Raw genomic sequence first — 61,231 nt, forward strand, 5'->3', positions numbered from 1 at the left:
ATCAGCAAATGCGATGGGAGGTTGCACGGGGGCTGACGGCTGCTTCCCACGTGCATACCAATAGCCGCCTTGAGTTCGCGACTTCCATCTCGCCAATCAAGTGCCCCGTCGCGTGCAGCCCAGCCCCTGTACCGTACATGATCTATTATCCCTCATCGGCAAGAGAGACGAGTTGTGAGCTGAGATTCTGTGATACCCCTCCTTTGCGCCCTCGTCCCAGCCACCTCGGTGAACGAAAGACGTCGTTGCTGGGGATCAGATACCTCCTGGTAGAGTTCATCGGCAAAGTGAAGAAAGGCGCCCTGATGCAGCCACCTTCCTGACACTCTGCCCCTCCTACTTCAAGTCCTCGGCCGTGACTCTGTCGGCTGCTTTTGTTCTTCTCAGCCGCGGAGATCGAATGCGCCGATGCGAAGGTGAGAAACCCCCCTCCCCTCCGTTCGGACCTCGGACGTGGGGAGGAATAGGAGAGAAGTAAGCGGTTGGCAGCCTTGTTGCGCCCACCTCGTGAAACCACCTGCCAAGATCATCCTTTCCCTCCTCCTACTCCTCCTCGTCCCAGCCGCACAGTGCTTCTCGAACAGGTGGTCTGAGGTCTAGCCTTAGCAAGGGAGAGAGGGTGTGCGTGTGTGACAGGGAGGGGATGAGGGGGGCGACGCAGTGTGATGAGGACCACGTGCGAGACTACTCCCAGCCAAGTCTCAAGCATCTTTGCGACGGATAAAAATAAAGCTTCGAGACAGGAAGTACAACTGCCTCGGAACCTGCGGCTCTTCGCCACGGAATCATTTTCGGTGCCGAGGGGCCTGTGACAGTGAGAGAGAGGCTTGCGAGTGGGCGTTGGCAACGTCATTGGATGCTGATGCGGAGAAGGACATTTTCGTTCTGCGGTGCAAGCAAGGGACCCAGCCGGCTCGCATCATGCACCGTCGCCTTTTCGCACGTTTTCGTTGCCTTGCTTGCGAGCCCTGCCATGTCATGCAGCCCGAGCACTGGCCAGTAATTAAGGCTGCGTCCACTTGTGACCCCGCGAGACGGGGAGGGTGAGGCCCGATGCAGGGGGATGGACGGCGAGAGCGACGAAGGCAGCCCTTCGACGCATTGGGCTGGTCATTGAGTGGATGATGATGATGATGCTGCCCACCCACCATCACTCACTCACACGTCCAGCCAGCCAACCACCAGACCCCGCCTGAATGCTGTCTCGTCCAGGCCTTTGCGCTCGTTGCTGCGGGACAGTATTGCATATGCATGCGTGTGGATGGGGATGCAATGGTAACCCTCCGGCGGCCGCGGCAAAAAAGGTACAAGACTGGCTTACCCTGGATATTGATTGCTCGTCCAACGAAAACGTTGGATGGAGGTGGGAGGGAAGGGAAGGGAAAATTGTTTTCCAAGCATCAACTCTGCGAAAGATTCTAACGAGGAAGAACGAGGGTGGCAAACTTGGGTAACATCGCTTCTTTCCGGCTTTGCTCCTGTTTTCGTCTGTACACAGCTTCTAGACGGATCCAAGGATGAAAGGAGGATGGACCTCGAAATGAACGACATGACGACAAGTGTGAACGACGAACGACGAGTATCCCTTTGGCTCACACATCGCAGTAGATTCAGCCGTGATTGGTCACCGGGACTCGGGGAGTCTGAAAACATAAGCCGGCACCTCCGGAATCTCCCCGAGCCCGGACCAACCTCCAGCATCCCCGGAAATGTGGCTTCGGATACGTCGGGCAGGCCTTCCCCGCGCAGGCCCGCGGTTCGCCGACAAGCACCGCTGCCCATGCAGGGCTTACCGAAGGCAGAAACTACGCCCCCGCGCCCTTCGTCTCGAGCTGGACCATCCGTTCGGGCCAGGAGGGGTTGGGCAGGGCCCGGCCTCGGCTGGTGCATGTGGTGTGGGGCCGGCGCGGGGGCCGGCGCGGGGGCCGGCGCGGGGGCCGATGGGGGCAGAGGCAGCGCATGCAGGTTTGGGCGCGACCAGGTAGGTGCAGACGCGGTGTTGGGGGAGAGGAGTTCGAAATACACGGCGAGAGGCGTGATTAGTGAGAAAGTCTGCTCGTATGAGTTCGCGAATTGAAATCAACACAATGCTGCCCTGACTTGCGCCAGAGACGCTCAAGTCCGTCCATCACCACGAGGAGCCGGGTATGTGCGGGCGTGAAATGGCAGAAACAGATACGCTAACTCCATGGTTGAAATGATTGGTATGGTGGATGAGGCTTTCGTTCTTTACTTCCGCCTCGAGGTGGGTGCTGCCGTGCGATATCTGCTCTCGAGTAGTTCTGGCCCGACGCGTCGGGGGCTCAATGCGAGGGAGCAGACGAGCCAACGTCAGGCACAAACCTTCGTCTAGCCCTTTTTCGTACGGAGTTTTCTGGCGGATTCAAGCTCGAAACGTTGTGTCGCAGCCACATTAGAGCCGCATCTTTAACCCGGCCTCGGCCTCGGCAACTCGACCGAGGGCTCATTTCCACACGCTCGAGGTTTCCATGCCCGCGCTCTTGACTTCCTGGTACGTCTGATTCAGGGAACTGTACATGTTCTTGACGTGCTGGATCTCGTTTAACCACCCCTGCCGCTCTGCCTGGTCGTCGATGCCGACAACGATGTCGGCGAGCGAGTGGCCCTCGAAGAACTTGTTAGAGCGATTATAGAGTGGGCGCCCCTCTAGCCGCCCGTCCGTCTCGCCGGCGCGGACGCAAAACACCTCGTGCAGGATATCAATGTCGTGGGGGATGGAGAAGAGACTGCGGCTATCGTCGTGGGTGAAGAGGTAGTAAAATTCGCCGAAGCCGGCCCAGGCGATGGCGCTGAGGCATAGGCTACAGGGCTCGTGGGTGGCGAAGAAGAGGCAGTCGCGGCGCGGGTCCGGGCGAGCGGCCGGGTCGGGAAAGTCGACGGTGAAGAAGCGCTGGATGCAGTTGACTTCGCCGTGCAGCAGGGGCGAGAGGCGCTCGTTATTGGTGGCCACGCTGAGGGGCCGCAGGTCGGAGCGGGCGAGGACGGCGGCGCCGAAGACCTTGGACCCGGAGGCGACACCCTCGCGTGTAAGGGGCACGATGGTGCCTTGGATGAGCTTGAGAATGGCCGAGAGCAGCGCTGAAGGAGATTCTGGCGGCGGGGCCATCTTGGCTCGGGGGAGGGTCGGATATGAGTCGTTATATTCCGTGCCGATGTTGTGGATACTATCGGATTCCTTGCCACTTGCTGGAGAGTCGAGGGACCAGTAATGATATGAAACTCAGAAACAGCAAATGGCGGCGAGCGATATGCAGAATGGTGTGATAAAGGGGGTTAAAGTCGGGCGGGGCCGGCATGTTTCCACCCGGCATCGGCCGCTCGTACCCGGCGGGCCCCGCACATCGCCGGGCCGCTGCCGGTTCCCCGCCAAATACGGTAGCTCGTCTTGACAATGCTGGCCAACGATTTCCCGCCCGGGACATAACAAGATGGCTCAAGGGTGACTTATGCCATAGGCGTTCACTTGATACCCAAGACAAATTACAGGTAGTGTATGAATGAAGTGCGAGGGAATGATGGATGACTAAGCAACAGATAGCTGGGTGGGCGAGATTCGAGATTTATTGGCAGAGAATTCATCGTCAAGCCTTCAGTTGCCAGCTTCCACTTGGCAAGCGACGCATTGACGAAACACTTCTCTATATGTGGACATGCCCAACGCTCTCTTCCAATCATTAAAGACAGCCCCTCGCTGGATCGGGCGCCGGCCGGTATCTTGACCCAGATCTTGCAGTAGCGAACTTCCTCTCGTTTTCCGTCTTCCTCTACCCGTCTCCGCGAGCATGCATTACGTGCGGCTCCTACGGGCCCCCAAGCTCGTTCACTTGAGACGAGCCACCCAGATCTCGCTCGTCCTGGCCGTCACCACCGACCTCGGCGACTCGTTGCTGCACCCGGAAGAAGCCATCGAGCTGATGGCCAGCGCCGTCGTAACTTCGTCGTCAGGCACCTCGACGCACAAGCTGGCAAGTAGCGGAAAGCTTCAATGGCGGCCGGGAGATCGCGTCGCCAAGCCCATCTTGGACCTCCCGCCGGCCGTGGTGGCGGCGCTGGCATCTGGGGACCGCGTTGAATTATGCGTCGGTCCGGCGCCGCCCTTTTCGGCGGATGCGCTGCGCGACATCTTGGCTTCCTCGACCGAGCACGCTTCTGGGGGCGGCGACAAGGGCTTGGTGATGCCGGTTTGGGTGGTGCTTAGAGAGCATGAGGCTGAGGACGACCTTTGCACGCGCAAACTTCGTCTAAACGGACCGTTGGAGCCACCCGACTATCTCGAGCTGGAGGAGGAGTTGGGCGAGAGCATCGCCCGTCACATCTGGGACGCCAGCCCCGTTGTGCTAGCCGCCATAGCAGCCATCTTCCGGTCTCCAAGCTACGAGCCGGGCCAGCAGCCGTGCATGGATGCCCTGGAGCGCATGTTTGGCGCGAGCAAGACCATCAACATCCTGGAACTAGGCTGCGGAGTCGGCATCCTCGGCGCAGGCCTGGCCGCCGTCTTCCCGCCCGCCGCCGGAGACTGCACCATTCTCATGACGGACCTCGCCGACGCCGAGAATCGGGCGCGGACCAACGTCGGCCTCGTCGAGCGCAACCAGTCCGGCCGCGCCAACCTGCTCTACGAGAACCTGGACTGGGAAGACGGCAGACACGGCCGCTTTGGGCCACTCCTGCAGCGCCGGCGCTGGGACCTGGTCATGCTCAGCGACTGCACCTACAACACCGACACGCTGCCGGCTTTGGTGGCGACACTGTCGGCCGTGCACGCGCACAGCGTCGGGCAAGCTGGCGGCGAGGCCTTTTCGACAAAGGTGTTCCTGGCGACCAAACAGCGCCACTCTTCCGAGCAAGTCGCCTGGGACCTGTTGGCGCGCGACGGCTGGAAGAGGCTGGCGGCGCAGACGTTGCCGCTGCCGGTCTTGGGAAGGGAGAGCCAGTCCATTGACATGTACCTTTTCGAGAAGAAATGAACGAAGGCCGCGCTGGACGGATCCGAGGCACTCAATTTGTCGCTCTCCGGGCTCCCCTCTCTCGTGTTGTCTCCTTCAACCGCGGCGTGTATATGGTACTGGCAGGCTGTAAGGGGCAGAGGCGCGTCCAAGGTATCACGGCCTGCGCATCCGTTCGCGCCACGGCAAGGCGTACAAATTCCGGCTTTCGCCCTGCATCAAGAAACCGTGCATCTTCATTTCGCGATCGTTGGTCATGGCGAGTCTGAGCGATGAAGAGCCGAGGTGGTGGTTCGCTGTTTTTGGCAAATGCGGTGATTCCTCCGAGCGATGCCGAGCAAAGAGTCAACGGCAAGGGGACAGGAGGCGTTCGCTTGCCTCGAGCCGTCGTAGCGGGAGACTAATAAGCTGTGCCGAACCGCGTGGCTGGCTCGCCGACTATCTGTCGGCAAGGCGCGTGTCTGTGCAACGGCCACGGGCGTCTGCTTACCCACGCGCAACACTTGCTCAATGCCGGCTTCAAGGCCGATCTGCCACCGAGTAGCTCAGAAGGAGCCGGCCGTTTTCGAGACATGAAGACGTTGATGACAGGCCATCGAGCGAGCGTGTCTTGGCCACGGCCGCGAGTAGCCGCTGAGGCTACTCCCGCTATGCGCGCCTTCTACATGACAGCGCTGAAGCATGGCGGCAGGATGGAGGGAAACGCTCGAGTATTGTGGGCACGATGATTCACAAAGCGGTCTTTGGAGAAGAGACGGGAAGTGGTGCCGCGGCGCAGAGTCTCATGCCGGGGATACGTGGTCAAAATTACCGGGACGAGGGGAAGCGGCCCATGTCCGACAACCACAAAAGGCACGGAAGTATGGCTTCTGTGGCATCGATACCACCTTGGCTTGACGCCGTCAATATCTGGTTTGCCCGGCAGTGGAGGAATAGAGTGAGTGCAGCGGGCCCGGGTGCATCGAACCGGCGCGCGTTGCAGCTTCTGCCGCCCGCCTTGCCGGATGACTCAAAGATGCATTCCCCACCGCCTCTTCTCCTAATTTGCTGGGTCTGTTCTAGCGGTCTTCTTTGCTTCCGGGACAGTGGGCCGATGAGCCCAAACCCTGCACCACTAGCTGGCGGATATCCGCCGTGACAAAGGCTCTACCCACGGCTGTCTTGCGGGATGCACCACTCTGACACACGCACAGACGAAGGCGCACAAGGGCCGAAGCGTATCTCCGGCGGACAGGTGGTGGCCGCCGGTTTGGGAGGGTCGGCGAACGTGCCGGTGCGTGCCGGAGGGGGACCGGCCTACACGAGTCCGGAAAAGGGCAAAACATTGCACTTTCTACATCCATCTCGAGTGAGTGGATGAATGGTTGTTTCTTTGCTCACGATGCTCTTGAAAGTCGGAAGACGCGGTGGAAAAGGCTTAATCATCCGTTCTTCTCTTGCTGCTTCATGCTTTTCTCCGCTATCCAATTCCTGGGCATCTTCCCCCCCCTTGAGACATCAAAGTTGACCCAGGTAAAAAATCTTTACACAATGAGTCGATGTGAGTCGATCGGTAAACCGTCTCCACTTGTCTCAGGCCCCTGGCAGAATACCGAGGTCTGCCAGCGAGAGTGGAACTCCTCTTGTGCGCAAGCGTCTTGGAGATTTCAGGCATAAGCCGGATTTTGCCTTGTCTGGGGGACTTTTGGCGATCAATTAGCCCGCATGTATGTGGATCGAGCAGAGGGAGAGGCAGCTGTCAACAACTCTACATCTCCGGGGGCCGCTCGAAAATACGAGAGAGGCGACCCGCCCCTCGGAGCTGCTTGGGCTCAGGCCTTGGGAAGCAAGCGCCAAAGCGAAGGGTGGGGGACGGCCAGAGCAGCCTCAATGGCCACGCCAGCTGTCAATGGGAACTGCTATGCCCATCGACCGACCGTCTTGGCGGCCAGCCACGTCAACTCGCTGGCCGTTTGGTTGGTTGGCACCCGCCCTCGGGGTGGATCGTCGACCAGGTGCTCATGCACCGTGCAGGCCCGCATCGGCCTCATGTGGGGAGGAGAGAGCTCTTTCGTCTCGGTCCTCGCCGCCGTTTCTGCTTGGTAATCCGCCGCTCGCTCTATGTATGACCTGGATCGGCTATAGCACCACCGAGACTCTTGTTGGCTGGTCCCGTGTCCAGTTGCCTCCCGAGACGTGGACGGACCCTGCCCGGAGCCCCATAATTCCCTTGCCTTTCCCAGCATGGAAGCTTGAGGATCTGTTTTCTCTCACACTCCCTCTTCTTCTCCTGTTAGGTCTTGTGTATTGCTGTGGTTATGTACCATGGTCTTAACCGAGCCCCTCCCACATGTCTGTCGCCTCAGCATGGCACCATATAACCTCTCTTTTCTCTTCTCATCTCGTCGTGACTTTTCTTCTCGCATTGGCTCTTGCCATTCTCCCTCTTGCTGGACCTTGCCCACAACGACACGGTTGTCAAAGCGGAGCTGACTCCTTAGCCTCCGTCCCATGTCTTGAGCCCTACGCCTCCATTGCCGGAAGCTGTTGGACGCTGACATTCAGTGGCCTGTTGATCCGTGCTTCAACATATCCCCATCACTCTTGCTCTCCTCAACGTGAGCCCCGTCACTCAACCTTTCGAGACTCGCCACGTCCTTGACCGACGCAAGGTCATCTGCTCCACATATCCTGCAGCGTACACCACCTTGTCTCCATCTGCGCCGATCACTGCTCTCGACGACCTTGGCCAACCTATCTGATTTAACATAGCCCACGAGCCCGGTGCCACTTGGAGGGAGAGGATCGGGGGAGGGAAAAGAAAGGAAAGGAGAAAGGGCGACGGGACGGCAAAGGAGTTTCTTGTCTCCACCTTTGGCAGAGCTTCCTCCTCGCTAACATGGCGGATCGGCTCACCGACCAACCGGAGGCGGCCGAGCCGTCGGCTTCCCGCCGCTCATCCCGCGACACAGCTACGACGGCGGGAGACGAGGGGCCGCGCGGCGACGGCCCGATGCGGCCGCGGACCGGCATCTCAGTGGAGCAGGCCGAGGCCGACTTTGCCGACCTGCAGCGCGAGTTCACGGGCGTTTCGCGCGCGAGCCGCCGGGACAGGGGCACCAAGGGCGGCGGCGTCGAAAGGGCCGGCGTCGAGAAGGCCATCGTCGACGAGGACGGGCCGTCGGACGATGGCTCCGTCTTCGACCTCGAGACGGCCCTGCGCGGCGACCTGGACGCCGGGCAAGCGGCCGGGATCCGGCCCAAGCACGTGGGCGTGTACTGGGACGGGCTGACGGTCCGGGGCGTGGGCGGGACGACCAACTACGTGCAGACGTTCCCCGACGCCTTTGTCGACTTCGTCGACGTGCTGACGCCGCTGCTGGGCCTGCTGGGGCTGGGCCGCAAGCCGGCCGAGGCGACACTGCTGAGCGAGTTCCGGGGCGTGTGCCGGCCGGGCGAGATGGTGCTGGTGCTGGGCAAGCCCGGCTCCGGCTGCACCACGTTCCTCAAGACCATAGCCAACCAGCGGCACGGCTACACGAGCGTGGCGGGCGAGGTGCTGTACGGGCCCCTGACGGCGCGCGAGTTCGAGCGGTACCGCGGCGAGGCCGTGTACAACGCCGAGGACGACGTGCACCACGCGACGCTGACGGTCGAGCAGACGCTCGGCTTCGCCCTCGACACCAAGATGGCGGCCAAGCGGCCGGGCCACATGGCCAAGGCCGACTTCAAGGCGCACGTCGTCGGCACGCTGCTCAAGATGTTCAACATCGAGCACACGCGCCGCACCGTCGTCGGCGACCACTTTGTGCGCGGCATCTCGGGCGGCGAGCGCAAGCGCGTGTCCATTGCCGAGATGATGATCACCAGCGCCTGCGTGCTGTCGTGGGACAACAGCACGCGCGGCCTCGACGCCAGCACCGCCCTCGACTTCATCAAGTCGCTGCGCATCCTGACCAACCTGTACAAGACGACGACGTTTGTCTCGCTCTACCAGGCCTCGGAGACCATGTACCGCCTCTTCGACAAGGTCCTGGTCGTCGACGCCGGCCGCCAGGCCTACTTCGGCCCGGCCGCCGACGCCCGCGCCTACTTCGAGGGCCTCGGCTTCGCCCATCTGCCGCGCCAGACGACGCCCGACTACCTGACGGCCTGCACCGACGAGTTCGAGCGCCGCTACGCCCCCGGCCGCTCCGAGGCCGACGCGCCGCACGGGCCCGACGCCCTGGCCGCCGCCTTCCGCCGCTCCGGCCACCACGCCCGCCTCGGCGCCGACATGGCCGCCTACCGCGCCGGGCTGGCCGCCCAGACGGCCCAGCTCGACGACTTCCGCGCCGCCGTGCGCGAGGGCAAGCGCGGCTCTTCGCGCCGCTCCGTCTACCAGGTCGGCTTCCACCTGCAGGTCTGGGCCCTGATGAAGCGCCAGTTCACGCTCAAGCTGCAGGACCGCTTCAACCTGACGCTGGCCTGGGTCCGCAGCATCGTCATCGCCGTCGTCCTCGGCACCCTCTACCTCGGCCTCGGCAAGACGTCGGCCAGCGCCTTCAGCAAGGGCGGCCTGCTCTTCGTCGCCCTGCTCTTCAACGCCTTCCAGGCCTTCTCCGAGCTCGCCGGTGCCATGCTGGGCCGCGCCATCGTCAACAAGCACAAGGCCTACGCCTTCCACCGGCCCTCGGCCCTCTGGATCGGCCAGATCATCGTCGACCAGGCCTTTGCCGCCTCCGAGATCATGGTCTTCTCCGTCATCGTCTACTTCATGACGGGCCTGGTCCGCGACGTCGGCGCCTTCTTCACCTTTTACCTCATGATCCTCTCCGGCAACATCGCCATGACGCTCGTCTTCCGCATCATCGGCTGCCTGAGCCCCGACTTCGACTACGCCACCAAGTTCGCCGTCGTTGTCATCACTCTCTTCGTCACCACCTCGGGCTACATCATCCAGTACCAGTCCGAGAAGCCCTGGCTGCGCTGGATCTTCTGGGTCAACGTCCTGGGCCTCATCTTCAGCTCTCTCATGCAGAACGAGTTCCAGCGCATCGACCTGACCTGCACCGCCGACTCGCTCGTGCCCGCCGGTCCCGGCTACGACGACATCAACCACCAGGTCTGCACGCTGCCCGGCTCGCGCTCCGGCACCACGTTTGTGGCCGGGTCCGACTACGTGGCCAACGGCTTCTCCTACCACCCGGGCGACCTGTGGCGCAACTGGGCCATCGTCGCCGCCATCATCGTCTTCTTCCTCATCCTCAACGTCGTCCTGGGCGAGCTCGTCAAGTTCGGCATGGGCGGCAACACCTTCAAGGTCTACCAGCCGCCCAACCGGGAGCGGCGCGAGCTCAACGAGAAACTGCTGGAGCGGCGCGAGGCCAGGCGCCAGGACCGGTCCGACGAGACGGGCTCCGATCTCCGCGTCCGCTCCGAGAGCATCCTGACGTGGGAGGAGCTCAGCTACGACGTGCCCGTGGCCGGCGGCTCGCGGCGCCTGCTGCGCGACGTGTACGGCTACGTGCGGCCGGGCGAGCTGACGGCGCTGATGGGCGCCTCGGGCGCGGGCAAGACGACGCTGCTCGACGTGCTGGCGGCGCGCAAGAACATCGGCGTCATCGGCGGCCGCGTCCTCGTCGACGGCGCCCTGCCGGGCAAGCAGTTCCAGCGTTCCACGTCGTACGCCGAGCAGCTCGACCTGCACGAGCCGACGCAGACGGTGCGCGAGGCCCTGCGCTTCTCGGCCGAGCTGCGCCAGCCCTACGAGACGCCCCTGGCGGAGCGGCACGCCTACGTCGAGGAGATCATCGCGCTGCTCGAGATGGAGCCGCTGGCCGACTGCATCATCGGCTCCGCCGAGGCCGGCCTGACTGTCGAGCAGCAGAAGCGCGTCACCATTGGCATCGAGCTGGCGGCCAAGCCCGAGCTGCTGCTCTTCCTCGACGAGCCGACGTCGGGCCTCGACAGCCAGAGCGCCTTCAACATTGTGCGCTTCCTCAAGAAGCTGGCCGCCGCCGGCCAGGCCATCCTCTGCACCATCCACCAGCCCAACGCCGCCCTCTTCGACATGTTCGACCGCCTGCTGCTGCTCGAGCGCGGCGGCCGCACCGTCTACTTTGGCGACATCGGGCCCGACGCCGCCATCCTGCGCGACTATCTGAGGCGCCACGGCGCCGAGGCCGCGCCCACGGACAACGTGGCCGAGTTCATGCTCGAGGCCATCGGCGCCGGCAGCAACCCCCGTGTCGGCAACCGCGACTGGGCCGACATCTGGGACGAGAGCCCTGAGCGCACCGCCGCCATCGATGCCATCGCCCGCATGAAGGGCGAGAGGAGGGCCGCCGGCTCGCCGTCTCCCGGCTCCGAGGTCAAGGCCGAGCGCGAGTACGCGTCGCCGCCCCTTCACCAGCTCCGCGTCGTCTGCCGGCGCATGTTCCGCGCCTACTGGCGTTCGCCCAACTACCTCTTTACCCGCCTCTTCAACCACTTTGCCGTCGCCTTCATCAGCGGCCTCACCTACCTCAACCTCGACGACTCGCGCGCCTCGCTCCAGTACACCGTCTTCGTCATGTTCCAGGTCACGGTCCTGCCCGCCCTCATCATCAGTCAGGTCGAGGTCATGTTCCACATCAAGCGCGCTCTCTTCTTCCGCGAGGCCTCGTCCAAGATGTACTCGCCCATGACCTTTGCCACGGCCATGGTCGCTGCAGAGATGCCCTACTCGATCCTCTGCGCCGTCGTCTTCTTCGTCTGCATCTACTTCATGCCGGGCCTGCCCGCCACCCCGTCCCGCGCCGGGTATCAATTCTTCATGGTGCTCACCACCGAGGTCTTCGCCGTCACCCTCGGCCAGTGTCTCGCCTCGCTGACGCCCTCGCCACACATCTCGGCCCAGTTAAACCCCTTCATCATCATCATCTTCGCCCTCTTCTGCGGCGTCACAATCCCGGCCCCTCGGATGCCCGACTTCTGGCGAGCCTGGCTCTACCAGCTCGACCCCTTCACCCGCCTCATCGGTGGCATGGTCACCACCGCCCTCCACGAGCTGCCCGTTCGCTGTCAGCCCCATGAGCTCAGCGTCTTCACCGCACCCAACGGCACGTCTTGCGGCCAGTACATGGAGCCCTTTTTTGCCCGAGGCGGCCCGGGCTACCTCGTCAGCAATGCCACCCAGAACTGCGAGTACTGCGCCTACCGGGTCGGTGATGAGTTCTACCAGCCTCTCAACATGTCCTTCTCGAACCGCTGGCGCGATCTCGGCATATACATTGCGTTTATCGGAAGCAATCTTGTCATTCTATTCTCGGCGGTTAGTACCATCTCCCCCTGAGCTCGTAAACCAGTTGCCCTCATGCCCTCGGTGTGTCCGTTATGCCATCTCCTACTCACTCCTCGTACCATGACGCTGACAACGACAAAACATAGTGCCGGTTTCTGAATTTCAATAAGAGATAAGTGGCAAAATATCCGAGACTGCGACTGCACCGTGACCTCCACAGGAGGATAGAGCCAGGGACGGTATGCTTAGGGACCACGCGAGACGCCCCTTGCTCTCCATTGTCGAAAAGCGATCTAAATTGAGGCTACACAAAATGTTTTTGTCTCTTTCCACACCACGTTGAAATCAGACATTCGACGTGGGATGTCAGAAACTGTTACAATCGTGGGGATTCAAGCTGGAGTGCATTTTGCGACGCACGTTGAACCTTTTGGGGGCTGACGAGATCCACGTCATTCATACCCGGCAAGCCAGCAAGTTGTTCAGAAACTAAAAATAATGAATAAATTAATTATCAAGACTAAACAACAGTCACTTCGAGTCGTTCAATGGCATATTGGGCTTCCCCATCTGCGCTTCAAGAGCTTTGCGGGCGTGTGATTTGCAATGTCGGGTCTGGTGCGTTGACTCAGTTGAGTCTCCCTCAACGAATCGTCATTTCGAGCGACTTGACTTGGCTGTTAAGTATGCACGGCTTTAGGGTCTAGCAGCGAGAGCCAATGATAGTTTCAACTTGTAGACCTGTCTTTGCTTGAAAACATGGCTTAAGCCCATCCGAAACATGTTTTGATTTCATTGCTCAAGCCCCTGCATCTTCGCCTCTGTTCAACTCAGAACGAGCTGCTCCCAAGACCGAGGTCAATCTAGCGTGAACAACGCCAGAACTAACCCAGAGAGCGCATTTGTTTCTAATTTCTCGACTCGTCAAATCTATTTCCTGGGCAAGGATCAGGTTGGTCATGTGGTCTTCGGATTTGCAAGCAGGGAATCTGGCGAGTCTCATGTTTCCTGGCGCCACTTCCGAGCGCTTCCTCGACATAACTTGGGTGATGGAAGCCTAATGCATAGTTGCCGGTACTTCGAACCCTCTTAAGAGCGTCTTCATTGGCGGCGAGCTCCTCTTCGATCGCGTGGCGGGCCGCCGCCGCTTCGTCGTCCCCCTACTCAGCAGGAGGAGGTCGCCTGCTGGCTCGGCCTTCTTTCACTGAGGCTTGGTCCAGCTCCAAGCCGTCCCCACCCGGCCGCCCACCCGGCTGCTCATGCTCGCTCGATGAGGAGGGGGGCAGTGGACAATTTCGCGACTGGTATGTCGGCCACAGCGATGGATGATTGTAGTGTTATGGCACATTTTGGACTAAAAAATATTTCAGGATAGGCAAGGAGAGTCGGGCAGAGAGTAAAATTTTGTATGCTGGTAGCATTGATCCTCAATAGTTTGATCTATCTTATATATGATGAATTTAAGAATAGAATATGGGACGTACTGTTGGCTCCTCACAATCTCGGTCGCATAAACGGTCGCGTTAGACGCCATCAATAATAGCTCTGCATATAGAGAATCTGCCTCTGTCATGGATACTCTGAGCTCCGGTACGTATCCGTCGATTCCGCCCCGGCCACAGCGCTAGCTGGTTCAACCACTTGCGTCATGTCCTCCGAGGTGGATATCAATTGGCTGCTAGGCAGCGGGCGAATGTGGGACTTCCTAGCCGCGCGCTTTAAGCCGGTTCACAGCTCTTCCGTGTTCCGAATTAGAAACCGCGGGCACCAAAGCACTTTCCCCTCCATTCACATGGCCGCTTCTTCCACAGCCTTAGCCAGTCTCCCTCATCAGCGCGAACTTTTAAGTCCTCTAACGCTTCCCTGTGATTTCAGAGAGAGAGACACTCACAATAGACGAATTAGGTGAGCTTTGCAGGGTCGCCGTTCTTTAGATCCATGGGGGCGATGGAGATGGTGCAGACATCATTTTCAACTTCAATGGCCAGCGAATCACCGTATCTATCTTTCCTAGCTCTTTAACCCGCGATCGAGATTAGTGCTCGACCCAAGACCGCCTTATCTATCTTCTAGGTCGCGCTGCCTCCGACGACGTGGACGACGACGAGTACGAGGAGCTTGAGGACCAGATACTGGGAGTTATTTTGGATGTAGGCCGGCCAATCTTCAGAGCTCAAGCGACGCTCCACATAAGCTTAATTCGGCGCGAGATCTACACTCTACCATATACCCCGCGACACTCTATTTCCAGCTTCTAGACCTTTGCGGCAAGGCTGTCATTGTCCCTATCGAACTAAGCGAAGCTTATACCCTTTCTGCGTATAAGACAGGCTATGATAGCGCCGAGGACGATAAGTTAGGCATCGACGCTACCCTTCCTTGCTGCTCGACGAAGGCAATCCTCACTATGGAGATATTCGCACAAGGCGGTGAGCACACTGCTAGTCGGGTCCTGGTCGATGGCAACGAGATGTTCTGCAAGGCTCGCCGAGGTATAGGTGGATTGATTGGCACTAGCGTGGGGCGAGAGCTGGAATGCCTATAGGAAGTACGCAAGTTTCCACCACCCGAGCGCGACACTTTGATACGTATCCCGCAGCTTATGGGCTATGTCCGGCACGCAGATACGGGCCGCGTTGTCGGGTTCCTTCGGGAATGGGTCCCGGGACGTCGGCTTCGGGATATAGACGTTCCTGCGATACCAGCCCAGCGGAGGCAAAAGTGGATTGGGCAGATCCGCGAGGCAGTCCACGCCTTGCACGCCAGAGGGACAATGTAGGGTGATGGGAAGGCCAGCAACGTTGTTATCGACGAACGAGACAATGCTTAGCTGATTGACTTTGGGGGTGGCTGGACCAATGGCTGGGTGGATGCAAAGTTGGCCGATATAGTGGAAGGAGATGAACAGGCGATCGGCAAGATTGGAGAGTTTTTGGAAGTTGAATAAGTTAGAGCCCTGACTGAACATTTTATCTGAGTACTCCGTAAGTGTTCTCGCATAATACCATCGCCCTGCTAAATAACTGTTGACTCCGTCTACTTACCCCTGATTCCGTCCTTTAGAGACAAGGATTTCATTTCGTCATACGTACAGTCCTTAGCATACTCTACTCTTGAAACCGATTAGAAGCCATATTAAACTATGCATCACAAAGGACCAATGGAAACTCCATGCGTAATTGCTATATGCATTTCTGATTTACAGCGTGAACGAAGTGGTTGGTGAGAAATCATGGCGCTGCACCTGCTCTTGCTACCGACAGGGCCATTTCTAGCTTCTTATAAGCATACTTACTACTTTCGGCAGTATACCTCTTACCTATTCGTCTACTTCTTAGCAAGGTACTAAATAGATAAATGATTATTATATAAATAGTCACGCCCACGAATCCCCTCTTTCAGGAAGGACAGCGCAATCTACACAGTCCTCTCAACGCAAGGACTGCATAACTAGTGATATAGACCCACGACTGGCCCTTGGCAGGCTAGTACCGTGATCTGCTGGGCTACGCTGCTTTGGACTAAATACGTGCGAAGCCGATAACTATGGCCGCTTCCTTGTGGTTCGAAGCCGCCATCGCTGCGACTCCGCACCCACTGGTACTGGGAACTGCCGGCGCGATTCTAGCGGCTCCGACGGGCGGACGGTTCCCGCGACTGCTTCGTTTGATCAGCACCATGGGAAGAGATGATATCGAACGGTTCATGGGTCGAGAATAACGCGCCGTCATGCGCTCATGCCTTCTAGAGTTAGCGCATGGGCCTCAGGCGGGATTATTAATAAGACGGGTCGAGACGGATGCCCTCCCCGGAGCTGTGAGTGGTCGGCTCATGGCGCATATTCATGCCAGAAATCAGACGACGAGCCTGAGGAGCATTGGGAGCCATGAGCTGAACCGCTTGGCTTCAACCCAACTGCGTCGTTATGATTGGCAGTCTTGTCGTCCACCCACTTTACAGTTTCCGCTGAGCCTCCAAAGAGTTATATATCCGACCGCCGCACGCTGCTTGTGGCCGCTGCCCACTCGTCGAGTCGTCAAACAAAATGTGCATTGTATTGTTCACCACGGCTCATCCGGGCTATTCGCTCATCCTCATCGACAACCGCGACGAGTACATTCTGCGCCCAACGTCGAGGCCGAGCTGGTGGAAACACCCGACGTCGGGCGATGAGGTGCTCTCGGCGCGCGACCTCCAGAGGGCGGAGAAGGGAACCTGGTTCGGCATCTCGAGAGGTGGCACGCTGGCCGTCCTGACCAACTATCGAGAGCTCGACCTGCACGATGTCGGCCATCCCGTGCACGGCATCAGGAGCAGAGGCCGTATGGTGACGGCTTGGCTCGGAGGCATGGCCGACGGCGGCATCAAGGAGGGCGTGCACCAGCTCGTCAAGGACGGAGGTGTCGCGGGCGTCGGCGGCTTTTCAATGGTCAGCGGCAAGCTGAGGAAGAAGGGCGGCGGCATCGCCATTGTGAGCAACCGGGCCCGGCAGGCCGACGACGTTCCCCTCGTCGGCCTGGAACGGGGGGAGACGTGGGGGCTCAGCAACACCGTCTTTGACGACCCCGACGAGTGGCCGAAGGTCAAGACGGGCAAGCATCTCTTGAGCCAGGTCGTGTCCGAGGCAGCCGATGCCAAGGCCGGCCAACAAGAACTCATCGCCAGACTGTTCTCCATCCTCGACACAGATACGCTGCCTTTGCGAGCTCCCGAGATGGGCTTCGAGGAATACGTCAGCCAGCTCAAGCACACCATCTTCGTGCCCGCCATTGGAGACGAGGCCCATCGTCAGGCCATGCGCGAGGCCACAACCAAGGGCCGCGGCGACTGGGCCGCGCTGACGGGCGATGGCAAGGCCGTCGAGGCGCTCTTAGCTGAGCAGCGGCCCGACGCGAATCCGAGCCCCGAGACCATCGCTGCGTTCGAGACGGGCATGTACGGGACGCAGCGGCAGACGGTGCTGCTGGTGGACTGGGACGGCCATGTCACCTTGGTCGAGCGAGCTCTGTGGGACAGCAACGGCAACGAGATTCCCAGAGGACAGGGCGATGTTGTGTTTCGCTTCGAGATTGACGGCTGGGACGAGTGAGAGAGGAGGTCGGGGTCGCGGAGTCCGGTGGTGGTGATGGGAGAGGAGGAAAGGCGTCGGCGAGGAAGAAGGAGGGGGCGTGACATGGCGATAGACACACTCTGGAGGTACTTGGCATGGAATATCTTGGGGCCAAGATGGCAGATGCACGGTAAAGTGAATAGCTGCTTTATACAGAGAACAGGGAGAAACCATGAGGCAGAGCGGATTCACTTGTCCCCGGTTGCCACATCAACTCTGCCAGCTGTTCACGAGCCCTGTGGCTCTCCTATGGCAACCCCCGAAGAGTGACAGCTGCATTTTGCAGCTGTTCGAATCGCCTGCCAATCTCTGGCCAAGCGAACCGTTCGCCTACCCACGCACGCGTCCTCTCCCCTTTCTCCTCCACAACTGCCACCCTCTGGCCGGCCACCTCTTGCAAGCTCTGTCGGGCCCGAAGGCAGTGAGTGCCCATCGCTGGTCTGCTCGTCGGCTTCGACAGCCCGCTGCCCGGCTTCCTGCTTTTCTTCTTGTCCTTCTTCCCACTCGTCTGCTCTCTCGAAGCCACTCACCTGCTCTTCAGCCATCAGAACCCGAACCCGTCGTACCTCTGCACGGCTTCACTACAGCCTCCCGTCTCTCGTCCTGCTTCCATCGACATCGCCTTCGTCCCGCCATCCACTCCTCGCCTACGCGGCTGCCGCTTCCGCCCCCCACAGCCTCGCGAGCCGTCAAAAGCGTTGCACCAGCGCGCGTCGTTCGGCTGCACGGGTAGCCCAGAGGCCCTCCCAGAACGAGAGCCTTCTCACGGCATGCTGGACGAGCTTGTATGTCAGCCCATTCTGATCCATGAGGCTTGTTGACAGCAAAGATGCCCAAGAAGGACCAGGTCCGCCCCGTCATCTCCTCCCCCGTTGGGCCCATTCAAAACTCTCGCGGGCCCGATCTCGTCCGCAGCGACAGGTTCCGCATCGTCGATGGCATCGAGGACTGTCAGGACCCGTCTGCCACTGAGGCGGCTTCGGGCGCCACGGCGTCAACCGCAGCCAGGACTACCAGGAGAGTTTCGGCCAGTTTCCCAGGCCAGGAGAGACCAGCAGCCAGCCCGACCGTCGCCAGCTCCTCAATCAACGCCACAACGCCCGCCCTGAATCCCTCGGCTCCGTCTTCCTCCCGCTTTCTGCGCAGGCCTTCGTTTCCTTCGTTTGGCAGATCAAAGACGGCCAAGTCTCTGCTGCCGACGAGCTCGACCGCCTCCATGCTGCCTACTCGAGCTCGCCTGGCGGAAAACGTCCCCCCTACCTCTTCGTTCAAAGCCCCCATCGACACTCCGCAGCTCCCACAGCAGGCGAGCAAGCTGCCCAAGTCAAGGACCATGAACGTCCTCCACGATCTGAAGAATTCGATCTCGCGGCAGAACCTGAGTTCGCGGTTCAACGACGCCAGACGAACTCCGGCGCCCTCGCAGATGCCGCAGCCGCCGCGCACTTCTGCGCAGATGCCGCCGCCTCCGTGGACTCCAGCACCCTCGCAGATGCCCCAGCCGTCGCGAACTTCTGCTCTCCCGCACATGCCTGTGTCTTCGCGTATTGCTGCTCCCTCCCACATCCCTGGGCCACCCCATACTTCTGCGCAGTTGGATGTGCCCAGGCCGTGGCAACAGCATGCAATACGCCGAAAGCCCGTGCCTTCACAGGCTCCCGGACCGTCGCGCCCATCTATGCCCTCACAGAACCCGGGACCGATGCGAATGTCTCGGCCACCGTCGCAAACTCCGTCCATGCCCCCTCCACAGGCTCCCCGGGCCGATCGGTTCGGCGCTGCCCCGAAACCGCAGTCAGCCTTTTCAGTGGACTCCTCCAGTCGCTCTACGACCCCGGAGCCCGACCGGTCGCAAGTTGTGGCAGCCCAGCCGATGGAGTACTGGACTGGACGGTTCAGCCGTCTCAACGACATATACCTGGCGGACGATCGCGCCCCCGAGACCCTGCTGGCTCTCCGAAGCGGCCTCGTGTCTCAACATCGGCAGCACATCAACCCGCAGTCTGTCGACGAGGACGACGCTCGCCACCTGCATATATTCGCGCAGCTCGACTTTCTCTGCGCAACGCAGGATGCCAAGCAGTCACTGTGGGAGTTCCAGCAGGTGTTTGCCCGTCGCTTCAACCGGCCCACTCTTCTGCCCGCGGGTGGCAGCATGGGGGCTCAAGACCAAGGCCTGACGTCGAGGATCTTCGGCAATCGTCGCCTCAGCGGCGAGCAGCGCCGAGGCGGGCCTGGCCGGCCGCCCAGCTCCCAGGCGATGGGCTCCAATGCAGGTAGCCCATATGGCACACGCTGACCCATTGCTGATGGTATTTGCAGTCTCGGAGAAGCTCCTCGTCCTTATTGCGGTGCCTCTACGGCTCCGGAGTTCCGACGACGACTCTGTGGCGAGAGGACCCGCGACGCTATCGAGGGTGGATTCAGACGATGATATGATTTACGACGCATCAGGACATTTCCTTGGCTTGTTCATGAGTGAGATTCCCCTCTTTGGAAGGAATTTAACCAACGGCTCAAGATACGCCGCTTGGTGACATCAATGGTAACTGGCTTTCAATCATGAGCTTTGGGATGGAAACAACACCCTGGAAAGGCACATTTTGCTCACATTGCATGATAGTTTAATGATATCCCCGATCCGTCGCCCCGTCATGGGATCGAATGCTGAAGCCCAAAAAAAAATGTCAACTCCACTGTTCGATTTTTATATACCTGGCCTGCCCTTGCGCCTTGGTGGCGCTTCCGAGTCTGGCCTCTGCGTTTGACCCCATGCCATGCCCAAAGCACCGCGACGCCGTAACTAATACCAGATGATAATGCAAGATGAGGATGGCCTGGTTCCATCGTTGGGGCGGATGAGTGAGCTATTCAGCCCTCTTGCGGCTCTTGAGGTAATCCCTGATTTGCTCGTGCTTGTTTGCGAAAAACATGCCCGACTTGTCGCTCCTCCATACCAGCACACCAATCTCTTCGGCAAATCTCGCCGTTTCGACGTACTCCCTGTGGTCGTCAAAGTCGCGGAAGAGGAAGCCACTCGTCGTCTTCATGCGCTCGTTCTCGAGTTGCCAGAGCCGGATCTGATCGACGACGGTGGGGGGCAGGACGGGCTTGTTGGTGAGCGCGGCAGTGCGGTGCATCTGTTCGTGGGCGTGGGCGGCCATGTACGAGATGATCTGGTCCGCCGTGATGCCGAAGTTGATGGCCTGCCGGATCGAGGCGCGCGAGACGCGGCCGGCGACCATGTCGGGGAAGCGCATGTTGAGCTTGGTGAAGAGGGCGAGTACGGCAATCTGGAGGGTCGACTGCGTGTACGCGTAGATGCGGTAGTTGGTCTCTACAATGACACTGCCCTTTTGCTCCCCGGATCCCCCCGATGGGCCCGTTTGCGAAGGGTTGGCCGCAGCGGCCGTCGCGGCCGCCACTCCATCGCTGATGGTCCGCAGGCTGCTGCCGCCCCCACTCGTGAGGGTGGTGGCGAGGCGCGTTGGAAAGAACATGGAGCGCTTGTGCTGGGGGATGTAGATGAGGCCAAAGTCGAGCAGCGAGGGCAGCATGTTCTTGCGCTGCTCGGTGAGAGCATTGGTGTCGTAGGCCCTTCCGAGCTCGAGGCTGGCGAGGACGAAAAGAAAGGATAGCATGTCGACCGTCTCCAAACCCGCCGCCCGGTTGATCTCGCTCGCCTCAAGCCAGAGCAGCAGCAGGGTCCAGACCTGGGCGTTGGCCTCTTGCAGCAGGAACGTGAAGCCGGCTTGCGTGATGCCGACACTTCCGTTGGGCCGCCTGTCTACCAAGCGGCCGGCTATCAGGAGCTCCTTGACGCTCTTGTTGGGTCCTAACATGTCGCTGGTGCTCTTGTACCCGACGCTGGACACGACAAAGTGCAGGATATCCTCCCATTTCTTGCGCGCGTATCGGTCGAGGAAGGCGAGGTCGATCTCGGGTGGGACGAGCAGCGTCGAGGGAACGCCAAAGGAGTTGTGAGTGCCGCCACCGGTGAGAGCGAGACGCAGCGAGGCCTTGAAGTTGGCCGTCAAGTACATCTCCTGCGGCTTCTCCTTGGACGGGACCGAGATCTGGATGATGTGGAGACCACGGAGGATCGAGAGCGCTTGGTCTTTTTGCCTGCGTCCGGTGATTAGACGAGAGCTGGTGGCGCATGAAGAGCCATAGAGGGGGAGGCATCTCAGTACCGCTTCGCTTCGGGCCTGACCCAAAGATCCAGATCGCTGAGGAGCATGGGCTTGGGCATGTAGAGGATGCGCATGACGAACGTTTTGGCTGCGGGGTCAGCGAGCGCTCTCGCGTCGCAACCCCGAGGGCACAGGCTCACCTAGATGCGGCAGCATGCGCCGGAAGATGGCAAAGGCCGTCGATGGCTGCTGGTAGAGCTTCCTGAAGGTCGTACCGGGCAGCTTCTCGAGGTAATCGGCCAGCTGGAGAGACTGGGTTGGACCGACAGACATTGTGACGGCGGGTTCCGGTCTGCCGGTACAAAGGAGAAAGGAAAGAAAGGGGAGGAAAGGCTATATCATGTTCGAGAGAGCGGAGTGTCCCGGCCCATGTCGAGGACGAAGGCCCGGAGTAGGTATCACGGGCTGCGAAGGTTATCGTTGGATAAAGGTCTCTGTAGCCTGGAGATATGGGTACGTACCTACAGTACAGTGCAGTAGGTACCTTGAATTACTGCAATGACGTTCCGTGGGGGTGAACGTCGGCTGCTTGAGTAGGTGGCCCGGGTGATACTCGGGTATCTGCGTAGCCACCAGGAAACCAGGCACGAAGCACCAGTCGCGGTCTCAACTCCCAGGCTACGCTGTGCAGGGAAATCTCACAAGTCACCGACAATATGATCACCAGGACCACGACACAAGGGATCAAGCAATGGGCCCCTGACCGATTTATACATGCCGTAAGTCCCCTTCTCCTGCGCCAAGACGGGCTGGCTCGTTGACTCGTCTAGGTGCTGCGATCCTTCCAGGCCGAGTCTGGTCTTGAACCAAGGTATGCTCTTGTCCGAGAACCTCACGCAAGAGAATAAAGCCGCTGACTGGAAGACTTGCTCATCGCGTGCCAGTTTATTCGGGCCTCGGGTACGGTGAAGCCAACTTGTGCATGAGCTGATGCGCTGTGGTACTGACGCTCGGCTTCCATCCACCAGTTCCGCGTGACAGCCGTCCAGATAGGAATGGTCAAGTTTGAACTGGACATTGAAAAAGACCATACCGTGAGTCTCCCTGGTGCACGCGTTCAGGTGGGAGCAACCGGCTGACTTTGACCTCAGAACAGGTTCCGGACGCTCCATGGCGGGACTCTGGCCAGCCTAGTGGACTTTGGCGGCTCGCTGGCGATTGCTTCGACTGGCCGCTTCCACACGGGTGTTTCGACGGACCTCAACAGTTCGCCCTCTCCCCCGAAGTCACTGGCGCCCGCGGCTTGCTGACGTGACCTCAGTATCCTATCTTGCCCCGGGAGGGATGCCTGGCGACGTCATCAAGGGCTCCGCCATCTGCGACCGCAGTACGTGACCCCCTTCGCTGTCCTACTGAGGCGTTCTCGGGATGCTGACAGAGTCGTAGTTGGAAGAAAGTTGGCATATACGACCGTGACATTCGTCGATAAGTATGGAGACATTGCGGCTAGAGGCAGCCACACCAAGTGCGTGTCAAGATTGGCCAACGACGACCAAAACTAACGCTAGACAGGTACCTTCCTACGACAATGACACGAGACGATGCATTTATGCCGCCTGAAGAGTTTGCCGAGGATGACTCGGACCCGGCAATGTCGCCTCACACTCTAAGCAACCCCTACCCGGCAGAGCATGAAAAAGGTCCTAAACAATGGTGAATCGGGCAACCGCCCTGTTTCCCCTTCCAAGGAGCAACTCAATAGACTGGTCATGAGGGTATTCATTACGTGGTATCTTCCCAGCTCATGTCGATCGGTATCCTAACGCCGAAGCCGTGACTCGCTTTCCCTATAGCCGTACAGAACCTTGCATCCGTTTTTTTTCACGTTCAACCGTCTGGCTACCACCTCACTTCTTCTCGTTATACGGCAACGGGGTCATTTGAGGAGGCGTCCCGTCTGCCTGATGGTACAGCCCCATGGCGTCCGAGTGCGCGGGGGGAGGCGACGACGGCGACGGGAAGTGGCCTGCCTGCGTCCCCATGTCATGCGGCTGCTGGGGGTGAGGAAAAGGAGCGGCTTGCCAGTGCGGCTGTGGAGAGGGATCGTGCTGAACAAAGTGCGGTGCAGGCGATGATTGTTGCTGGAGCGGACGCTCGTGGGGATGGGCGTGATGGTATTGGGGCCCCTGCGGCTGCTCCCAGCTTGGGTGCAGAGGCTGTTGGCTCTGCGGGCTGTATCCGTAGCCCCATGGCGTCTGCAACGGCATGCCGTGGCCGCCGGGACGGACCATCATGAAGGGTTGCTCGGTTGACCAGAGCCCGTGCTGTTTCTTGGTCGCTAGGACAAGCAGGAGAACTAGGAGGACGAACAAGGGCCAGCAGCTGAGCACAATGTCGATGATGGCAAAGTGCGGGCCAGGCCGCGAGGAGTCTGCGTCGGACATGATGGAGTTCGCATCGCCGAACGGGACGTACTTGGCGTAATAAGCAATGTCGTACGACACTTTCAGGAGCAGCAGCGTACAACAAACAAGGAGATATCTGGTAGCCTAGGTTGGAGACGATCATTAGTTTCTAGCTTCGAACACCCTCTCTCCTCTCTTCTCCCGTCTCGTACGACTGTCTGCGTGTGTGGTCGCGCAGGCGACGATGGCAATCCACTCACCGTCTTCACTTTTAGCTCTGATCTGGTCTGTACCGCGACGAGGACCGATCTGGCCAGCAGGACAAGCGTGGCAACGAGCTGGACGACGAGCATGATGAGAGTAACGACCCTTGTGGCGCGCAAGGCCTGCCTGGCGGTCCTGGGCACATGGACGCCGTCTTTGAGGAGATCGCGATTGCTGTATGTCATGATAAAGTGTCTCTCGCTCAGGGCAAAGCCAACAATGTTGAGGATGCTGAGAAGCAGGGCAGTGACGTAGAAGCCGGCGCGCATCAATCTTTCCAGCGTCGACTCGGCACCGCCGTGGACGATCCTGATGCCGGCGGCCAGGCCAATGAGAGCAAGCAAGACAAAGATGAAGGCGAACTCGTACAAAAGAGATCCGACGATGCCTGTCTGGAGGTGGGCGCGGAAGAGGTCGGAGACGGCGCTGGTGGCCCTGGCCCTGAAGGCGGCGTCGTACAATTCGGTGTAGACGACGGCCAGCAGGTGGCTGAAAAAGGAGAGGAGGACGGCGCTGAGCGACGCAAAGGGGGCTATGAGACGTGACGCGACAAGCGGACGGGGCGGATGCGCTCACAGGATGAAGAAGCCAAAGGCGAGCTTGTAGAGGGCGAGCCAGGACCTTGCGGCGTCTTTGCGGCGCCGGGCCATGCACAGGGTGCACAGGAAGCCGATGGCGGCGGCGGCGGCCGTCAGGAGCAGCAGGGCTCCCGCGGCAATGTCGTAGGCCATGTATCCGCTAATCATGATGACGGCGAAGATATCGTGGCCACTGGGGGGTCATCTGAGGTGAGGAGGGGAAGAGTTTGAAGGGACCGCGGGACGAGAAACCCTTTGGCATATCTGTACTTTGCAAGACGTGTCGGGCAGGGTGTCATGGCTGTCCGTGGCTGCAGCACGGCGCTTGGGGTGCCACGGCCGGAAGCCGACGACAGGAGAGGGCATCAGTTCCGGTTGGCTGGAAGCCGGTGGTGGGCTGCCTCTTTGGCATGTTCTTTTCCCCCCTACGGAGTACAGATGTTCTGTCTGGGTACGGATACCTCCAGCACTCTGCTGTGACCACAGCGTGTACGGTATGCTTTCCAGGGCCTGCCCAAAACCCCTCGGTCCAATCGACGGGGACACGAGGCCATGGGCGCCCACACAGCCTCAAATCCAAGCCCTGCCGGGCGCTAAAAAGCGGCAGCGAGCGCATGGAGGGGGGGGGGTTGCGATTGGGCTGACTTTACCCCCGGGTTGGCAGACCTAGGCGCTGGAAATACCCGGGCTACGGGCTTACATTAGCCATGGGCGGATGGAGCGGCACGCAGGTTGCATACGGTTCCAAATCAAGAGAAACGAAGTAGGAATACTTGGACACGGTGGGTGGTTGCGTCGAAGAGAGAAAATAGACGTTGATAAAAAGCCGGGCTGGCGGTTGCTGCTCCACGCATGTTCAGCCGAAGGGGGAAAGCTGCCGTGGAATACGGATACAGCGTGCAAATACGATGGACGGCTTCGTCGGCCAACATGCAGTGATAGTGAAGCACGGCATGGGGGCCAAGAGAGAGAAGCCTTGCTGCGAAGCCCAAGGCCAGTGCGGGCGCGAACAGTCGTCGTCAGCTGCCGGGGCCAACAGCGGGCGGCGCAGCGGTTGGGCATGCGCGGGCTCCGTCTGCTGAGTATTGGTACTCGTTTACGTGAGACACGGAGTTGTATGCACAGTACCGTATTCCGTGTCTGGGAATAGCAGCTGTATTTTATTTATTTATTACTCGGTACAGTACACACAGAGAGAGACACGCAGAGACACGCAGAGACACGCAGAGACACGCAGAGACAGATGCATGTCATGCTTCCCGCCCGTCGTCGTCACTCGGCCTTGACGGCCCTGCCCTCATCCGTGCCGTGGAGCCAGTCCAAGACGCCGACGCCGCCAAAGTAAACGTCGAAGCGCTCGTGGTGGCGGTCGTGCTTCCTCGCGGCGCCGGCAAAGAAGTCGTAGCCGCTGTGCACCGTGGCCGTCTCGAGCAGCTGCCAGGCGACAAAGGCCCACATGACGACGACGTGGGAGCGCAGGGCGAGGGGCGGCAGCGCAATGGGCAGCGCGTTGGCGACGACGTGCTCGACCGGGTGGGCGTACTGCGACGCAAAGGCCACGGGCGCCGTGAAGCGGTGGTGCGTCTTGTGGATGCGCCGGTACAGCGGGCGCGCGTGGAGCAGCCGGTGCGAGTAGTAGAAGAGCACCTCGCGCGCCGCCACGCACAGCGCCAGGTGGCCGACGACCTCGCCCGCCGCCGGGAGCGCCGCCTCGACCCGGATCCGCGCCCCGCCGCCGCCGGCCGCCGCCGCGGACCGGGCCAGGGCGGCGTGCATGGCGGTGACGAGCACCTGGTTCCGCAGCGAGACGGCGACGGCGCGCCACACGTCGGCCGCCGTCGGCTGCTTGGGCGCCGGCTGGATCTTGTGGCGCGCCGAAAAGGCCGGGGCCAGCCGGTCGAGCGAGACGAAGACGAGGCAGGGGAGCCACCAGAAGACGGCCTGGACGACGAGGCTGCCGACGACGTCGATGGTGGCGGCGTCGTAGGTGGCCACGAGCAGCTTCCAGCGGTGAGCCACGTCCATGGTAATGCTCCGGCGTGGGCTATCCCGCGAGATGAAGAGAGAGGCGACGAGGGGGTGCGCGAGCTGGATTGACGAGGTTGGGTCATGATGATGACCGATGCGGCGTATGGATGCTCCATGATTTATGGATGGCACGAGATGCCGATGCCATGGCCAGCAAGACGTCGGCCAGCCTCGGCCCCCCTCGTGCAATGGGCGCCGTCGGGCTCTCAAGTTCAGCCGGCCCCTCGCGGGTGCAGGCATCGTTGGTCTCCCCACTTGTCATCCAATCTCTCCGCAAAGAATGGGGCCCCGGTGCATCAAACTGCGACTTGGCGTCTGTCCTCAGTTCCATGACATCTTGGAACTGCTCTCTCCGTCTTTGTCTTGACCAGACTTCTCCCGGGCCACGGCATCGTACAGCCATGTACTCCGCAGCCGTGCTTTGCTTTGCAACTTGCATAGTACGTCTGCAAGGTCAAGGTAGCCTGAGTGATCAACGCACCAGCGCCGCTTGCACAGCCAATAATCGGTTTTGCTTCTGCTTCCCTGGTACCGACGAGTGAATGACGTAGGCCATCCACCGAGCCCGCCCTCAAGGTGAAGATGCGTATTAAATGGCTCTTGTCACAGCCGGCTGACTACCCACCCAGGTCTGTAGGTAAGCTCATGAGGAGTCGAGGTAAGCTGGCAAAGTAACGTGAACGAGCTCGGCCTCATGTTAGGCTATAGCCAACAGAGGTCAGCTCCCACATGATCATCCAAGTCACGCACGCGCACCAACCGCAGGGTGTTTAAACGTGATTCATTGTGTGTACAGCTGCGCCCGTGGTCATCAAAGACATGGAAACGTGCACATGGTTGTAATCGTGACATCGTGAACCGTCGTAGTAGAATCACCCGCCCCCTGGTCCATTCCACGTCGCATTTGTCGGCCTCTCGCGCAGCCCCTGTGGTTATTCGTAGATGTCCTCGCTTTGCCCTCTGTCAACCGCAACCCAACAGGCCAATGAGAGAAACAAGTGTCAGTGTCTATGCTGGATCGGATGTCGGCACAAAAAGACGAAATAAAAAATGTTCTTTGCAGTTCCATGACCCGTCACTGTCGTCATCGTCGGAAAGAGACCAATCATGTCAGGGTGCTCAGCATGGCTCGCAGAAGCATGGGAGGAGGTCCTGTGCAAATGGCGCCAACCAGTCAGCCGCCGCTCCGTCAAGTCGCGTAGAGAGCACAGAGGAAGCGCGCACCTTCATCGATACTTTGGTACGCTAATGGACATCCTACCTTTCTTGTCCTTTTCGATGCGCGGCGGCTTGGGCGCCGCCACCTGCCGCTCCACCTTTTCCTGGTAGATGATGAGCTCGCCGTCGGGCATCCGCTCGGTGCGGACAACCTCGCGCTCCCCGATGTCGCCCTTGGGCCGGTGCGCCAGCTCCCGCTCGAGCGCGCGGATCTCGGCGCGGATCTCCCGGCCTGAGCGCGACCGCGACCGCGACTGGCGCACCACGGGCGCGACGACGAGATCGTCGTGGTGGTGGCGGTGGTGGTGGTGATGGCTGTGCGAGTCCCAGCTCGACGTCGACGTCGTCGTGGTGCGCGCCGGCGACACTTCGCGATACACCGTCCTCGACCGGTCCACGATCTCGACGGGCGGAGGGGCAGCCTCGAAGATGGTCGGTGCCGCGGGAGGCGGCGGGTGGGCTGCAACGGGCGGCGCCGGGTGGTACGGCGCCGGAGGGGGCGGATAGGGCGCTGCAGCCGGCGCATAGGGAGCTGCGGCGGGCGGCGGCGGAGGGGCAGCCGTCGCCGCGGCCGTCGGCAGAGCCAGCGCTGGCGGCGGCGGCACAAAGTGAAATTCTTCCCTGCGCTCTTCCAGTAGGTTGCCGGCCGAAGAGCGCGCGGCGGAAACCTCCTGGTCGGCTGCAAGCCATGCCCGTTAGCCTCTGCTGCCCCATCGGTCTGGCCGGCGTCCAATACCTTTGTTGTACTCCTCGCTCAGCTTCAGCAGCTCATCAATGTTTTCCTGGCCCAGCGCCTTCTGCACAATTATCGTGTTTCCCTACGCAAGTGAATGCTAAGTGAGCATGGCGTCTTGGGCCCCTGCAGGCACGCGTACGCACCTCTTCAACGTAGGGATAGCCAATGTCAATCAGAGCCCGCTTCGACACCAGCCTCGCGGGAATCTTGGTCTTGCCCTTCTTGGGGTACTCGCTGCTGCGCACTGTCGTGCCGCCTGCGCTGCTCGACGACCGGCTCGTTGCGGCCGAGGAGCGCGAGCTGCTGCGATGCGTGTGCGTCTTGGTGGTGCGCGACTCGCGGCTCCGGTCTCGTCGCTGACGCTCTCGAATCAGCTCGCGCTCGCGGATGCGCTCCGGATACGGCCGCATCTCGTCCTCGCCGTAGTGGTCCGGGTCGGCGATGTCGTCGTAGAAGCCGCGGTCGGGATATCGCCGGGGCGGAGGGAGGGCGCGCGACTTGGGGAGGGGGATGGGCGTGTAGGCCGGGGCGCGGTAGTCGTCGCGATAAATGTCCTCGCGGCGGGCCGGAGGCGGGTATTCCTCGCGCTCGTAGAACTGGCGGAGCGGGCGGCGGTCGTAGGTATCGAGCGACGACTGGCGGCGCAGGAAGCCTGGCCGCCGCGGCGACGAGTCGCGATAGTACTCGCGGTCGCGCTCCTTGTCGATGACGGTCCGGCGCTCATATTCCTGGGCCGGCGGCGCCCTCTCCCGCCGCGGCTCGGGGCGAGGCTCATCGTCGTAGTGGCGGCGGTCGCGCACAAGGTCGTCGTCATGGAACCGGGGGCGGTCGTAGCGCTCATCCGAGCGATCCCGGCCACGGCCGCCACGCATGGGATAGCGGTCGTCCTCGAGGCGGTCACGCTCGTACATGAGGCGGTCGCGATCCCAGCGCTCGCCAGCCATGGTGGTGGTAGGGGTGATGGTGGTGGTGGTGAAAAGAGGTGGTCGGGTGTGAGCGAGGTGAGTGGCAAAGCAACGGCGCGGCCAAGCTATGTATGCTTTTCAAGAGCAGTTTTTCTTTCACGCTCGTTCTTGCGGCCCTTTCTTTCCAAAGAGACAAAAAGGCGACAAAGACGACGACGTGGAAAAACAATGTCGGTGGAGGACTTTGTCCAGTCTTAGCTGGGCTGGCCGCCTTGACCGCTCGCTGGGCTGTGTAGCAGCCTAGTAGCCAGAGTGAGAGGAGGAGAGGCGGGCACCTGTCAGGTCAAGTCAGGTGGCACCGAGCAAGTGATGATATGAATTGAAATGGCTGCCAGACCGGGCGGGAAGAGGGAGACGCCGCTCTAAGTACCGCAACTTGCAAGGGGGGGTGGGTGTGATGACGTTTGACTCTTGGGTCGGGGCCCCCCGCCGTGGTGGATGCGAGCTTCCAGGTTTTGGTCTGCCGTGCGACTCAGCGCTATAATATGTGCGCGGGTATGGATGGGTTTAGGGCAGGCCCCCGTTATCCCAGCGTAGAGCCACTCCCTCGCTCTGGATGAAGCTGCGGGTGACCTCGGCAACTGACCAGGCCCGGCCAAACGTCTTGTTGGCCGGATGTGCGAATGCCGAGCAGCGGAGAGGGAAAAGAAGCATTCGTACTTGGTGCAGTACGCCGTAACTTACAGACTTGACATGTAAAACATAAAGCGGCCGTTGGAGGACCGAGGCGACACGGGTCGTGCCGGCTGCGAGTCTCTACATATGCACGTACGTGTGTAAAAGGGTCGACAGACATTCATATGTCTCGGCGCCCAAGCCCAACCCAAATTTGATGCCTATCCGTATACTCACACATTGATGAATTCCTTGGCCCTCCCGCATCTGGAAGCCTGACGAACATGTAGCCGGCCAGGACCAGGGTGCCAATCCCCTTCCCCCCCTCTGATGGCTGAATAGCGCGGTCGGTGATGCCTGGTAGCGCACATCGATTGTTTCGCGGACAAAGTGGACAGTACGTGCGTCACATGTGACTGGATAGCGGCGTACATATGGAGGCGCATCCTCATGTGGCCAACGCCCATCGCACCCATCGCTTGTCGGTGCTGCGCCGCATCTTTTGAAAGCCCCCGGCTGGCTGGCGGTTATAGGGCGCGGCGAGAAACAAAAAGCGGGCAACGTGAGCCGACCCTTTCTTCTCCCGCCCCCACGCCCCTGTCCGCTCTCCCTTGGCTGAGTCGTCAACGACCCATCTCCCGGCCTCGCCGCTTCGGCTTCGGGCAAAGGGTTCATCGCTCTGTAGCCAAGCCATCGAGACCGGTCGCCGAAGCAAGCCTTGCCCCCGCCACTCTCCCGTCCCTGCAACCCTTGGCAGCCAAGGTTGGGCATCGAGCTTTGCCCCTCCTTACGGATATTATTATCTTGCCATTTCTCCTTCCCTTGGTCGGGCATGGCCGACCTTTGTCGCCAGGGGAAAGCCACCCGGCCATCTACAGCGGGAAGGGTGCCGGGTGATGGGACGAGGGCACCTCATCTTTCATCTCGACGGCGCCAGCGAAGCGGCTTCTCTCTTGTCCCGTCCTCGGCCGGCCCTTGAGTGCGTGCAGCTCGAGTCTGCAAGCCGGCCCGCGGATTCGAGATGATTCGGCCAATCCCACATGTCCGCGAGTCTATCAAGCCGAGCAACGCTGCAAAGAGACACCCAGCGCAGCCGTGTCGGGTATCCAAGCGGGTCCTGATTGGGACCTGAGAAGCCTGATATCTCCTTCCTGTGCACCCCCCTTGAAGCCCCGTCGTAAATCTACTCCGGCGCCCTTCCGCGACGGCCCAACTTGTTGGCCTGCCTGGACATGCCTCGGCTCCAGTGGCAAAGGCGCCACGCAGAATACGCTCACTGGGTGGTTTAATATGACGCTCGATACCCTCGCAGGTATTCCCCGGTATTCACAGTCGGATCAGTCTCTCCCTGCTTCCTCGCTCAAGACTCATTTGACACATCCACTCGACGCGTCTAAGACGTTCTGAGGCCAAGTATATCAACGTCACCCTCGCTTCTCCTTTGCTCCCTCACACTACAGCAGTGTTCAGACCTCGCCAGGCGACGTGCCCTCTCGTGCTTCAGAGCGTTAAAGAAGAAGGGAAAGATGGCCTTTGGGATCCACGGAAAATATTAACTGCACTTACCAGGCCGTATCATCCAAATGCACAAGCAGGGTCAAATGCCAGTCCAGCAATGGCCATCAAAATGGCGGGTTTATTTTAGTAAATGGAAAGCGCTCTCAAGCTCGCAACGCCCCTGACTTTTGGATACATATTTCGACGTGCCCTCATCGCAGAATGGCAATATTGGCTCCATGGCGTTCCTTTTTGCTCTTGACGCCAGCTGGCCGCCTGTTCCAGCGCTGTGCCTTGACGCGCCCCTCTGCTGGCCATTGAACGGCCGCTAAGTCAGCCAGCCCATAGCGGGTTTAGTGACTGGCTGACACCCGACACACCGGGCGACTCCACGCGCCCGCCAGTCAACGAACGCGCCTCCAACTAAACGTCAAACCTCACATTTCAGACTTGTCCCTTTTTCAACCTCACCTCTTTGCCTGCCGGGAGCTCCTGTTGATCTTTACATCTAGGTCAATGGCTTCGGGTTTTTGACACTGCAGCATGCCAGATGCTGCCGTGTTGCTGAGCGGGAGGAAGACGGGCGGACCTTTGGCATCAGCAAGAGCCAACCTTTGCAGCGAGCCAAATGATCCGATAATCTAACAGTGAGTGCCAGCCGCCGGAGTCGTCTTCCTCACCAGCTCCACGTCATTGAGACTATCTCAACTTTCGGGCTGCAATCGCCATGGCGCGGGAAGAAGTCATCTCCCCCGAGGCACCCAAGCCACGAGGATACGGCTTTCTAAAAAAAGGCAACCCCTTCATGACAGCCCTCTGCCGCCGCAAAACAAGCGCAGCAGGGAAAAAGCTCTACGTGGTTTCGAGCCGGGGCGTGTCTTCAGGTCTGCTGGCACCAGAAGGGATTTTGGCCGAGGTCATCGCCGAGGAACTCGAGACGAGAGGCAAGAGGAGCGCGGCTGTCGAGAAGCGCGACGGGGCCGTCAGAGACGATTTTGAACAGGCGATTTTGCGGCTGTATCCCAAGATACCGCTCGAGGAAGTAGCCAAGATTTCTTCGCGCACTCTTGAAAAGAGGAGCAGGCGAGTTGGGAGAACTGGCAGGCTGGACCTCGTAACCAAGGTCCGCCTGGCTGTCGCAGCGCATGTGCGGCATTGTCACACGGACTACGACAAGATCGTCAGAGGGTGCAACATCAAGTGGACAGCAAGACAGTCTATACACGATGAGGCATCGCGAGTCCTAGCCTCGTGGGGAGGCCCTCCGCCTCCGCCTCCATCGGCGCGTTCCAAGGAGAAACGCGGCATTCGACAGGCCTCTGTGGATGCAAGTGAGCCGGCTGCTGCGCAAAGGAAACGCCATCAATCCCCAACAGCGCGACCCAAAGCGGGACGCCGCCTACGACAAGCCTCGGTGGACTTGGACGAGTTGGCTGCTTCTCGAAGGGAACGCAAGCGACTGGCCAGAAGGGTTCGAAAAGCAAGAAAAAGAGAGGTTCAAAGGGCTCAGATGGCCCAAGCCGGCGGGACCTTGTCCGGCCCATTGACGCGTGGCCGTGCGGCTGCGCTTCAGAGAGACAGGCCCGGCAGCGTCCCACACGAAGTCATCGAGATTATCGACTCCAGCGAGAATTCGGGCGAAGAGACTGCGGAACCGGATGCGCAGGAGGCATCTGGGGACGCACGTCACGACTCTGACTTGGAGGTGATTGTCATCGAAGACAGCGACGAGGACTAGACGGCCACGATGCATGCGCACATGGAAACGACTGGCGATGGCAATCTTTGTTTTGCTTTATTGGCTTCGGCAGCGGATTGCTTTCCGGCGTCTGGAGGTGGCAGGAGATTGGCGTCGAGACGGCGTCATCGTGGAATAACAATGGGGCTCTCGTTGTTTACCAGATGACCAACTGGGAATAGAGGCACTAGCACCAAAAATAAGCCGGCGCACGGGTTGCGAGCTTGCGGGCGACGAGCCGACCCTTGGATCCACCGCACTTGGAACGGCGGCTCGTGGAGGCTTCTTGCTCCTGCGCGCATGACGCCCGCTGTTTGCCAATATACAGCACGGGCCTTGGTCCCGAGCGTGCGCGAAGCTGCGGCGCGGGAGTAGGTACTGTAGAGGCGGTGGCGAGTTGTAGCCAGCGTCTTTCACAGCTGCCGGCACGGAGTACCCTCAAGTATTTGAGCTCCAGGGGCCCACAGTCCCCCGCCCCTGACAAGGGTTCAGCACACCAGGCCATTGAGCTCATTAACAAGATGAAAAAAGGAAAAGTTAGAAAGAAAGGAGAGGGAAAAGGAATATGAGCGTCTGCAGATAAGTTGTGCATCTGGGCATGCATGCATAGGTGCTCTATGTCCATCTACCTAGCTAGCCATGCGGGCGTGGAATCAACCCTCATTATCCGTTCCCATTCCCATTCCCATCCCATTCCTCCAGTTCTGGCCACAGAAGCAGTGCTCCCTTCCTTGGCATTGCATTGAGCCCCGAACCAAGTACCGACCTGCCGTCTGGTGCTTACCTACCTACAAAACAACAGCTCTACTGTATCCGTACTGCTGCCCCTGACCCGACTCGTCACTTTGCTCTCCGACCGCGAAGCTCTGCGAAGCCTCGGCTGCTGAAGCCGTCACGACCCGTAAGCCAATTGCAGAAGCCTGCGACAAGAAACTCGGGCAGCTTATAAGCCCGGCTCCAGGCAGTGCCCCAGATGGACGGCTCTCAGGAACGCCCCAGCGCCATCCCGCGCCTCTCACGGCTGCCGGTCCCGCGATCTGCCTCTGCCATCCCCAAGCCTGCCTCGACCATCCCGGGACCATCTGCGGTCCGTCGAGCACCCTCTGGCGAGAATATTGGTCGCGGCCCAGGCCTCAGCTGGGACCTGCAGCCGCCAAAGCTCCGTCATGCCTCGTCGCGCGGCCAGCTACGCCCCGGCTCCAACAAGGCCACGCCATCGCCATCGAGCACCGCGCAACCGACGTCGGCCAACAGGCAGCCCCGGGCACAGAAGCCCAAGGCGCCTCGTGCTGTGCCTCAATCCCAGCGACGCGCCCATACAATGGTAGACCACGCCGCCGCTCGACGCGCCAGCTCGTTTGTCGATGCGCAATTCGACGCGCCACACCGAGGCTCACAAGAGCTGGGCAGCCACGATGTCCTGGGCAATCTACCAGCAGCGGCCTCGGCCTATGCCACGCCCACGCCCGTCAAGTCGCGGCTGTCCCTTTCCGAGCGCACCATCGGGACCCTTGCGCAGATCCCGTCGTCGCCCGCAATGACCAAACGACCGTCCTCGTTCTTCGAACAAGCTCGACCGGCTTCCGGAGCCGAGAGCGGTAACTCGAGACCCAGCTCCAGCTACAACTCTGACGGCTCCGCCAGGAGTTCCTCGAGGCAAGATAGCAGGCCTGGGTCCAGCGCTGACAATGACGAACCTGCAGCCTTGAATCTGCGCGCCCCCTCCGCTCACGTCAAGCCCTCCGCCTCGGCCGTGAGCCGGTCTCCCTCGAGACCAACTGATTTCGCGCTCGCAAAGACTCCGCAGTCGTGCGCTGCCTCTCGTCGGGCCTCAATGGCACCTTCGTCCAAGCTTCCGGGCTCGTCTCTGATGGCCCGCCCTCATGCCAAAAGTCCCACCGCGGGTATGAAGTCCTATGAGCGATCCCCAGTCAAGTCGGAGGCAAAAACGGTTGCGGAGAAGTCAGGGGCCCCGAGAGCTCCAGTCAAGGGGCTGTTCCGGAAGCCTTCTCTGTCCGTCGTGGGCTCCTCTGCCGAGAAATCGAGCTCCTCGGGTCGTCTTTCGTCGGATCCTGACCAGGAGCCTGCCGCATCTTGGGGTGGGGTCATCCCGCCGATGGCTTCCGCCAGCACCGGGCCTGGGCCAGCGGAACCAGCCCATTCCCTGTCGAGCCGCAAATCTTCGGCGGCACTGCGACAACAGATTGCCAAAGCCAAGGCTGCCAAGCGAGCTGTAATCCGGCAAGCGTCGAATGATTCTGCGACCCTCTCGAATCCCGCTGCTCCGACTGTTCCATCAGACCACGGCTTTGATTTTGATGGAGGAATCGAGGACCCGTTTAACTTGCGACGAGGAGAGAATGCGAGCTCAAAGGTGCTCAAGCAGCGCGTGGCAACGGCAAGGACCTCGGGCCGGCTCAACATCGCTGCTCTCGGCCTCAAGGAGATCCCAACCGAGGTTATGAAGATGTACGACCTGGAGAGTATCGGAGCTCACGACGGCAGCTGGGCTGAGAGTGTGGACCTGACCAGACTCGTGGCGGCCGACAACGAGCTCGAAACCTTGGACGACGCTGCCTTCCCGGACGCGAGCCCCGATGCTGTTGACGGTGACGAGGACAGTCAGAGCAACGTGTTCGGGGGTCTAGAAACGCTCGATTTGCACGGCAACGTCCTCGTGGGCGTGCCTCTTGGATTCCGCCGCTTGGCCCACTTGACATCCCTCAACTTGGTGAGTCTCGTGGCCTGGACGAGAGACTCAGGCCGAGCTAACAGCCTCAGTCGTCGAATCGACTCGGGAATGATTGCGTCGACGTGATTTCCCACATGACGGCTCTCAAGGATCTCAAGCTCTCCAAGAACCGCCTCTCGGGCCCGTTGAACTCGGCACTCTCCAACTTGGAATTGTTGGAAATGCTGGATGTGCATGGCAATAGCATCACGGCTCTGCCACAGGGCGTTGAGAACTTGTCACGTCTACGCATTCTGAACTTGAGCGAAAACAGACTCGACACGCTCCCGTTCGATGGCCTTGCAAAGCTGCCCTTGATCGAACTTTTTTTGAGGAAAAACAGGCTGTCTGGGACTCTGATCCGAGAGCCAATCCATTCGCTTCCCCTGCTCCAGACACTCGATGCATCCTCCAACCAGCTGACACGTCTGACTCCTCTCGAGACTGCCTTCAGCCTCCCAGCCGTGCACACAGTGTCGCTGTCTATGAACCGGCTCCAGGAGCTGCCCGACATGTCAACGTGGACAAGCCTGGTCACGTTGACCGTCGATGAAAACAGCATTTCGAGCATCCCCAACAGTTTCACCAGCCTCGAGAAGCTGCGCCATGCCGACCTTTCCAGCAACGACATTCGCGCCGTGCCCCCGGAGATTGCCAGGATGGCGGGCTTGTCGATGCTGCGGCTGACGGGCAATCCCCTGCGCGACAAAAAATTCGCCTCGGCCACGACAGATGAGCTCAAGGAGATTCTGGCCGGAAGGCTAGAGCCGCCGCCGCCCTACCAGGAGCCCGGCGACATGCACACAATGACTGATCTCATGGGCTGCCTGGTCGAGATGGACAGCAAGATCAAAATGGGGAGAGCCACCATGGTGGTTGAAAACATCGATGGGGACAGCCGGTCCGATGCAGACGATAACTTTGCCACGCCACCGACTTCGGCGCCGCACTCGCCAGTTCGCTCCCCCTTATCGACGGCAGGCGACGAACCATCACGCTCGGAGACGCCGACGACCCAAGTCTGGCCGGTCAAGCCGGGGGGGCTGCTCGACAGGTCGAGGACTGCCTCATCAGCATTGAGTGATGCCATGTGCTCAGAGGTGGCGGCTCGGCATCAGGTGCGACAGGTACAGCTCCACCACAACCTTTTTACATGCATGCCGAGCTCGCTGGGCATCTTCAGTGCACTGGCCTCTCTCTCTATATCCCACAATCAACTGACCGGCGACTGCTTCCTGGCGGAGGAACTGACCTTGCCGGCGTTACGGGAGATTAACCTAGCGTCCAACCTCATTACTAACCTTGAACCTCTGATCAGGCTCCTCCACGCCCCAGCGTTGGACAAGATGGACGTGTCTATGAACCGGATCAGATCGATCCCGCGGGGGCTGAAGCAGGCTTTCCCGCAGCTTACGGTGCTGCTGGCGTCGAACAATCAGTTGACGGAGCTGGAGCCGGAGTCGATCAAGGGACTGAAGACTGTAGATGTGTCGAGCAACGACATTGCACAGTTGAACCCTCGCATTGGCCTGCTGGGCGGACAGGGGGGGTTGCAGAGATTGGAGGTTACGGGAAACCGGTTCAAGGTGCCGAGGTGGAACATACTGGAGCGCGGAACCGAGGCGACTCTACGGTGGCTCAGAGGAAGAGTGCCCGCAGACGAGATGGCGGCATGGCGGGAGGGGAATGACGATGAGAGCGGGGATGAGGTCGACTGAAGAAGGCGACTCCGTGAGAGACTGGTTGTTGAAGAGCGCAGCATGACAGGATGCCGTTGGTACAGTATGCGTACGAGACAGCCGTAGTGTATACATCAACAAGTCGACAAGCAGCCGATTGCTCTCGTGTGCAGCCTCGTGGCTCGCGTTAGCGAGACTCTCATCTAGGAGAGTCCAACTACCGACCCACGTCGGTCATTATCCTGACGGCAAGTATTACAGGTTTGCAAAAATGCACCAAGGTCCGTCAATGTAAATGGAGGAGAGAAATGTCGAAGCGCTGAATCATGGCTTCAGGTCTGCAATGCCGGAAGCGGCAGCATGGGTACCCCTGAGTGGCCTATTAGGTAAGGTGCTTCATCAGGCTTAGCCAGCCCCCCGAGTTTCCCTTGCCGAGCAACGGAAGGCATCGATGCGCGCGATGCCGCCGCCTCAAAGCTGCCTTTTTGTTATTCTCATCTTCATCTTGTACTTGTGCAATTCCTCCACTCTGCCTCATACTTCCTTCACCCTCTCCTCATCAAGCGGTTTCCACCCCGACTCGCTGCGCATCCCAGCGACAGCCTGTACCTCCAATAAGCTCTCTTATCGCACGCCTGCTTGCTGGCTACATGCACGGGCACGCAAGGTAGGGCCGCAGTTGGGCCTTTTCTCGTCGACCGCATTCCTTCACTCTACAACCAACAACGTCCGACGCCGAAACCTCCTCTCCTCCCGCCAGCGTCGAGTGACCCTTCCTCCACGCCATGGCCTCGGACGCAGAGTCCGCCGAGGCTCAGCAACCCCACCCGTCCCCGAGCCCCGTCGATGAGCCCACGACGCCTGACGACTCGGCGCCTCCTCCGCCTCTCTCCTTATCCCAAGTCACCCTCCCGTCCACCGAGATTCCCGCTTCGCCCATCGATGCCAGCCAGTCTTTCCAGACCGAGCCTCTCGACGACAGACCGCCCCCGGCTGCCGCGACCATCATACCCTCGTCGCTCACCCCACCCCCGTCGACTCAGGTCGCTGCTCATGATGCCTCCCGACGCTCCCTCTTCTCGCCCCCCGCCACCGTCCTCGCCCTCACCCGCCATCGCGGCGCCGACTCGGACCCCGGCTTCGTCCCCCCCACGCCCCAGCAGGTCCTCGACGCGCCCCCAGACGAGCTGCGAGCCATGCTGCAGACGTGTATCGCCGAGCACCAGAAGCTCAAGATGGAGGCGGCCCACCACAAGCTGCAGTATAATCTGCTGAGCATGCAGGCCGACGAAGACTCGAAGCGCGCCGTCGTTGAGCACGACATGGTCCGCAGGGAGGTCGACGCTCTCCGCCTTGCCGAGCACACCCGACAGGCCCGCCGCGAGCTCAGCACCTCGTCCGACTCGACCCAGGCCAAGTATCTCCAGATGAAGACGTGGTACCAAGAGGCCGTGCAGGAGACGGATGCCCTCCGTCGCCGCCTCAAGGCCGCGAAGAGGGTCATCCACCAGAAGGAGGAGGAGACCATCAGCCTGTCCGAGGAGAGGGACCTGCTCCTCACCCGCATCCGCGAGAACCGCGAACATTTTCACATGCTCTGCAGCCCTGGCGGCATCTTCCACGGTGCCCTGACTCCCAAGCCGCAGACCGCCTCGACCCCCCAGCAGCAGCGCCTTGTGCCCCAGCACCCGCCCAAGGCGCCTCGCCGGGACGAGCGCCATGTCCCGGAGCATGGCTTGTCCGCCTTGATCCAAGCCATGAGCGCCCAGGACAACAATAGTGCCCCTTCCACCCCCAGGCCGTCGCATCGAGTCGTCCAACGCAAAGTCGGCAAGCACAGCCGCAACGCTCAGTCCATGTCCTCACTGCCCACCACGCCGTTGAACCGCACCCACGACCCGAGCCTGCTGCCCTCGGTCGACCTGATGGCCCCCCATACGGAACCACACCACCGACTCGCGCATCCACATGTTGCGCCGACGACGCCCAAGCGCGACCGCCGGCGCAAGAGCCGCGAGAGCACCATCTCGGCAGAAGACAACGAGGAGCTGGCCAGACAGGCCATGGAATCGGCGGCGGCGGCGCAGTCGATTGCTTCCGAAGCCCTGCGGAGCTCGCAGCAGGCGAGACCTCGAGCCCGGGATCGCGATAGCTACGAGGATGATGGCGGCGACGAGGATGGCGGCGATGTCTTGGACAGCCAGGCCAGTCAGGCGGCCGCGGAGCTGCTTCGTCGGAATCCAGGCCAGCGCTACGACACAACGCGCTCGGCAGCCCCGCGAGATCGCACGCCCCGGCCCGCAGAGAAGTCGGCTAGGATGCAGGCCCGGCTGCTGTCCGACTCGGGCGAATACTCTCTGGACAAGCGCAAGTACGGCGGAGGGGGGTCCGGAAGGGACACCGGGAAACACGAGCAGGGTAGCCCTCCGAAGAAGATGCGGGTGGGCGGGCCGCTGACGGAGGATCAGCGGGTGGGTCTGGGCATCCAGTACGGCCAGTAAAGGAGTTCCGACCGTCGCGTCCATGATCAATCGACCCAGGTACGAGGCATCGATCAAGGCGGGGGAAGACGGGATCGGCAAGAGATGGGCGAGGAAGCGAGGACAATGAAGGCAGCGCTGCTTGGCATGGATGGTAACGAAGCTAATGTAATGTAATGTAATGTATGTATGCATGAGCGGGCCTGCTTGTTCAAAGGGAAAGTCGGCATCGATGTGCGATGATGGCGTGACGGGGATGGCTATTCTTCTGGTTCAAATACTGCAGCGCGTGGCCGGCATTGCTGGGGACGGAGGGAGACGAGGTGTCTATGCATATAGCGGAACAGAGGGCCAGCGGCTCAGCGCGAGGCGGTGCTTTGCAGAGGCAGTTGGAGGTATCTCTATCAAGGGAGAAATCAGAGCTCGCCCGGGCTCTGGCGAGTTGGGGAAATGTACGAATATTACATTCACTTGGCACAGGGAGCGCTGTAAGCTGGGGCGAGCACAACAGATGAACGCAGTCGTTTGACATAGAGAGCGACCCCTTATTCCCTTGCTTCATTCCAAGGCCTGATACATTATCCCGTGGAGAGTTGCTCAAGCAGATCAATGAGCGGAAGTAGAAGCTTTCGATCGATAGGCCACGCACAACAAGGGGGAAGGGGTCGAGCAAGTGAGCCAGAAGTTTCGGATCCATACACGAAAGCATTTTTGAGCCATGGATGGACCCGGCAGCTGCGGCAGTGTCTCCGTGGAGAAGACGGAGTCTTTGGGGCGGTTTCTGGCGACACGGTCACAAAGTTGGTTCTGCATCGTCACGTCTCGTGAGGAGGCAGAGCGAGGAGAACCGGGCGTAGAAGATAGTTACCGATACAAGTCTTACGTGAAGAATGAATGCCATGGGCGCACACTGCTCGCCGCGTGTCCAGGTCCTTTCCAAGTTAAGCCCATCAAGTGTCGACGGGTTTAGCGAGCAGCCAAGGGCGTGTTCTTGGGCTTGACGTTTTCCTGGAAAGAAGCCTTCATATTGCCTGCTCCTAGTGTTAGCATCATGTCCGCCCGTCGACGTCGAGTCCCTGGACTTACCTGGCGGCGAGTACCTGCACGTAACGTAAGCTGACCCGTCGATGGAGGGCTCTGTGTTCCTCGCGCAGCCCATCTCGGTGCTTGAGGCCCAGACCAGCTGCGTTAAGTGTCCCCATGCAGCCCCCACCGACTTGGCCTGTTCAAAATCCGCGTCGGTGGGCTCTCCGTAATTGACGGCGGTGCGATAGAGAGGCTCTTCGTTGTACCAGCTCTCGACGGAGTTGGCCAGGGCGTCACCCGACCAGCCCACAGTGACCTTGCCGTCTGTATCAGTGTATTGTTGGTAGCCGGACCAAAGGTTCTCGCCGTGATCTCCGCTGTGGACCAAAGCTCCCTTCCTCGCGCAGGAGTTGGCAATTTCCAAAGCACGGCGCGCCAGGTGCTCATTCCACCGCAACGGTTGAGAGCCGTGCTGTGCTCGCAGCTCGTTGGTCATGGCCAGGGCGGCTTCGGCCTCCTTGGGGACGACGGCGCCTGGAGAGTCGGTCTTCTCAGGCCACTCATTGTACTCTGGGTCCGAGAGGGGCCCGGGGCCTGGGGAGAACATTTCGTTCCCCGGGACCGAAGGGGTCTGGGGCGACTCCGGGGCCGAAAGGGTTGGAGGCGTCTCCGTCGCCGAAGGGGTCTGGGGCTCCTCATCGTACTCCGGGTCCGCATGGGGCCCGGGGTCTGCGGAGAGCACTATGCCCCCCAGGGCCGAAGGCTCCTCATCGTGTTCTGGGTCCGAAGGGGGCCCGGAGTCTAGGGAGAGGGTCGGGGGCGTCTCCGGGGCCGAAGGGGGCTCGGGGCCTTGGGAGGGCTCGGGGCCTTGGGAGGGCTCGGGGCCTTGGGAGGGCAATTCGTCATTGCCGCTACCGTTTGGCTCTACCGGCTCGCCGGAAGGCTCGTCAGTGGTGTTGTCCGGCAGGGGGGAAACGGGATCGCTCCCTGCTTCGCCGTTGCCTCCGCCAGACCCTTTCTCAACCTCCATGTCCTGGGGCTCCGGCTCGGGACGCTGAGGTCGAGCGCTCTGTGGCTGGGGGTTCTGTGGCCGAGGATTCTTGGAGCCACCTTGGCCGGTTGCTTTCTCCCATTTGCCGCCGGTCCTGGCGTCCTCATCCTTGCCCCAGAATGTCCCGTTCCAGTTGCCCATCGCGGAGTCCGGCCGGCCTTTCGTTGCCCTCGTGGATCTGCCACCGTGACCTTTCGGAGAGGCCCACTGCTCGCCGGTCCCGGCGACCTCGTCCTCGATCCATGAGGTCAACCCCCCGTTGCCCTTCGCGGAGTCGAGCGAGCTTTTCGTTGCCCACGCGGATCTATCATCGTGACCTTTCGGAGAGGCCCATTTCTTGCCGGTCCTGTCGTCCTCGTCCTCGTCCCAGGTGGTCCAATCCCCGTTGCCCTTTGCGGACTTCGGCCAGCCTTTCATTGCCCACGCCGATCCGTCAGCCTGACTTTTCGGAGAGGCCCATTTCTTGCCGGTCCTGGCGTCCGAGGCCTCGTCCCACTGGGTCCACAGCCTGTTGCCCTTCGCGGAGCCCGGCGAGTCTTTCGTTGCCCACGCAGAACCGTCGTCGTTACAGTTCGTAGAGGCCCGCTTGTCCAGAGGGAAGGCCGCGGTAATTGGTAGAGCCAAGGCAAGTAGAGTAGCTGAACGCATCTTTGCGTGGTGAAAAGAAAGTGGCTGAGTCAAGAACGAGTGGTGTTTAGATGGGAGAAAGAAAGGAGAGTGTGGACGCGAAGAGGAGCCGGGAAGCAAGGAATGGAATGTAGCACTCTGGCCGTAGTTAGTGTAGCAAGATGCCCTCAGGAAAGTGAAGCAAGCTGCCTTATAACCCCTTAAGGTATTGCTGCTGTCCACATGGCGCCCAGCGTGTAGATGAGGGCATGAAGTCTTGGGCAATCTTCGGCTCCTCATGGGATGGCTTCAAACATTCGCCCTCTACCCCTTGAAGATTTGGCTATACAATGCAGCCTCTGAATGTGCTCCGCTTTCATCTCGAGTTGCCAGGCACTGGGAGTTACCTGGCAGCAGCAGCAGGCCCAGGAGGCGTGGGAGCCCGGATGGGCAGACGGGACGAGCACGTGTGAATTCTGGGCTCCTCCTCAAGCGAGAGAGCGTCGTGCTTCCCTGGAGGAACAAAATGTCGCAGTGGGCTGCGTCCGTATCATGGGTCCGAGTGGCTGGTAGGTTGCGGGCTCCGTGGAGCGGGACTTGGTGCCTGTTCTCCGGCGGGAGAGTTGAGATGGCAGACCTTGTGGCTACAGGATGCCCAGTGGTAGAGTAGAGCTGCCGCCCTCCTGTTCGACCGGGCTCCACGCTGCATGGACGAACGTCATCTTGATTCGTAGGGAGGGCGTTGGCTCGGCCAGGATCCGACTGGCAACTTTGGATTAAGGACGCAACGAAACCCCGATAGATAAGGCACGTGGTGGATGGCATCTTTGGGCGATTCACTGACGCGTGGGCACTTTCTCTGCTGAACTGTCAAGCTGGCTGACACGTGGTTAACGAAACGACTTGCAAGCAACTTGATCCGTGAGTCGGCGCTCGAGCAACTATGCGGCATCCTCGAGGGGACAGATGGGCTACGTGCTGGAGACGAGAGGTTTCCGAGCACGGCCGAGGTTTCAATTGATTATTCCACCTCGAAATTAGATGAGGCAATCTTTTCCAATGCCCAAGGATGCCTGGCTTGACACGCCGAAGCTGACAAGCGGCGGCCGTTGGGAGATTAGATGAATAGAGGCGGGTGGGTGAAGGCATCAGAGGCGAGGTCGAAATTACAACCAGTTCGTCTCGAGAAAAAAAAAGATTAAGAGAAGACTCTTTGGCGTTTGTTTGGAACCGTTGATGCGAGAATCCCATCTCCACTTGCGCTCGTGTTTGTTTCGAGAATCAATCACGATTCATGCAGGCGCCCCCAGTTGCGCGTGAACTTGTCTGCGGATGATGGTCGAGTCTCTTGCACCCAGGTCCCAGGTGCCGTTCTCGGTCTGACAAGTGGCTGCTTGGTGCCGGTTATGTGCATCGCCAGCGTGGTCTTATCGCAGGACTGGAGCCACTCGGCGGCGCCCCGAGGGGGACGTCAAATGATGGGAGCCGGGTGGTTCCTGGGTGGGCAGGGGGGGGTCCTATACAGCTCGAGGCATGGCATCATGGTCTTCGGCCTCTGCCCGGCCCCTCCGGTGGAGAGAACAAGGATCGGCTCGGTCAGGGGGTTCTTGGACGATTCGGGCCCATCTCTGTCTCACCTTGGCAAGACGAAAGGACAAAGGGGCGAGGAACCACTCGCTCCTGTTGCTCCAGCTGCTGATGTGAAGTCTTGCCGTGAATGTCCTCGTGTACCAAGGAAAGGGAAAAAGAGCCGTCTGTACCGCCGTGTCGGCCCGGTAAATGACTAGTAGACCGATGGCTTAAACCTGTTCCCGCAACCGTGGCCACAAAACCCCGGATTTCCAGGACCATCGTCGTCAGCACGGTAGGACACCGGCTCCAGCCCATTGGCCGAGGGGCGCAAACAGTGGATGTATGGCTCGCATCAACCCAGTCGGGCCATCCCGCGGCCTGCGCCGGCCCCTGGGTATATGTATAATTATAGCAGCCCCCGTCGTCCGCAACGAGGAAATTCAGCCGAGGTGGCATTCTGGGGGCGAGACGACCTGGTGACGGCCAATCTCGTGGCCTACTGGGAGGTTACCTCATGAGTTATTGCAACATGGAATGTCTCTGGGTAATTACCGCACCCAAGGTCTCCGAGTGGCCTTTGAGAAACGGTGGCTGCGACGGACCCACCGGCTCGGGTCGGCGGGCGCGGTCTCGGTGGGGACCGGCAAAGCGCGGGGAAGCGGCCCGGGGACATCCGACGCGCTCTCCCTCGCCTTCTCCGCACTCACACATTTCCCTCTGCTGGAGCCCTTGAAGGAAGCACAGAGACCCAAAGAAAGCCATTGCCGGCCGCCACCACCGACACCGAGCCAGAACCATGAGCGCCCTCGCCGTGCCCAAGGGCGTCGCCGCCGTCCTGGCCCGCGCGCCGTCCGACGTCGTCCTGCTCTCGTCGCTGCGCACCCCCATCTGCCGCGCCTACAAGGGCCGGCTCAAGGACGCGTACCCGGAGGAGCTGCTGGCCGCCGTGCTCGACGCCACGCGCCGCCGGCTGCCCGCCGAGGCCGTCGCCGCCGTCGACGACGTCGCTGTCGGCGTCGTCCTCTCCGAGCTGGGCGGCTCCAAGGCCGCCCGCATGGCCCTCGCCCACGTCGGCTTCGAGCCCGCCCACACCTGCCTGTACACGGTCAACCGCGCGTGCGCCTCGTCGCTGCAGGCCGTCGCCGACGTCGCCGCCCGCCTCCGCACCGGCGCCGTCCGCGTCGCCATCGCCGCCGGCATGGAGAGCATGACGCGCAACTACGGCTCGCGCGCCGTCCCCGTCCACCTGTGGCCCGCGCTGCGCGACTCCCCCGTCCAGGAGGCGAGGGACTGCGTCATGCCCATGGGCCTGACGTCGGAGCGCGTCGCTGCCCGCTACGGCGTCTCGCGCGCCGACCAGGATGCCTTTGCCGCCGCCTCGCATCGCCGCGCCGCCGCTGCCCGGGACGCCGGCCGCTTCGACGCCGAGACGGTGCCGGTGACGACGCGCTTCCGCGAGGGCGAGGGCGAGGAGCGCATCGTCACCGTCCGCCGCGACGACGGCATCCGCGACGCCGTCTCCGTCGACGCCCTGGCCCGCCTCAAGCCCGCCTTTGCCCCGGACGGCGCCTCGACCGCCGGCAACTCGAGCCAGGTCTCGGACGGCGCGGCCGCCACGCTGCTCACGCGCCGCAGCACCGCCGCCTCGCTCGGGCTCGAGGCCCGCATCCTCGGCCGCTTCGTCTCGGCCGTCGTCGCCGGCTGCGCCCCGGCCGAGATGGGCGTCGGCCCGGCCGTCGCCATCCCGCGCCTGCTCGCGCGCCACGGCCTCGCCGCCGACGACATCCACCGCTGGGAGATCAACGAGGCCTTTGCCAGCCAGACCCTCTACTGCCTGCGCGCCCTGGGGCTCGAGCGCGCATGGGAGCGCGGCCGCGTCAACCCGGACGGCGGCGCCATCGCCCTCGGCCATCCGCTGGGGGCCACGGGCGCACGCGTCACCAGCACCCTTGTCCACGGCTTACGGCACCATGACGGGGGCGAGCTCGGCGTCGTGAGCATGTGCGTGGGGACGGGCATGGGCATGGCCGCCCTGTTTGTGCGGGAGTGAGGCGGCCAGGAACCCGCTGCGTGGCTGCCGGGGTCATTACCCCATGAGCCGTCTCAGTCAGGCTGCGAGCACTCAGGAACAGCCGTCTTACGCCCTTCTACGCCGCCCTTGCCGAGGCCGGCTCGGCGACCTCGGCCCAGTCCTTGAAGCAAGCACGCCAGCTCGCGAGCTGGATATCCGTACACACACGGGCTCTCTGCCCCAAGGCACACGAGCTGTCGCTTTTGCAAGCTGCTCATTTTTGCCACCGAGCCTCCCTCCCTTCCATACGAACTGCAGGCGTTCCGATTCGCGGCGGAGGATTCAACCCAACCTCCCGAGGTGTGCCAGCAACTGCGCCTGATACGTCCAGGCAGCGAGTGCAAGACGGTCACGTCTTGTCGCACTGGCCTCTTTTCGAGAGCTCACATCTATTGCGGGGGGGCTGGAAATCAAGATGGCTTACATCACGAGACGGTTGCATACGTGTAACGAGCATCCCGGAGACTGCTTCCGCAAGGCTCCTCCGAGTGTAATGTCACCTTTTGCGGAGAAAGTCATCGTGTGTCACCAAAGTAGGCAAGGCAATTTTGGTATAGGTTGCATATAGCATATGTCCATTGGCAAGGCTCGCACGGTACCATATATAGTGAATAGGAATCGTGCCACCACAACCAGTGTGGCCCGTATATACTTGTTTCATGCCAGGATCTGGGGCCCTCTGGTAGGCAAGCCAGAAACAAAAGTCGAAATGAGAGGTCTCACCATGTCCTCCTCGGCCAAGTCATCAGGAAAATAAAGAAACAGGCCACCTTCAGCCGTCCCTCGCAAAAATAAAGTGACAGAAGAAGGAAACTGACAAGATCCTGCCGCGGCTTGCTCATTCATACTTGTAGCAAAAGGGTCCGTCAATCGGAGACATGGCATCCCCAACCGGGACATGGCCGCCTGCGTAGCCCATGTCCATCAACGTCTCAGTCGTGACATTGGGGCTCGGGGGCACTGCGGACGTCAATGTCAGTCGAGCCCTCCGCTTGGTGCGACATGTGCTGCGACTCTCCTGGTGGTGGCAGAAGGGGGGTGGAGGGGGGGGGCCACGGGAGGGGAAAAAGAAAAGAAAGACTCACGGTTCCGAAACGTAGCGGTTCCATCCAGCCCATCCCTCCTCCCCGCCCAGTCCTGGCCCTGCCAGATGGTCCAGAGCCGGTCGATCTGGGCGTGTAGCAGGAAAAAGGCCGGTTCGCCGGGCGACGAGAAGAAGTCGACGGCCTCTCCGCCAATGGCCCCGTGCGCCGAGATGTGGACGCCGTTGTCGTCCGACTCCATGAGCGGACGGAACTGATGGATGTTCTCCGTCTGCAGCAGTCTCGTCACGTTGGCCCAGTTGAGCCCCAGGATGCTGGCCGGCGGGTAGAAGCTGCGGGTGAGGCAGCGCGGGTTGTACTCGAGGCCCAGCGGGTCGCTGACCGGGTTCACCGGCGGTAAGGACACGACGGGGCCGAGGGAGATGTTGAAGTGGGCAAAGGGCCCCGTCTTGACGCAGCCGCCCCCCGTGCCGCCAAAGACGGTGAAGTTGACCTCGACGGGCAGCGCCGGCATGTCCAGAACCCTCGTCTGGTCTCCAATGGCCTCTCCGTCGCCCCCGAGGCTGCCCGGGGAGCCGTCAAAGACGGGAGAGGCAAGCTGGTTGTCGGACCAGCGTGAAAAGTCCCTGGAGCAGAGTGATTGGACGCGTTTCCCCGAGTGTCAGCGGCTGAGCAGTAGCAAACCCAACGGCGGCGGGCCTCGAGCAGACGACAGAAGCTGAACCAACGCCACATGCACACTTACCAGTACGGCTGATAACCCTGGTAGTGGCACTCCTCGCGGAGGCTCTTTTCGTATGCCCAGACAAAGTACCTGTGCCAGGGCAGAAAATATCCCTTTTTGGGTTGGGCAAGGTTAGGCCACGACGGCGGTGAAACCAACGACGAGCGGGTGTATAGGGAGAGCGCGTACCGATGAATGGATCAGCGTCGCAACCTTGATGTGCGAAGAGGTAAAGTCGTCCATGCGGTTGCGGTTGCCCGGCGCCACTCGCGGGTCCGCCGTCGACCGTTTGTTGTGAAGGCATTTCACAGCTCGAATATAGTCACGGCGCTCGTGCATTGCCAGATGATGCCTTGGACGAAGAAGCCCGCACAGTCAGTCGTGGTGCTCGAAAGGGGGGGGGGGGATATACAAGCAGGTGTCGGGATCAAGCAATACCAGGGGCGACGGATGCCCATGTTCCTCTGCGTACACGCGCCTTGCGCGTACGCCCCCGTGAGCTCGTCCGACGAGGCAGAGTAGCGGGCCTCGAGCTCTCGAAAGGCCGCCGGCGGCTCAATGCCTTGACCGCCGTAGCCGGGGGGGGCATGGGCGAGGCAGAGGGAGACAAGGGGGAGCACAAGCGAGAACCACGGGCTCAACATGGCAAAGGTGCGAGCGTGTCGACGCCGACGGGCAAGGCACGCTGGGAGAGTGATATCGACACGGGCTCCTCTCGAGCCAGCTAGTTCCCAAGGGTTGATCGAGGGTCGAGGGTCGAGAGTCGAGGGGAGCCGAGGAGGGAGCTCGAGACGAGCTTTTGAAGACAGGCTTCGCCGCGAGACTACATGGGCAATTTGACCAAGTGGCCAGTTTTGTCTTTCAGCCCGTGGCCTCATGACTTGCCTCGCCCGATGCGTCCGTCACGGCGGACGGCGCGCCGCGCCTGCGCGCCGCATGGATGTATGTAAGAGCCAGGGATCGCCATTCGAGACGGGCTCCGGCGCGAAGCGGTGACACGAGGAGAAGCCTTCGGGCCCAACGCAGCTCCCTCCATGTCTTTGTGCGAACCAAGAAAAGAACGCCCCGTTGCTTGCCGGGCCCTCTCCCAACGACGGCGGCCAGGGGGAGGGGGGGGCCGCTTGAGTGGTCCATCATCAGCCGGGCGCACGGCGCTCCGGCCCCCAAGTCTAAGACACGCGACGTCCACTAGAGGAGCATCATGAGGCCCAGGGCTGACGGTGCCTTTTGCCGCTGTCTCAAGCTGGCACGACCCTGTACGAGTACCTTGCAAGTTGCCATTGTAGGGGGAGAGAGAGAGAGAGAGAGAGAGACAGAAGCAGAGGGAGACTCTGGAGAGAGAGAGAGAGAGAGAGCGTCAGCAACCGAGCACTACCTTTGTAAGCGGAATTCAACAACAGTTCGGTACAATTGGCATCCAACTCAACTTACACCATGTACAAGGTTGGGCAATGCACCCTCTTTCTTTTTCCTCGGAGCCAATGCCCACCTCGTCGTGGCACCGACTTGGTGCGACCACGGCCCACGCGTGACGACTCTTTTGCACTCCCGTACGCCCCATCAACATTGGCAGATAACTCGGTGCTAAAAATGTCGGACGTACAAAGAGCCCCCAACGTATGGGCCAGGAACTCAGACATGCAATCCAATACTGCGGCTGCTTCGTATCGTGCCCTTACATTAACTGAGGCGGCTGCAACAGGCCCAAAGCTGGATTCTTTACATCAAACTCTCACCTTGCAGAGACGAGCTGTATACGAGAAAGTCGGACTCTTGTCATCGCCTGCCCCCTTTCCTTTTCCCGCGTACGCTCCGGACCGTCTGGGCAGAGCCAAAGGGACCAATTCGGCGCAAAGCTGACCGTCAGGGGGGAACAAACGAGCCAAACCGGCGCAAAGCTGAACAGCGTCGACATTAGTGGCACCTTGGTGCGGTCATGGAGATCGGACGTCGTCGGACAGCTCGCAGATGCCGAGTCCCGTCGACGACAACGCGGGACACACACACACACGCACACACACACACACACACACACATACAAAAAAAAGGTACTGTATTAATACAGTATGTGCCAACTCGGGCATGGCGGCGATCCTTGATTGGACCGTCTCCGGCCGCGGACGGGCTTTGCGCTTCCCGGCCGTGTGCCGGTGGGGCCCCGGCCTTCTCTTGACCTTGTTCTTGTCTCGGACAGCGTCGCCCCGCCGAGTGCCTGATCGCGGGGACCCAAAGCGATTTGGGAAGCTTGGCTGCCGCATGGCGGCGCCTTGATCCAACCGACACCCAGGGGAGTTGCTTGGCGATGTGCACGGAAAAGGGGGGCGAGACGACCTTCGTCGGATATATCAGGTTTGTGCTACCGTCGCCGCAGATGGTCATCTCCACCACTGACCCCAAGCAAAAGAGGAAACCAAGTGGACGACCAACAATCAGCCGTCGTTCAGGGGTCCGTCCACCATCTTCCGGTCTTCGCTCGCCTCAGCCACCCTCTTCCTCTTTGCTCTCTGGGTCCTTGCCTCAGCCGCCCTCAGCCTCTGTCTCTCCCCCCTGCGCCGTGTCCCGGGCCGGCCCTTGCCCGGTTCACGCGCCCCTGGGGGCTGTGCGCACTCCAGCCGCGCCGGCTTCCACGAACGGCCCATCAGCCTTCGCCAATAAACAGCATGATGCTGTTGTTCACTCTTCCCTGTCCGATGGCGCCGACGAAGGTGCCCCGTCTTGGGGCCCAGGCAGCGGCTTCGACGAGGCTGACTTCTACCACAGCTGGGGCGACGTCCAGCAGGAAACCCTGCTCAGCATGCGCGACGAGAAGCAGTATTCGCAGCTGTACTCGATGACGGCCGTCGTCGGGCACGAGGACGCCGTCGACAAGATGGACGTCGTCTTCGCAACTTTGGCCGCTCCGAGCAGCCGGTCCAGCTGGCCGAGTTCTGCCACTTGTATGCCTTTGACGTCATGGGCCAGATAACGGTATACCAGGCAATGCTTTGGTGTTTTTGGCACCAGACGGACTGATCTCTACAGTTGGACGCGGCACTTGGCATGATGGAGAGCAACATGGACAAGACGCGCATCCTAATGATAGTCAGCCAGTTCACAACCTACGCCGTTCAGATGGGCTTGGTGCCAGAGCTGCACGCCCCGTCTTTTCCCTTGTCACTGTCTTGGGATCGTCGACAGCCCGCGTCCTGACCGACCTTGCCAACATGGCGATCGACGATTGATCGAGGCCCGTCCAGGTTCGAAAACGGTAGGCCCAGAGACGTTCTTGGCCGAGCTCGTCGCCCTCAAGGAAAAGGGAAGGTCAGTCGTGTTGGATTCGATAGCAGTGTCCGACACGACGGGCGTGACGCTCAGTGCCGCCTTTTACTGTCTTGGCACAACCCGGACAAGCTTTGCAGCTCCGGGACGATATGGACGCCATGGCTGGCGACGGCGGCGCCCCGCGGCACGTTTCCCGAGGCGCAGACCATGCCGCACTTACAGGCGGTGATCAAGGAGGCGCTGTGGATGCACCCTGCCGTCGGCGCCATTTTGCCCGGGACCGTGCCCAAGGGCGTCGCAGAGCTGGGAGGGTATTTTTGCCCTGCCAATGTAACGTGTACTCGTACTGGCGTGACAAAGTGCCTCAGACTGTGGTTGGCTGCTCGGCCTGGACTCTTGACTACAACTCAGAGTTCATGCCGGAGCGTTGGCTTCGTCAAGTCTCGTCAAAGAGCCGCCAGATTGCAAGCTTTGCCGCAAGTCCCGGCAGCTCGACTGACAATGGCATGCAGGCTGACTGGATGGTGTGAAGTTTGGAGCTGGTTCCCGCGAGGGCCTCGGCAAGCACATTGATCTGCCGAGGGTTTCCACGGTAATCCCACAGGTGGCTCGGAACCTCGACCTGGATATCTGCGAGGCCTCGGGGTCGACGATGCCGACAAGGTGGCCTCGGTACACCTGTCGGGTCGAGGAGCGGCGAATGGGAAGGGAAGGGCTGGACACGTAGAGGCTTGACGGACCCCGGGCGTCCGGGATCGAGGAAGAATAAGGCGTGTAGTCGGGGACGTGGATCACCCGATGCTGTTCCAGTGCGGCTGCCGGGACGTGTCGACGATATAGTAGACGGCGAGGCATCGTGAGGGCGTCGTCAAGATGACGGCGCCGTGCTGCGTGGCTGGGCGGTCAGCAGAGGTGGCCCAGGGAGCAGAGCCAGCCTCTGTCGTCGTCGAAGCGTCATGCATGCTACTCTGGCGGTCGAGAAGGAGGCCATGTTGGCGACGCCATTGGGTGAGTGGGCGAGGGTGAGTGGCGAAAGGAAAAGGGAAGTCTGGGCGGCACAGCACGTGATGGTGTGGTGCCTTTTATACGTTGCAGTAATTACATGCATGCCACTGTAAGTCTTGGCTGCAGCGTGAGACGAACTGCAAAAGACGAGTACGTACATACATACATGCAGTTAGGTAGTACCTAAGGTACCTACCTGCCTTACTACTGTATGTATGAATAATATCTACCTACCTACCTTAAAATATTACATGTCCTGGCTGTATGTACAGTATGTACCTATGTAGTCATTACCGTGCATGTGCAATGCAGCAATCGATAGAGTTGAATATCAAGATGCATCCACGGGCATCCGACTCCATGTGTGACGAGATGGTGAAGAAGTCTAGACACATGACTACGCCATCTCAGGGATGGCGTCGTAATGGGAGCAAGAAACGGAAAGAAAAGAAAACACGATGCAGAATGCACAATGCACAATGTCCCACGTCGACGACCGTTCCATCAAAGCCATCTATTTCCATACCAATAGGTACATGCATACATACATACATGCATACATGCATACATACATACATACATACATACATACATACATACATACATACATACATACATACATACATACATACATACATACATACATACATACATGTACTGTACGGATACACTGCGCATGCACATGCAGTTGGACGAGACGTCCAAAGAGAATGGGCAGACTCGCATGGCGAGACGAGGGGGGAGCCAATGCGCCCTCCGCTACCGGACGTGCAACCAACCACCCAATTCGACAGTGACGGCATAGCGCTTCTTTCTTCATTATTTTGCTCGGTACTTGTAAGCGCAAATTGTAGTTTTCAGTCGGTGCTGTTGTTGGGTGAGTGAAGCAAACCTCCCTCCCTACGTCAAAACGAGGGACTGCCCGACCGGAGACGAAAGATGATTTATTATATATATATATATATATATATATATATATAAACAAACGGTCCGTAGTGTAGGTAGTAGGTAATATACCAAAAGCAACGCCCGATGAAATATCGAGCTCGAGTGCTGATGGGCACCGCCGTCTTCCGAGTCTTTTTCGTCCCCGGCGGCGCTACCGGGCGGAGTCTTCCGATATGAGACGTCAAGAGACAGACAGACAGACACAAGCATCATAAGCCAAAATGCAGTCTAGAATCAGCTCCGTTTTTGCATTTGTTTTCCCCATGATTAAACGCATCTGGATTGGTTTAGTCCGTTATCTCGTCGACTCCAGGTCCGTCACCTCGTGCTAATGCAGCTCCCCCCCCCCTCCACCCATCTTGTCCGAATCCCGGGGGGCTAGTCGAGATCTACGCCCCCTTTTTCGTTTTGCCTTGGCTTAGCTCTGCTGCGAGATTGTCAGGAAAGGAAAAAACAAGGGGCAGCCAACCAGCGAGCCGTGACAGAGGGAAATGCGTCATGGCTTTGGCTCTGGACATTGCGGATATATTTCCCCTCATATTCCTAAACCTTCGCCGTGCGCTCTCGCACACCGTATCCCACCTGCCCAAGAAGCCAAGAAGCCAAGAAGCCATGCCATCCTAGCACCATGCCGTCATGGCAGAAATGCATTCACAATTCACATCTGGTGATAACGCACCCCCTCCTCCCTCCTCCACCACCCCTTCACTGGTCGGTCCCTTCTTGCGTCTGGCCCTCCCTTAGCCTCGACCCGAGTCTTGATGCTTAGTCGCGACCATTACCTGACGACAACCCAGCCCCCGCTTATCCGGCTCCATTGTCCACCTTCTTTCTGCTCTCTCTGCTCTCCGTCCAGCCTCCATCCAGCCATCCATCCATCCATCCATCCATCCACCCATCAATCCATCAATCCATCCATCCATCCCCATGCACGTCTACCAATACTCCTCCAATAAAATCGTCCAGACCCAAGAGACCCCACCCCTGTTCAACATCCCACGCTCCTTGACACGCTCTCTCTCTCCCCTCTCCATCTCGGTCCACCAACACGCCACCTTTCTCACTACCTTTTCTTTTTGCTTTGGGAAAGTCGCAAGCTTATAAACCTAGCTTGCTCCCCCTTCAACCTCTTCTCTTCTCTCCTCTGCTCTCCTCTCCTCTCCTCTTCTTCCTCCTCCTCTCTCCTTCATCCTCCTCCTGCTCCTCTCTCCTTCGCATCACTGTACAATCAGTCAAGCTCCTCATAACGAACCTCCTCTCCGCGTTACATCACTGTACTTCAGACAAACTATTCATACTCACACAGGCCTCGTCTCCAACCTCGCCATCAGCCGACTCTAGAAACCATCGGCGAGACAGCCATCCAAGCCAGCCAGCCTTCTTCTTCTCCACCTTCGCCATGCCCGCCTACGAATACTGCTGCAAGTGCGGAGGCATGATTGTCATCAGCACCACCTGCACCGGCTGCGGCCACAAGCAGTGCAACAAATGCCCCCTGTGCTAAACAGGCGTGCCTATCTCGACGACAAGACACCCCGTCCGCAATACCTCCCCTCGCCAGCCATAGCGACAATCCACCTCATGTTTTCAGAGCCGCTTTGCTGCTACATCGGAAACTGCCGCGATACCCCCGTTGTATTTCTTTCCGGCCCTCGTATCTGATGCCTCACTCTTCGGCTACACTTTCTGCCGTCTCCTGATCCTCTCTTCTCTCCGTTTGGCTTATGCACGGAGTTGTTGGGCGCGATGCGTGGGACGAAATCATGGCTTCACGATGGATGCCCACCTTATTTTTGTTTTCTACCCTTTCTTTTTTCTCTCGGGGCCGTCTTTCTATTTTAGCTTGGGGGGCCCGATTTTTGGCGCACCGGAAAATCACTTCTGCAGTTCAGTTCATTTCTTTCATGCACTGGTCTCGCCTGGATCTGATCTTCGTCAAGGGGCCAAGGGGGGTTTGCCAGAAGTTCAGCTCAGTTCAGTATCAACTGCACAATGTAAAAGACGTAATAGCTCACATCCCATCCGCTCACCTCGTCTTGACCTCGAGTGTCCCGTTTTGATCTCGTCAGCCCCTCCGCCTCACCGTCTACGTCTTCGGCCGCCCTCACCAGCCGGGCGGCATACCTACATCATACATGCTCTCGTCTCTCTTACAGTCACACGGCGTCGCGCAGCCCACTCGGACAAACTTCACGTACCACGCCCGACCAAGTTGTCAGAACTTTTTACTGCTTCCTAGTCAGGTCTTGCGCTGTGCTACTGATACATGCCATCATTTCACCTCGCTGGCCTGCCAATCCCCTCTTCCCTACTAGCCTGCCCCTTGCTACCGCACGCTTTCTCCTTGACGGGAGCCTCGCTCAATTTCGCTCCAGCAAATGCCGACGCCACCGTCATGGATCAAAGTCCAGCCCCGATCGTTATGTGCGCGTCCGCCGAGTTCCCCCTTCTACACCGACGCAATTATCTTGACGTGATCAAGTCTCGCGGGAAAAAACACATGAAAGCAAATGAGTGCGCAGGGTCAGAGCAAATCCCTGAAAAAAAAACAGATAGCCAGCTTGATGGCAAGTGCAAACCGTAATGCCTCGACTTGTCGTTTGATGTGAATGGATGGCCGTCTTTTTGATGATTACAAATTCCAACCTGTGTGCAACCTGATGATGCCTTTATACGCGGGCGGGTATTATCGTCGTTCGTGTCGTCGAGCTTCTCCCTGCCCACCCAGATACAGGCAAGAAGTGTGTCGTAAGGAGAGATGGACAAGGCCAAGTGACTTGCTTGTTTCCGTCTTGTTCAAATCATTCCGCCCGGCAGGCCGCCGCGCGACATCTTGACCTGCGGTGCAGGCACCCGCAAACCCCGCGGAGGGCTGCGTCGTCCTCTGCCGTCGGTCTCCATCGCCACCCTGCGTACTCCCTGCGGGTAGTTGCCGGTAAGACCTTCATCATCCGACGTCGTGGTAGAACCGTAGACATCATCTGCCCCGCCGCGCGGCACATGAAATCCTCCGAGATGTGACCCCTGCTCGTAAGGTCGCGCGAACGCGCCATGCCCATTCTTGCGACGGGGGTTGATCGGGGGTAGGGGCGGCGCTGCGGCCGCCGCGGCATGCAAGTTCGGGGTGGAGGCGGCCGCGCCCAGCAAGCTGCCGTTCCTGGAACGACCGTACGGCTGCGCCTCGTGCTGTGTGCTGGGCCTCTGGGGTATAGGCGATCCAGACTTATCCAGCATGTCTCGCGTCCGGCCAACCCTTCTGCCCGATGCGTCAATGGCGCCTGTGCTATGACTGGGGCTCATGCCTGTTGGGAAGGCCGCCGTCATAGATCGAGGGGGGGATCGGGTGGCGTCGGTGCCCGAGAAGCCAGCCGCCCCCATTTTCGGACTTGGCCGACTGAAACCCCCTGGACCGGGTTGGCCAAGCTGTTCCTCATACGTTGCCGAGCCATTGCGAAGCCTGGCCCCGCGGCTGTAGCCGGGGCCTCCCGTGCTCGTCTCTGAGCCGCTCCTGTCTCTCGGCTCTGACGCTGCGCGAGAGCCTGCGCTCGAGCGGCTGCTGTGTCTAGAATCGTCCCGAGGCCTCCGATTGAACAAGGCAAGAGGCGGGCCGCCCTCATGTGGTATTCCGTGCTGGTAAGGTGCTCCCGTTGGCTTCGGTACCGCCTGGTGCCTTTGTTGCGTTTCCAACTCCTTCATCTTCTGCATATCCCGGCGTGCCTGGCGGAAGGCTTTCAAACCGGCCTGGCTGTTTTCGTCTTTGCCGCTGGACGGCGATCCCTTGCTTCCGGATAGCTCCTCGTCGCCATCTCGAGAGACCATGGGGTCCTCCCCGGTGTTGGCCGGCGCGTTGTAGAGCGGCGCCAGCGGGACAGGGTTCGAGGGCACGCTGACCGGTACCTTGGAGGGTTTGACGCGGCCTTGTTCTTGGACGTCGCGGTCTGCTAGGGAGCTTTTGCTGGACTTGGACCGTAAGATCCCCAGGCCATTTGCTCGGAGCGCGTTGAACTCCCTAGTGGGCTCGGGAAGAGGGGTGGTGGTGCTTGAGCGCTCACTGTCCGACTCTACATACGTTGTGAGTCTCTCGCGCACTCGCCGCGCACCATCAGCCAGATGGCGGGCGAATTCGTCTTGGTCTCGGGGCTTCATTTCGCCAAGAGGCAAGATGGCGTGGTGGGGCATGTTGGCTCTGGCCGAAATCGAGTTTGCCTCTGAATTCCCGGAAACCATGGGCGAATTCGACGATCGGAGTCCGACATCCTGGTCGGTGATTCCGGAAATCGACGAGGCCGCGCTGTCATGCCTCAAGTGATGACGCACCATGCCGCTCAAGCCCGACGTAGGCCCCAGAGTCGGCGAGTCATGCGAGAGGTCGAGTCTAGGGTCCGGGCTGAGCTCGCCGGGCTTGCCCGCGAAAGAGGCAAACTCGTCCGACATCTTAGAGGAGCAGAGTGAGAGGGGAGTTGGCAGCGCTGATTTCCGGAACGCGGGATGATCCTGGTCGTCGGGACGCTCGATGGTGAGCTGCGGTGTGATGGAGGGCAGGCTAGACCGGTTGTCCGTGGAAGCGTCATCACTGTCATCGAAGAAGGTCGGGTGGGTGCGGTCCTTGTGGGTAGACGACTCAGGCGCCGTCGCCGAAGACACGGTCCTGTCCACGGGCGCTCGTCGAAATGAAGATGATCGAGAGCCGCGTGCCTCGGAGCCGGGGTTGGGCTCCGAAGAAGCCTGGCCGATGGGCGTCTCACGGCCCTGTTGGAGCTGACGCTGCCGTTGAGCGTATTTTGATTCGTCGTATTGTTGAGGTCGCTGAAACACTCCCATGGCCGTGGCTTTGCCTCGATCATTCGGCTGGATGGGCAGCGAGGGATAATCCTCCGTCTCGCTGATGGGGGGGCTGAGAGGGGGGTTCCCGACAAAGGCGGCCTTCTGCTCTGGCCTGGGGAATTTGCTGTTCATCTCGGGGGGGCTCATCATTTGCGCAGGGCCGGCCATAGACGGACTAAACGATCGAAGGTTAGGGGCACTAGCCTTGCCGACAATCGGTCGCCGCTCCATGACACGGTCGCCGAAGCCTGCCCCGGTCGGAGAAGGCGCAGGCGGGGTGAGGTCAGGGGTTCGAGAGCCAAACGGTCGCTGTCTTGACAATGTGTCCATCCGCGATAGAGCCGACGACTGCTGGTCCTGAAGATCCTGCGTGAGCCCCTGTTCATACAGCCTCCGAGTGCGCGTGACACTTCGATCCAGGGCGGAAGCCTGGCTTGCCGAGGTCGCGAGTGCGCCGCTGGGTTGCCGGTCTTTGATAGAAGCTGGCTGAGAAGACGTGACCGAGGTGGCGGCCGTCGAATCTCGCGCTGCAGAGGGAGCAGACGAGGTCGTCGAGCTGGTCTCCCGTCGGCGGTCGTAGTCTGTCTGGGCTTCGGATTCGGCCGCGTCTTGAATCCGCTCCTCCTCGAAGGACTGCCGGTCCCTCTCGGCTTGCCTCCATCTCTGGAAAGCAGACTGGGCCACGTCATCATCATAGAGTGCCCTGCCGCCCATGCCGCCGCCTCTGGAGCTACCTCCAACGGGGATCTTGTAGATCTTCTGCCGTCCACCGAAGAGAACGTTGCCCTCAATGGGCTTGGCGCGGTTCATGACGCTACCCGTCGTCGAGGCGGCATCATCGCTCGAGACAAATGATTCAACACGGGCGAACTGGCGAGTCTTGACCGACTCGATTTCGGCAATGTCGTGCAGGCCGCCGGCACCCGAGCCAAATTCCATGAGTCGAGACTGCCTCTTTGTAAAGAGCACGCTATCGTCGCTAGCCTTGCCGAGTTTTGATTTGGGATCATCCTGCTCTCGGAGCATGGAGAAGCGGGCCGAAAGGCCTGTCATGAGAAGACTGGTTCGAAAGTCATCCGTCGAAGGCAATGCAGCCGTGAGGTCAAGCTCCTTCTTTGGCTCTTCTTCCTGTGACTTCTTTTTCCCAAACATCCTGAAGGGGCCAGACGGCTCCGAGTCCATCGACGGACGGGGAGCAAAGACCTCATCCCGGTTCTTCTTTTTACCCCGAAGTCGATTCATTGCGAAGGTAGCTGCGGAGGCGTGGGTTGGCGTGTGTCGTAACTGTACTGATTGATCACGGCAAGAAACTGGAAGGGATCGGGTCCATTAATCGGCGTTCTGAGAGCCTGTCACGCCAACGACTGAGGGCGGAGAAGATGGAAACGAAAGGCTGCAGCATATCAATTAGCCAACAGCTCCTGTTCACGGTGGTCACAGAACAGCTAGCCCATCTTGACTCGACGGTACGAGCTTCAAACACACAAGTTTAGCACTCAGCCAGCCTTCACCAGCCTGCCAGGGCAAACGAGGCAGGGGGTTTCTGCCGGCAGCCGGCCGGCCTGGCGGTGTCGAAAGGGGATTGTGTCGGAGAAGACGGGAGGAATGGCATACCTGGAAGCCTACAGCTGAGCTGCGAGCGTTTCAGCCTGGCCGATTTGCCGACTTGGAAGACGGCATCAACGGCGTCTTGTTGCGTAGCGAGTGAATACGAACCCAAGCGGTTCGGGATGCGGGATGATGAACGGCAGACAGCCAAGCCCCGAGGTGCTGCAACGACGAGTCGAAGTACTCGGTGTGTATCAATCCCGCACGTTGTCTTCCTGGTATTCTTTGGTGTAGCCCGACGGCGGTTGCCCCTGTTGACGCTTACGCAAGGTCAAAAGTCCGAGATGGCGCGGTGTGTTGATGAGTGGCGATCAGGTCAATGGCACGACGAGAATCTCATGGTAAGGAGCGTGTGTATCAGCGAGAACGGACGCGACAGGGCCGGAGGACGAGGTCGAGGTCGAGCGGAGAGTCGATGATGTCCGGCCGCGGCTGGGGGGAGGTGAGAGGAGAAGGAGGTTGAGGACGAGATGGACGGTCTGGGAGTCCAAGGAAGGAGAGGAGCAGGGGACGCAGAGAATGAAAAGACGTCCCAGACGACCAGGGTGCAAGAAATTGAGAAGCGGAGCAGCAACAATGAAGGGGGGTGTCATAAGCGTGGAACCGCCGGCGCCCCCCCACCGCAGGCCGTGAGCTAGCTAGCACAGGAGGACGTTGGTGAGCTCAGGCTTTGGTGCCACTTCCACGCGGAGGGGTGGACGCTAAAACAGCGAGGAACAGGTCCAGGTACAAGGCGGCTGTGATCCCAGACAGGGGTTGCGAGGTATGGAGAGCTGGGGATTACTGTGGCGCTAGCCAATGAACTGGCCTCGCCACAGGGCAGCTGTCCCACCCCCCTGCCCCTTACCCCCCCTACCCCCCTAACTCCGTACACACGCCCCCTTTTCACTGTACTGTCTTCGTACTCTCCTGGCTGGCGTGGGTGGGTTCCTCCCGTCCACTGCCGGCGACAGGAGCATGTGTGTGTACTGTGTGCACATGGAGGACTCCTGATTTCTCACGAGCGTGCATATGTATGTCGTACGTGTTTGCTCTGTGCTCACTGCAATCTGTGCCAGATTCTGAAGTCGTCGGTTAGCCCCTAGACGGTGACCTGAGAATGGGC

At 60.2% G+C, this 61,231-nt stretch overlaps 18 protein-coding genes across 18 annotated transcripts; 10 read left to right on the forward strand and 8 right to left on the reverse strand.

Annotated features, from left to right (window-relative positions):
* Positions 1-2,464: 2,464 nt before the first annotated feature.
* On the reverse strand, positions 2,465-3,127 carry HRG_07611 (cytidine and deoxycytidylate deaminase domain-containing protein; the record flags this gene model as incomplete). Its single annotated transcript, XM_044866082.1, has 1 exon — positions 2,465-3,127. One exon carries the CDS (start codon positions 3,125-3,127, stop codon positions 2,465-2,467), a length of 663 nt encoding a protein of 220 aa, XP_044719046.1.
* Positions 3,128-3,803: 676 nt separating this feature from the next.
* On the forward strand, positions 3,804-4,988 carry HRG_07612 (lysine methyltransferase domain-containing protein; the record flags this gene model as incomplete). The annotated part of the gene is made up of 1 exon (XM_044866083.1): positions 3,804-4,988. The coding sequence occupies one exon, from the start codon at positions 3,804-3,806 to the stop codon at positions 4,986-4,988; it is 1,185 nt and encodes a 394-aa protein (XP_044719047.1).
* Positions 4,989-7,845: 2,857 nt separating this feature from the next.
* HRG_07613 (ABC-2 type transporter domain-containing protein) lies at positions 7,846-12,261 on the forward strand (the record flags this gene model as incomplete). Its single annotated transcript, XM_044866084.1, has 1 exon — positions 7,846-12,261. One exon carries the CDS (start codon positions 7,846-7,848, stop codon positions 12,259-12,261), a length of 4,416 nt encoding a protein of 1,471 aa, XP_044719048.1.
* A 3,994-nt stretch (positions 12,262-16,255) lies between these two features.
* HRG_07614 (transport and golgi organization domain-containing protein) lies at positions 16,256-17,299 on the forward strand (the record flags this gene model as incomplete). The annotated part of the gene is made up of 1 exon (XM_044866085.1): positions 16,256-17,299. One exon carries the CDS (start codon positions 16,256-16,258, stop codon positions 17,297-17,299), a length of 1,044 nt encoding a protein of 347 aa, XP_044719049.1.
* An 850-nt stretch (positions 17,300-18,149) lies between these two features.
* HRG_07615 (uncharacterized protein) lies at positions 18,150-19,857 on the forward strand (the record flags this gene model as incomplete). Its single annotated transcript, XM_044866086.1, has 2 exons — positions 18,150-19,596; positions 19,643-19,857. 2 exons carry the CDS (start codon positions 18,150-18,152, stop codon positions 19,855-19,857), a joined length of 1,662 nt encoding a protein of 553 aa, XP_044719050.1.
* A 330-nt stretch (positions 19,858-20,187) lies between these two features.
* On the reverse strand, positions 20,188-21,786 carry HRG_07616 (transcription factor tfb2 domain-containing protein; the record flags this gene model as incomplete). The annotated part of the gene is made up of 3 exons (XM_044866087.1): positions 20,188-21,445; positions 21,514-21,601; positions 21,654-21,786. 3 exons carry the CDS (start codon positions 21,784-21,786, stop codon positions 20,188-20,190), a joined length of 1,479 nt encoding a protein of 492 aa, XP_044719051.1.
* A 383-nt stretch (positions 21,787-22,169) lies between these two features.
* HRG_07617 (thioesterase superfamily domain-containing protein) lies at positions 22,170-23,170 on the forward strand (the record flags this gene model as incomplete). Its single annotated transcript, XM_044866088.1, has 8 exons — positions 22,170-22,232; positions 22,284-22,324; positions 22,398-22,413; positions 22,482-22,547; positions 22,605-22,719; positions 22,775-22,840; positions 22,900-22,978; positions 23,026-23,170. 8 exons carry the CDS (start codon positions 22,170-22,172, stop codon positions 23,168-23,170), a joined length of 591 nt encoding a protein of 196 aa, XP_044719052.1.
* A 190-nt stretch (positions 23,171-23,360) lies between these two features.
* HRG_07618 (uncharacterized protein) lies at positions 23,361-24,868 on the reverse strand (the record flags this gene model as incomplete). Its single annotated transcript, XM_044866089.1, has 3 exons — positions 23,361-24,002; positions 24,119-24,635; positions 24,699-24,868. The coding sequence occupies 3 exons, from the start codon at positions 24,866-24,868 to the stop codon at positions 23,361-23,363; spliced, it is 1,329 nt and encodes a 442-aa protein (XP_044719053.1).
* Positions 24,869-25,972: 1,104 nt separating this feature from the next.
* HRG_07619 (fatty acid hydroxylase superfamily domain-containing protein) lies at positions 25,973-26,725 on the reverse strand (the record flags this gene model as incomplete). The annotated part of the gene is made up of 1 exon (XM_044866090.1): positions 25,973-26,725. One exon carries the CDS (start codon positions 26,723-26,725, stop codon positions 25,973-25,975), a length of 753 nt encoding a protein of 250 aa, XP_044719054.1.
* A 1,108-nt stretch (positions 26,726-27,833) lies between these two features.
* HRG_07620 (uncharacterized protein) lies at positions 27,834-29,626 on the reverse strand (the record flags this gene model as incomplete). Its single annotated transcript, XM_044866091.1, has 5 exons — positions 27,834-27,880; positions 27,990-28,050; positions 28,096-28,625; positions 28,683-28,764; positions 28,826-29,626. 5 exons carry the CDS (start codon positions 29,624-29,626, stop codon positions 27,834-27,836), a joined length of 1,521 nt encoding a protein of 506 aa, XP_044719055.1.
* Positions 29,627-32,486: 2,860 nt separating this feature from the next.
* Positions 32,487-33,497, forward strand: HRG_07621 (uncharacterized protein; the record flags this gene model as incomplete). The annotated part of the gene is made up of 1 exon (XM_044866092.1): positions 32,487-33,497. One exon carries the CDS (start codon positions 32,487-32,489, stop codon positions 33,495-33,497), a length of 1,011 nt encoding a protein of 336 aa, XP_044719056.1.
* Positions 33,498-34,470: 973 nt separating this feature from the next.
* HRG_07622 (leucine rich repeat domain-containing protein) lies at positions 34,471-37,946 on the forward strand (the record flags this gene model as incomplete). The annotated part of the gene is made up of 7 exons (XM_044866093.1): positions 34,471-35,095; positions 35,159-35,250; positions 35,305-35,596; positions 35,645-36,228; positions 36,279-36,471; positions 36,691-37,184; positions 37,233-37,946. 7 exons carry the CDS (start codon positions 34,471-34,473, stop codon positions 37,944-37,946), a joined length of 2,994 nt encoding a protein of 997 aa, XP_044719057.1.
* Positions 37,947-38,692: 746 nt separating this feature from the next.
* Positions 38,693-40,408, forward strand: HRG_07623 (FAD-dependent oxidoreductase-like enzyme; the record flags this gene model as incomplete). The annotated part of the gene is made up of 1 exon (XM_044866094.1): positions 38,693-40,408. The coding sequence occupies one exon, from the start codon at positions 38,693-38,695 to the stop codon at positions 40,406-40,408; it is 1,716 nt and encodes a 571-aa protein (XP_044719058.1).
* A 945-nt stretch (positions 40,409-41,353) lies between these two features.
* Positions 41,354-43,112, reverse strand: HRG_07624 (cysteine-rich secretory protein family domain-containing protein; the record flags this gene model as incomplete). Its single annotated transcript, XM_044866095.1, has 3 exons — positions 41,354-41,424; positions 41,474-41,737; positions 41,780-43,112. 3 exons carry the CDS (start codon positions 43,110-43,112, stop codon positions 41,354-41,356), a joined length of 1,668 nt encoding a protein of 555 aa, XP_044719059.1.
* Positions 43,113-45,438: 2,326 nt separating this feature from the next.
* HRG_07625 (3-ketoacyl-CoA thiolase) lies at positions 45,439-46,084 on the forward strand (the record flags this gene model as incomplete). The annotated part of the gene is made up of 2 exons (XM_044866096.1): positions 45,439-45,956; positions 46,003-46,084. The coding sequence occupies 2 exons, from the start codon at positions 45,439-45,441 to the stop codon at positions 46,082-46,084; spliced, it is 600 nt and encodes a 199-aa protein (XP_044719060.1).
* Positions 46,085-47,551: 1,467 nt separating this feature from the next.
* On the reverse strand, positions 47,552-49,124 carry HRG_07626 (tyrosinase; the record flags this gene model as incomplete). The annotated part of the gene is made up of 5 exons (XM_044866097.1): positions 47,552-47,673; positions 47,799-48,382; positions 48,502-48,593; positions 48,670-48,832; positions 48,919-49,124. 5 exons carry the CDS (start codon positions 49,122-49,124, stop codon positions 47,552-47,554), a joined length of 1,167 nt encoding a protein of 388 aa, XP_044719061.1.
* A 2,150-nt stretch (positions 49,125-51,274) lies between these two features.
* On the forward strand, positions 51,275-51,669 carry HRG_07627 (uncharacterized protein; the record flags this gene model as incomplete). Its single annotated transcript, XM_044866098.1, has 3 exons — positions 51,275-51,355; positions 51,397-51,447; positions 51,502-51,669. The coding sequence occupies 3 exons, from the start codon at positions 51,275-51,277 to the stop codon at positions 51,667-51,669; spliced, it is 300 nt and encodes a 99-aa protein (XP_044719062.1).
* A 4,821-nt stretch (positions 51,670-56,490) lies between these two features.
* Positions 56,491-59,760, reverse strand: HRG_07628 (Ankyrin repeat-containing domain protein; the record flags this gene model as incomplete). The annotated part of the gene is made up of 4 exons (XM_044866099.1): positions 56,491-57,306; positions 57,355-57,519; positions 57,586-58,299; positions 58,390-59,760. The coding sequence occupies 4 exons, from the start codon at positions 59,758-59,760 to the stop codon at positions 56,491-56,493; spliced, it is 3,066 nt and encodes a 1,021-aa protein (XP_044719063.1).
* Between the last annotated feature and the right edge of the window lie 1,471 nt (positions 59,761-61,231).

Source organism: Hirsutella rhossiliensis (genome assembly GCF_020360975.1).
Source record: "Hirsutella rhossiliensis strain HR02 chromosome Unknown scaffold00008, whole genome shotgun sequence".
Classification (NCBI taxonomy): Eukaryota; Fungi; Ascomycota; class Sordariomycetes; order Hypocreales; family Ophiocordycipitaceae; genus Hirsutella; species Hirsutella rhossiliensis.